At 37.9% G+C, this 72,089-nt stretch overlaps 1 pseudogene; it reads left to right on the top strand.

The window, feature by feature from the left end:
* The first annotated feature begins 25,644 nt into the window (after window positions 1-25,644).
* On the top strand, window positions 25,645-38,383 carry LOC118847393 (annotated as a pseudogene).
* Window positions 38,384-72,089: the final 33,706 nt, after the last annotated feature.

The raw sequence follows: 72,089 nt of genomic DNA on the forward strand, positions 1-72,089 counted from the left end.
ATCCAGGAGCCAAGATGTGCTCTTGACCTAAAAAGACAGGATCAAATCTTCACTGTACAGTAAGTAGTTCTTCATTTGGCAGAAAGGGGAATTTATTTTGGGATGTATTCTCTTTGCTGGAATACTTCTGTTACCCAAATCAAACTACCATATGAATTGTTGGTCTGTACTAGCTCAGATATGCTGATTAAACCTTAACTCTGCAGGCACATTTTCAACTGGCATCAGCATTTTCAGAATATTGAACAGAGGCTATGTCTCCACCCTGAAACTGAACCACTGGTTGAATGTTGGAATTGCATGACCTACAGTGTACTCTAATTTTTCCCAAAAAAACCCTTTTAAGCATAAGGATTTTGACAAAGTCGGGGTGAAGTTGAGTGTCCCTTTGTGACCATCCTAAAAAATTAATGAACAACCACATGCCATAAAGCATATGAGCCTGTGGAATGAGTGTTAATCCCACCTTCCAATGGATACATCCCACTATCAGTATTTTATTTAAAATTTTTTCATTGATATTCAATGAGGAAAATTGGCCTATAATTTTATTTCTCTGGTTTTGCTCTTTCCAGCTTAGATATAAAAACAATATTTGTGTGATAAAAGGAATTTGGTAGGACTCCTTTACTGATTACTTTCAAACAGTTTATATAGCATTGGAATTGTTTCTTAAATGCTTCATAGAATTCACTTGTGAATCCATTTAGTTCTGGGCATTTTTTGCCCTACAGTTTCTAAATGTTAGATTCTCTAGATAGAACTTTTATAAGAAGACAGATAACAAATAGCTGTTTATTAAAATCTGGGAAAATAGAGTATCAAAATTTCTTTCAGGAGAAATATTCTTCCATAAACATTATCATATCATATCTGCTGTTGTTTGGTATTTTTTTCAGTTGTATCCAGTTCTTTATGACTTCATTTGGAGTTTTTTTGGCAATGATATTTTAATGGTTTGCCATTTCTTTCTCCAATTCATTTTGTGGATGAGGAAACTGAGGCAAACAAGGTTAAGCCCATGGTCACACAGGTAGTCGGTGTCTGAAGCCAGATTTGGACTCAGGAAGATGAGTCTTTCTGACTCCAAGTTATCTACAACGCCACCTAGCTGCCTTATCATATCATGTTGCTTTACAGAAAAATGTTACTTTCATAAATATACATGCTTAGTTAGGATGCAATGGAAAAGCAAATGATAATACATTTTGTTTAATGTCATTTACCGTGTTTAAAATATCTTTTTCTAACATTGAACTATTAGAAAGTGTCAAGGGCTTCAGTTGTGAAAACTCTTTTTTCTGGGTCTTTCATAGCTAGTCCTCCTGAGAAGGCAGAGCTGTGGCATCCAAATAGAAAAGCAAAATCATTCCTAGCACATAGGTGTACTCAATAAATGTTTACTTCATTGAAAAGGTTGAAGTTGAAAAGTTGCTTAAGTACTAATTCAACAGAACTGTCCAGAAGCAGGCTGCCATAGGTTATGGTAGACTCCTCTTTACTGATGGTCTTCAAGAAGAGTCAGTCAGTTAATAAATAACCAATAAATATTTAATAAGTCCCTACTACGTGCAAAATGCTGAGTTAATCACTAATGATTCAAAGAAAGGCAAGACAATTCCTGCTCCTAAGGAACTTATAGAGAGGGGTTAGGCATGAGACATGAATTCTTGTTTGAGTATGGTTGGAGTAGACTGTCTCTATTGCCACTTTCAACTCTGAAATTCAGCCCTGAATAATTTACTTCCTAACAAAGAAGCCAGCATGAACAATTATAGGTATGTTCAAAATATTCATATAGGTATATATAAAATACTAGCAAGGAGATTACAGCAATATATCACAAAGATCATATACACTATGATCAGGTGGCATTTATATCTGAAATGTTGGTTCGATATTAGCAAAACTATGATCACATTTGATTATGTCAATAACAAAAACATAAAATCATATGATTATATCATTAGATGCAGAAAAAGCCTTTGACCAAATATAATACCTATTCCAATCTAAAACACTAGAAAGCAAAAGAATCATTGGAACCTTTCTTAAAATAATAAGTAGTATCTTTCTCAAACCAAAAGCAAGCATTATCTGTAATAAGGATAAATTTGAAGCTTCCCAATAAATCAGGAGTGAAATAAGGATGTCCATTATCACCACTATTATTCAATATTATACTAGAAATTCTAGCTATAGCAACAAGAAAAGGGGAAAAAGAAAATGAAAGAATAAAAATAGTCAAGAAGGAAAAAAATCACTCTTGCAGATGGTATGATGTTGTAATTTTATAACCCTAGAGAATCAACTAAAATAATTAGTTGAACCAATTAACAACTTCAACATAGTTGCAGGAAATAAAATAAAGCACTAAATCATCAGCATTCCTACATACTACCAACAAAACTCATAAGCAAGAGATACAAAGAGAAATTCCATTTCAAATTGTTGCAGAAAGTATCAAATATGTGGGAGTATATTTGGCAAGACAAACCCAGCAACTATATGAACACAGTTACAAAATCCTTTTCACATAAAGACAGACTTAAGCAATTAGAGAAATATTGATTGTTCATGGGTACGCCAAGCCAATATAAGAAAAATGATAATTCTGCCTAAGTTAATTTAGTTATTCGATGACATAGCAGTCAAACTACCAAAGAATTATTTTCTGGAGCTAGAAAATATAGTAACAAAATTCATCTGGAAGAACAAAGGATTAAGAATCTCAAGGGAATAAAAGAAAATGTTAAGGAAGGTGGCCTAGCAGTACCAGATTTCAAACTATATTGCAAAGTGGTAATCATGAAAACAATCTGGTGCTGGACAAAAAATAGAGTGATGGATCAGTGGAATAGTTTAGGGATATAATACACAGTAGTAAATGACCATAGTAATCTAGTGTTTGGAACAGCAAGGTGGTGCAGTAGAGTATCAGACCTGGAATCAGGAAGTCCCCTTTCTGAGTTCAAATCCAGCTTTACATATTTACTAATTGTGTGACCTCGGGAAAGTCACTTAACCACATTTGCCTCAGTTCCCTCATCTGTGAAATAAGCTAGAGAAAGAAATGACAAACCACTCCAGAATCTTTGTCAAGAAAACTCAAAACGGAGTCACAAAGAACCAGAAACAACAGAACTGACTAAACAACAACAAAAATCTAGCATTTAATAAACCCAAAGATAGAAGCCTTTGGGGTAAGAAATCAACATTCAACAAAAATTTCTGGGTATACTGGAAAGGAGCTGGGCAGAAATGATGCATGGACCAACATCTCACATCATATACCAAGATGAGGTCAAAATGGGTAAATAATTTAGACATAATTGGTGATATCATAAATAAATTAGGACATCATTGAAACATGTACTGTCAGATCTGAGAATAATGGAAGGGTTTATGACCAAACAAAAGATATAGATTATAGGAAGCAAGACTGATAATTTTGATTTCATGAAGTCAAAAGGCTTTTGCATAATAAACCTAATACAGCTAAAATTAGAAGGAAAAAAGTAAACTGGGGAAAAATGGCAACAAGTTTCTCTGATAAAGGCCTCATATCTCAAATATATATAGAACTGAACCTAATTTATAAAAGGAAAACTCATTCACCAGTTGACAAATGGTCAAATGATATGAAGAGGTCATTTTCAGAAGAAGAAATCAAAGCTATTAATAGTCACAGAGGGAAAAAAGCTCTAAATCACTAGTGTTTAGACAAATGCAAATTAAACAATGCTGAGATTGGATAATATGACAGAATAGGAAAATGACAAATGTTGGAAGGGATGTGGAAAAATTGGAGCATTGATGTACTGCTGGTAGAGTTGTAAACTAGTCCAGACTTTCTGGAAAACAATTTGTAACTATGCCCAAAAGGCAATACAATTGTGCATACCCTTGGACTCAACAATACCACTACTAAGTCAAAGAAAAGGAAAAAGGAACTATTTGTAGAAAAAAGAAGTTTATACCAGCTCTTTTTGTGTTGGCAAAGAATTGGATATTAAGGGTATACCCAACAATGGGGGGGATTGGTGAACAAATTGTGATATATGATTGTGATGGAATACTATCGTGCTATAAGAAATGATAAGAAGGATGGTTTTAGAAAAAACCTCAGAAGACGTCTATGAATGTTTTCAAAGTGAAGTGAGCAGAACCAGGAGATCATTGTACATAGTAACAGTGATATTTTAAGGTTGATCAACTGTGAAAGACTTAGCTACTTTGATCATATAATGATCCAGGACAATTCCAAACAACTCAGGATGAAAAAAAAAAAACACTGTCCACCTGCAGAGAGAGAATTTGGATGCAGATTGAAGTATGTTTTAAAAAATATTTTTATTGCTTTATTTTTTTTCTTTTATTTTTCAATGTGGCTAATATATAGAAGTATGTTTGGCAGGATCACACATGTATAACTGCTAAAAAAAATTTCTTGCCTTCTCAGAGAAGGAGGAAAGAAGGATGAAAACGTGCAACTCAATTTTTAATGTCAAAAATTTTAATTGGGAAATATTTAGTGAAATAAAATTAATTTATTAAAATATTTTGATAACTATTTAAAAAATACAACAGGGCATTTCACTGCAAAAAAGTACTTATTTACCTTGAAAATAATATGACCTAATATTTATGATAGCAATTCTCGAATAAATTTTGCTAATTTATTGTCACAGATCCTAATAAGCAGTTACTGATTAACTAGTATCTTATAAATTGCTCGATCTAGAGTATCTAAGGTATTCTCTCAGTTACTGCAAAAACTTGCAATATTATTCCATTACGTTCACACAGCACAACTTGTTCAGCCAATTCCCAATTAATGGGCATCCTCTCAATTTCCAATTCTTTGTCTCCATAAAAAGAGGTACTATAAATCTGGGGTTTATTCTTGAAACCCTTCCAGAATGGTAGGATTTTCTAGGGACTCGAAACTATTGGTTTAGTCTTTGGGAATCCAAGGTGAGAATAGTGATATCAGATGATAATTTGAGTAGAGGAACATAAATAGGGTCATCAGTCAACCGAGGCATGATCCCTAAAGGCACTTGGCAAACATAGTAAACATTATTTCTAAAATGCTGAATAAGGATAAGGAGATCAGGGCTGTTCTCCAGAGCACCAGATACAAAGACTGCTAACAGCACTGAAGTTCATCAGCAACTATAAAAATAAGCAACAGAACTTGGAATCTAAAAGTGAAGAATGACACCTTAAACGTGAAAGCTAGTGGGTGTTAGGCTGGGAGGAGATTTTCTCTGACCTCCTTTTTTAATTTACTACCTGAATCACTCAACATACATCATGATCCCCAACACTGGTTCCACTGTAGTCTTTGGGGACCAGACAGTAATCAAGAGGAGAGGCTACTGTTCAGTCTTTATCCTTCTTGACCTCTGCAGCACTCGATACCATTGACCACACTCTTCTCTTGGATTTTCTCCCTTCTAGGTTTTTTTGGTTTTCCTCCTGTCTCTCTGACTGCTCTTCACTTGCTGTTGCTAGCTCATCATCCATATGATGCCACCCACCATCTATGCGCGTATCAGGAATCTCTGCCATGGGGCCTTCTCTCTCCTCTTATACTCTTACTTGGTGATGTCCACAGCTCCTGTGGGTTCAGTTACTATCTCCACCAACATTATAGTGAGATCTACATGTCCAGCCTTAGTTTTGCTCCTGAGCTTTAGTCCCACACCACCAACTGACTGCTGGACGTTCTGAACTAGATATTGGGTAAGAATCTCAAACTCAATATCTCCAAAACAGAACTAATCTTTTCCCCAAAACCCACCTTCCCCTGAACTTCACTGTTTCTGTGAAGGACACCACCATCCTTCCAATCACCCATGTTCACAACCTCAGTCACCACTTGCTGTCCCTCACTCTCTATATCCAGGTGCTAAAATGACTTCTTACCTCTCCAATATCTCTCCATCAGGCCCTTGTCCTCCATTTACAAAGCCACCATTCTATTCCAGCCCAGTACTTCTAAGCTAGGCTATTCCAACAGGCTCCTAATTTGTCTTCCTGCACCCAATACATCCTCTATGTAATTGCCAAAGTACTTTTCCTTGAGGGCAGGTCTGACCGTCTCACTTTGCTCTTCAGAAATGCTCAGTAGCTCCTTATTGCTCCTAGGATCAAAGACAAGCTCTTCTGTTTAGATTTTGAAGCCATTCACAAATTTTCCCAAAACTTCCCTTTCAACGTTATAATTCAATTCTTCTTATTTACTCTGTGATCCAAACTGTCGTCGTGGTTTCTTACACATCTCTCTTAATCTCTCATCTCTGCAGCTTTGAATTGGTTTATCCTCATGTCAAGAATGTCCTTCTACTTCACTTCTGCCTTTTAAGATGCCTTGCTTCTTCCAAAATTCTGTTCAGAAAATAAATTTTGTGATCCATACAGCTGATAGTACACTCTACAACAAAAATTATTCCCCCAAAACAAACCAAACAAAAAAAGTTCCCTTGTTATCACTCTCTATATTTTTGTCATATATAATAATTTATCACACACATACACACACAAATGTAGTTTTGAGATCAGAGATTGTTTGTCTTTTATTTTTGAAAGCCCAATATATGACTAAGTTTTTGTCACACACAGTGATTAATAATTTCACATTGCTATAAAATTCAGAGTTCCACTAACAGTATGTGTATCTCTGACTCTGACCTTTAAAAGCCAATTCAAAACTAATACTTCCCATCTATTAATATTGACAAAATTCAAGTTTCTAGATAGAAAGTGACATCATTTTTTCTAATATTTTTTTTCTTCTTACTCATGGTTGGCTGAATTGTTTATAGTATCATTAAGTTTGGAATGCTTAAGAACTGTTTGTTCATATCCAATAGGGAATAGCTTTTGGTTTTGTGCATGTTTTATTTCTCTATATATTTTGGTTATCATATTCTTATAAAATACATTTGATACTTTTTTCTCATTGACTGCTTTTTTATCCTAGTTTTAGACATTGTGTTTCTACAACATTTAAAATCCATATAATCAAAATTACATATTTGATCTTTTGTGATGGCCCCTTTCCCTTAGTTCATTAAAAGTCTGTCCTTTGCTTTAGGCATGAAAGGATTCAGATCAGGTTTTCTTTTCATATAGGCATTTTTAATATTCAGGTAATATTCATTTTGAACTTTTTATAGTATGTGATATTTGGTGTTGAACACAATTTCTGCCAAAGTACTTTCCAGTTTTCCCAGTTCTTGTCAAATAAGAAATCTTTTCCCAATAGGACATGACCTCAAATTTGCTGAGACCTGAAATATTGAAATCAATTTTCTAGTTCATCTTTTTGCTATTGTTCCACTATTTTTTTCTAACAAGTATCATACAGTTTCAGTGATTACCGCTTTGTAATATAAGGGGAGGTCTGACAATGCTACACCCCCATTCATTCTTTCCTTTTAATTTTTTTTCTTTCAGATTATAGATCTTTTTTGCTACTAAATTATGTCTATTTAACTCTATATACTATCCCATTGTTATTTTGATTGATAAAACTCTAGCTTGGCAAATTAATTAAGGTAATAACATCCTTTGTTACTATTTGGTGTGGCTCAGCCATAAAAACAGACTATCTCACCAGTTACATCGGTCTTTTATTATTGTAAATCCTGGCCTGAAAGACTCATCTTCTCTATTTCAAATCTGGCCTCAGACACTTACTAGCTGTGTTACCCTGGGCAAGTCACTTAACCCTATTTGCTTCAGTTCTCTCATCTGTAAAACAATCTGGAGAAGGAAATGGCAACCTACTCTATTAGTTTGCCAACAAAGCCCCAAATAGGCTCACAAAGAGTCAGACATGACTGAAAAAAAATGTAACTGAACAACAACAATAAACAGATTTCTAAACTGATTCCCAGGTATTTTAGAAGTATTTTAGGTTTTGTGTAGTTTTATTGAATGAGATTTCCCATGATATTATTTTGTTCTGGGATTTTTATTACTAAATAGAAATGTTGCTGATTTTTGGAGGTTTATTTTGCATGTCAAATTACCTAAAGAAATTAACTGAATCACTTAGTTTGCTGATTCTTAGGATTTTCTACATAAACCATGAAGATGAAAACAAGGGTAGTTTTATTTTTGTATATGTGTGTGTACATGTATACATGTGTGTATACATGTACAAAGGAAGTTGTGTACTGTTTATGTGTACATGTATACATATGTGTGCATATGTGTGTATATATATGTACACATCCACACACAAAGGAAGTTTTGTCTACTCTGTGTGTGTACCTGCAAGCTTTGGGTTTTAGATGTATGTTTTTAGCATATGTTGAAAGTGAAAGATGATATTCTACATCTGTATTTGCATAATTGTTGGCATAAATGATTGGTATTTTTGTATCAAACACTTTTTTCTGCATCTATTTCCGTAATCATGTGATTCAGGATGGTTCTTCATGAATATGTTAATTGTGACCTTTGTGCTGAACAGTCATTACATCCAAACTCTTGGATATTCGGTCAGCAGTGCATCTTTAAATTGTCCACAGTCCTATTCTGATCATCTTGTCTATTAGCCCGTTGTTTGACATTAAGGCAAGGCATCGTATGGAACCCTGAATAGATCCTGTGTCTGGATGTGCTGGCCATGATGATCTCGGGTGGGAAAGCCCACTCCCCTGAGCGCTGCGCTCCTGGCTTGGCCCGCGCTTATGGCGGGCTGTGGGCGCCACCTGCTGGCCCCTCTCCTCACCTGCCTCGGGGCCCCGGCCCGCCGATGGCGGAGCTGCTGGGATGCAGCGCCGCTCCAAGGCAGGCCCGGCCTCAGTGAGGAGGGGGCCGCCTGGGGCTCCGCCAGAGTCCTTCCCCAAGGGCGCTGGGCCGTGTCCTTTCAGGGAAGTTCGGTTCTTGATTGCTCCCATTTGGGAGACACGCCCGACCCACCTGCGGCGTCAGGGGCGGCGGCGGCAGCGGCCTACCGGGCCTTCCGGACCTTCCCAGCCCTCCTGCCTGGCTGTGGCGGGGAGGCGGCTCCCCGGGCACGGCGGTGTGAGGGGCCACCTGCCTCCCCGGAACAGCCCGGCCTTACTCCCGTCCGCAACCCTTCGCGTCTCTCCACCGTCGGGCCCCAGAGCCTGGAACCATCGTCCTTCAACTTCGCCGAGCCAACTTTTGAACCCGGCGCTCCCTTGACATCCTCGCCAGTGCTGTCTGCTGGCGCATGCTGATGTCATCATAGGCCGGACTGGGCTGGCGCAGAGACTGACGTCATCAGGAGCGCAGTCAGCTGTGCTGGTGACGTCATCACGCCCAAGCACGTTCGCTGACTGGACCATCCCGGATCCAACTGGAGTGGCGGAATGGCCCAACGCAGTCCGGTGTTGTCCAGAATGGGCCAGCTTCACCCAGAGTGGCCCGGCTTCGCCCAGAATGGGCCAGCTTCGCCCGGAATGAACTGGCTTCGCCCAGAATGGGCCAGCTTCAGCCAGAGTGGCCCAGCTTCGCCCAGAATGGGCCAGCTTCGCCCGGAATGAACCGGCTTCACCCAGAATGGGCTGGTTTCTATAGGCTGAAAAAGACAACTCCGTTAGCCATTCCCATAAGCAGCAAACCCGGGTCCGCAAACCTGGCGTCCGCAAACCGCACTGCCAGCCAACCCCGCCTCCTACTCTCCTAATCCCTGTGATACTGAATCCTGCATTGAGCTGCCTCCCGGCGAACCCTGGGCCCGATCCCACTAAGGTCACTAAGCCTGAGGAGCGTGCATCCTAAAGCTTCCCAACCCACCCCTCTGCTTTCCCCATCCCGATCCTCACCACCCTGGACACCAGGGTATCCCTAGATCCGCTCTCCCTGCCCCCACCCCCCAGGATGCCTAGATCGATCATCTCCAGCCCATTCTCAGTGCCTTGGTGTCAGTTCTCCCAGCCCAGCTCTGTGGTGCCCCCATCCTAATCTTCCCTGATCCTCGTCCCAAACTGCCTTTATATAGAGTCTCCTTACCCTAATCTCCATGATAAGTCAACCTGAACCTCCCCACCCTCATCCCTAGAGTGTCCACATTGCAATTCGGCCTGACACTGGGTAGCCCGCAGGGGACTCAAAACCAGGTCTTCCTACTCTAGCTCTTCTGCTGAAGCTGTTAGTTCCTTTTCAGCCCTGGCTGCCCAGGGCCTATTCTTGGCCCTCAGCCCAACATTGATCAACAAACTCTCCTTTGATATGCATGAGATCCAAATACCCTACCCTAGGGGTCCTTAACTACCAGTCTCCTGGGCATTTTTCCTCCTCTCTTAATGAGTTCAGAGCCTGGCTCAGGATTTTCCCCTTTCTTCTATCTCTGCCTTTATACTCCAGGACTTCGATGTTCATATTGTTCCTTCTAACACTCTGGCCTCCTACTTCCCCAGACTCAGCTCCCATGACTTTTACTATTCCAAAGTCAAACAGAGCCCTAAACTACCACTAACAAGAATTCCAAAATTCCCGTGTTCTTTTTTTTTTCTTTTTTTTGTTCTTAAGTTTTTTTTATTTTACCAAAACACAAATACAGAATAGAGAAAAGAAACAAAAACATATTGTAAACTTAAATTTTGAAACGGATACAAAGAAAGAAAAAAAGGCATGTCATTTGCATAGCAGAACATAAGAGAGGATTCAAAATATGTAACAATAAATTTTCATTTCAAGAAAGCCTGTATGATAAATAATACGTCTTGTGTTGAGAATTGTCCATCTTTTCTTTGCTTCCTTGTGTTTTCTTTTGTTTTCTGCTGTGCACTTTTTAACTTTGTTCATTTTTTCCCTCCCCTCACCCCCCCCCCGGAAGGTTACAATATATTTTAGATAGGTTTCTTGATATATACATACACATACAGATATATAAATACACTTATACATATATGCATGCATATACACACGTATACTTTCCCAAACATACTCTACTCCTGATCTTTGTTTTTATGTTTGTACATGTCTCTCGTTTTCTATCCTTCCTGCGTCCTCTACTTCTATCCACTTTCACCTTCCTATCGCTTGCCTACCCCCCCTCCTCCACCAACCACCCTGCCCTCCTATTACTTGCCTTCCCCTCTCCAAGGATCCCTCCCCTATCCTCCCTTTCCCATTGATCTAAACACCCTTTACCTATTCCCTCATTCTTGGCTCTAAAATTCCCTCACTTTTCCTAATCCCTCCCTCCTCCTTTCCCCCCTCACTATACCCCTACCATTTTATCTCTTCTAAATTTAGAAGACTTTTATACTCTTCTAAATATATATGTATTGTTCCCTCTTAAACCCATTCCTGATGAAAGTAGTTTACCAGAACTACCAGCCCTCCTCCCCATCTAAATCCTCTGTATCCTTTCTTTTTCTTGCCCCTTTTTTGTATAAAATACTCTTTTTAATTGCTTCTAAATGGTTTTACCTCTTAAATTCATACCATAGGTTTATCCCCCTCTTTCTTATGACCTCGGCAATTATTAATAAGAATGTTAGACATACATTTTACATTTTATTTTATGTAAAAGGTAAACAATCTGTCCTTATGAATCCCTTATAATCAGTCTTTGGTATGTGCCTTATGTTTCTCTTGGTTCTTGTATGTCTAATCTTCTATTAAGTTGAACATATTTTTAACAAAGTCTTGAAAGTCTGAGTGTTTGTCAAATGTCCATTTTTTTTCATTCAAGATAATACTGAAATTGGAAGAGTATGATATTTTCAGCCAGAGCCCCAGGTCTTTTGCTCTTCAATATATTGTGTTCCAAGACCTGCAGTCCTTTGATGTCTCTGGGGCTAGGTTTTGTGTAACTCTAATTGTGACGCCATCATATTTAAATAGTTTTATTTAATATTTTATCCTTGAGCTGTGGGTTTCAGAATTTGACTACGCTATTCCCATGAGTTTTCCTCACAGGATCTCTTGTAAGCGATGTGCAATTGATTTTTTCTATTTCTACTTCCCTGCCTTGTTCTGATGCTTCCGGACAATTTTCTTGAATCATTTCTCATATTATTGCATCAAGATTCTTTTGTTGATCCTGACTTTCAGTTACTCTGATTATTTTTATATTGTCTCCTTTTGATCTGTTCTTCAAATCTGTTGTTTTTCTTAGAAGATGTTTCACTTTCTCTTCTAGTTTTTCATTATTGTTGTCTTGTTTAATTATTTCTGGATCTCTTATAATTTCGCTGGCGTCACTTTGCCCAATTCTAATTTTCAAGGTGTCATTTTTTCGCGTTAAGATTCTGGATCTCCTTATCTAGTTGGTTAACTTTCCTTTCATAACCTTCTTGTTTTTCTTGGATTATTTTTATATTTTTTTTAGTTTTTCCTCCATCTCTGTCATTTGATTTTTAAAGTCTTTTTTAAGATCGTCTACAAATTCTTTTTGGGCAAGTGACTATTTGACGTTGCTCTTTGGGGGTTTCTTTACTTCAATATCCTCCTCTGAAGATGAACCCCAGTCATCTCTATTCCTGTAATAGGTTTCTATGGTTGGATTCTTTCTCCTTTGCCTGTGCTTTTTTTTGTGGTAATAACTTGATTTTTGTAATCACCTCTAGCCCTGGGGTATGGGAAATGGTGCCTCTTGCCCCCGATCTTCAGTTCCCTCTAGCCTGGAACCAAAGCCAAACCTCCAAACTCCTGTAAGTGCCCCCAGCCAGGGTCTTTCTCCCCCACTGCTTCTGCACTCACTGGGCATGAGCTGGTTCCTTCTTGCCCCCGCTGCTCTTCGCACCGCAGATGAGTCTGGCATTCCTCATCAATAGAGGTCCCCTCAATATTCCTGGGTTCAAATGCATGACTCCCCTCACTATCCCGGGGTGCAAAGTTGCAGTGACTGGGGTTGAGGCAGCTTCTCAAACCAACTAACCCCGGGGCTTGCCGCTAGTTAAGAGCCTTCCCCAGCTTGTTGTAAGGAACCTAGCCTGGAGGTGTTTACTCCTTGCAGGAACCAAACCTGGTCCTCGGGTTTTTCTTTAGATCTTCTCAAACTGTCCCAGGAAGATCCTCATTACGCCCCTATTCTTTGTCTCCACCCACACTTTGTTCACCCTAATGTGCTATTTTAACTTTTTTGTGGGGGGGGAATCTTGAGAGCTTGGAATTTTCTGACTTACTGTGCCATCTTCCCAGAATCCTCTCCCATATCCTCTTTATAGCCTTTTCCATGCCTTCTCTCCCTGTACCTCATTTGAAAATAAGGAAGACTCTTTGGGCCTTTCTTGGTATCCCCAGTGCTCATTACAACGCCTCATATAGCAAGTGCTCAATAAGTGTTAGTTGGCTGATTTCTCTCAAACAATAATTTGGTCTTCACCATAACCTCCTGTATCTCCAGCCTTTTGTACTTTCCCAAGCTGTCATCTCTTTCTGGCTGCTCATACCTTACTATGTGTGTAACACGGTAAATAGAGCACTTGACTTGGAGTCAGATAGACCTAAAATCAAATCTCACTGACCAGGGAAACTCAACCTCTGTTTACCTTAGTTTCCTCAACTGTCAAAGGAAAACAGGAACAACTGAGTCATAAGAATCAAATGATATAATTGTGAAGCACTTAGCACAGTACCTGCCACATAATAGCATATATATATATATATATAAAATTTTATTATTATCATTATTAATATTCACATGCTTTTCCTTTTCCCCTTCCCCTCCTAATCTTTACCCTCTAGTTAATCAGTTCTATGTTACATTTTCCTTCTCTATAAAATTGCATGCCTCATTGTCCTAATACCATTGAGGTCAAGCCTCATCAAATCCAGCCAAACTCAGCCCTAGATTATTCCTACCATCTCTCTCCTCCACATCCTTACTCTGCTGGAGGAAAGTATAAAAAGGTACTTCCTCTTAGATGCCTCAATTGTGCCAAGGCAACCCTTTTATTCCTCTAATTGATTGTTAAGCAGCCTGGTGGAATACAGAGTTATCAAATGTGCATTGGTCTCTGAGTGCAGTCCCAACCAGATTAAAATAGGAATGAGAGACATTTAACAAAATAAATAAAATACAAACATAGATAATATTAATGTGTGGTTTTCTAAGTCAACATGCAGCTTAGTAGCTTCTGTTTTTGCTTGAATTTGACACCAGTGGTGTAGTAGATAGAATGTAGGACTTAAAGTGAGGAAGCTCTGTGATCAAATTCCAATTCAGACACTAGCTATGTGACCCTGCACAAGTAACTCAGTCTCTTCTGAGTTTCACTTCTGTCATCTGAAAATAAGCTTGAACTCAATTGTCTTGAATTATAAACATTTGTTTTATATCTTTTAAGCGATTCCTTAACCTGTTAAATTTGCAAAATTCTCAGTTTCCACACTGTTATGGGGAAGCCAAGGGAGGAACAATTGCTATCATTGGTAATATGTCCTTAGGAACAAACAATAGGAAGGGTAATTCGAAGCACCATTAAGAAATGTGTAGTGTGTGGCAGAGGACATCAGAATAAAAATAATATCATTTAGAAATCATCACCTTTCTCTGAATAGATGTTAGGCAATTAAACCCCCCAAAAGAAGCCATTTGAGCCAAGACTTCATTTGAAACCACATCCATTTCAGGGATACTATAATATTCTGAGTGGTTTAGAAATTTCAAAAAAAAATTTATAAATCACAATCTGCTTCATGGGGAGAAACTGGTCCAAGAACTCAGATTTAACCAACATATTATGGAGTTAAACATCAAGTCATGTGACAAGGTAGAGGCACATTAGCCTAACTTCCATACAGTGAGATCATTATTAATTCCTACTTCTAGGGATTATCTTGGCTTACATGGCATATCTATATCTATAACTATTACTATATCTATATGTATATCCATATCCATATCTATACCTTTAGATAGATAGATCCATGCATACACATACACATATATGTCTGTCATTTATGTGTTTGTATTCACACATCGATACACATATGTATATATATATATATATATGTGTGTGTGTATGATATGGCATATGTACATGTATGGTATGTGTATATGTATGTGCATACATACATATATGTGTGTGCATGTATATTTATATAGTGTCATATATAATGTTTTGTGTATAATAGTTTGCAGATATGTATAGTATGTGTATAGATATATATGTGTATATGGACATATGGATAGGACACATACATTATGTATTTGTGTGTGTATGTGTATGTGTAGTGTATATATTCTTGTTAACCAATGTCCTTCCTGCAATTAGGATGCCTATTTTAAAATAATACTCCAGATATGGCCCACCTAGAACAGCTGACATCAAGACTATGTATCACCCACTTTGTGTTCTATACTGCACATTTTTAATGCAGCCTAAGACTGAATTTTGATTCTTTCTTGCTGTATCATATAAGGAAGCTATTTTCACTCATGCTAAGTGTCCAACCTTTTAAAAACTCCAGATCTTTTCCCCCAAATGAGCTGCTATCTAGTCATACCTTCTTCTGATTTATGTTATGCTGATTTTTAATGAATTATAAACCCTATTGTGGACCATAATCTTCCCAGTTTTATGGACTCCTGTAGATAACCCAGGGAAATTTCATTACATTCATTAACCTGAGAACTAACAGGTAGAGTTTAAAGCTGAGTCTCAAAGCTGAGCATCTGCTTAAAACAGAATGTATCCTCCTCCCCCTGCCCCTGCACAACTGACATCATTTTTTTCAGTCTTCTTATTCCTTACAATGTTTCCCTCTCCGCCACAACCTCTGTGATTCAATGACACTGGCCTCCTTTCTTTTCTCAAACGAGACACTCCTTGTCCCAAATCTCAAGATTTTTCCTGGCTGTTTCCGCAGGGCCTGGAAGGCTCACCCTCCTTGTCTTTTCTACCTGGCTTCTATGGCTTCCTTCAAGTCACAGCTAAAACCTGACCTTTTATAGGAAGCCTTTCCTGATTCTCTGTCATTCTAGGGCCTTCTGTCTATTGAGTACCTCCAATTTATCCCTTTCTATAATTTGTTTGTACAGAGTTGTTGGTATGATATTCCCCCATTAGATTGTGAGTCCCTTAAGAGCAAGAACTTTCTTTTGCCTTTTTTTGTATTGATGATCATTAATATCATTTGATATCATTTTTGTAACTTCAATAAGGGCCAGAGCCTGAATTGATTCACCAGAGGAAGAGATTGAACCGATTAAGCAGCTTAAACAAACTTTTTGTTCTCTGAGTTACTCAGAGAATACCTCTTCCTACATCAACAAGGCCTGATCAGGCTGACTTAAGAGCATTCTTTCCTCCTCTGTCTAAGGCCATTAAGGATGAGACCCTTAACCCGAGAAAAATATTTTGAATAATGTGACTTTTTCGTATCTTAATATTTTATGGGCATATGGAATGTTAATGGCAAATTAAACACAGAGATCCTGGGTTGTAATTCCAATTGATACTTTGTCAACTATCTTGACTTACTGTATTTGCAACTTATTCCATTAAGGAAAATCCTTTTTTTGTGTCATGGTTAAATGTACATGGGGATCATAAAAGAGAAGTAATGCAGGCATGCTGAGTTGGGACTAAAAATGTATTTAAGCCTCCTCATTTCTTTGTTCCAGCAGTCAGACTTTGTCTGGCCCCATTCATTTATGTATCTGCTAACTTTAAGGGAATAAATGAATTAGTAATATAAAATTTCTATCACCTAGCTTGTTTGCCTTCTTTAACCAAATTTTCAGGTCAACAGTATCCATAGTTCACTAGCATGCCTGCTTAATAATGTTTATTGACTGATACCTTTTCTCCTTCAAGTTTATATTTTGTCATTTTATTCAAGTTTTTGGAAAATTTCAAGAAACTGCCTGTATCAGGAGGGCAGAGTTTATAATCTCAAAGAGGATCATAAACATGTCTGAAAGGTTCGGAACCGCCGGATATAAGAAACTCTCAAAGTAGAAGGCAGAAGAATCAAAACATTTATTTAGGCTCCACAGTAACCAACCCATGAACCAGAAGCCCCATTTTGATATGTTGATCAAAATCTTCCAGGCCCAATAAGTACGCCTTGCAAGAGTAACCAGGAGGCTACAGAGAAGCATGATTGCGTAAAGCAAAATCATGCTTCCCCCTCGATGGTAATAAGATTACCCACTGGCCTGAAGTCTTTGTTCAGCTTCCTCCCGTAGATCAGCTCTGCTACTGGCAGCTCCTGCCTCAGCTGTGTCTGTGTCTGTAACTGAAGCTGCAACTGTAACTGACGATGTAACGGTCGCTGTAACTGACGATGTAACTGTCGCTGGCTCCAACCGGAAAAGGAAAAGAGAGGATCTTCAAGCTGTCCTCTCCCCTCTTATAGAGTTTTTGACATCATCAAGCTCCGCCTGAATGACCAGGGCTGATTGGTTCTTGAGTTGGCCCCTCCCCCTAGCATAGACATTAACACCTCCCCTCAGCCAGCCCCATGACTCATCACACAGGAAGTTCTGGTCCTGCCCCAGAAGAGCAAGCCCCAGCGTCCAGGGAAGCTCAATGAGGTAAGCTGAGTCATTCAAAGAAAACAAAGGCCATTCTGGTTACACTGCCTAGTTCTGCATCCAATAAATTAATGACCCAATCAACAATTCTGGATTAAGTGCCTACTATTTGCCAGGGCCTTTGCTTGACATTGGGGACACAAGTACAAGGAATGAAGTAATTCCTACTTGAAATGAGGTTAGTCTATAATGGGAGAATGATGGATAGATAGATAAATAGACAGGTAGATAGATGGATAGAGAGATAGATGGATAGAGAGATAGATAGAGAGATAGAGAGATAGGTAGAGAGATAGAGAGATAGATAGAGAGATAGATGGATGGAGAGAGAGATAGAGAGAGTGAGTAAGATGGATGGGGGGGGAGGGAGAGAGAGAGAGAGAGAGAGAGAGAGAGAAGATAGATAGAGATGTAGATAGACATAAAAATATAAAATGATACAGATAAGTACAAAGTAGTTATGGACAAATGTATTTTTTAGGGTAGGAGGCAGGCAGGGTTAAGGGACTTGCTCAGGGCCACACAGCTAATAAGTGTCTAAGGTCAGATTTGAATTCAAGTCCTTTCTGACTCTGGGGACAGTACTCTCTCTACTATACCATCTAGTTTTCCTGGAATAAGGTAATTTGAGAAGGAGCCCTAACAGAGTCAGGGTAGATCAGAAGAGGCTTCATACAGAAAACTGTGTTTGAGCTGTGTCTTACTGGAGTAAGAAAATTCTGTAAGGTAGAGAAAAGGAGACAGCTCATTCCAGGCATATACAATGGCTAGAGGAGTCACACAGAGTCAAGATGTGGAGCGTTATGCGTGAGGAATTAAGAGAAGGTCATTTTGACTAGATCGTACAGTGGGGGAGGATGAGTAATGTCCAGTGAGGCTGGAAAGATGATTAGTTACCAGGTTTTGAAGGACATTAAAAGCTAAGAAGAGAAATGTATATTCTGTGCTAGAGAGTTTAGGAAGCTATTTGGTAGGAGAATCATATCATCAAATCCATGGTTGAGGAAAATTACTTTGGCATCAGTTTGGAGGATGGCCTGGAGTAGTATGAGACTAGAGGTAGACAAACCAGTTTGAAGAAATCATTACCAGTAAAAATCTTAGGCAAGGTAATGAGGTTCTGAACTAAGGTGCTGACTGTGTGCAAGAAGAGATGTGATCAGATGTTAGATATAGGAGTGATTGAAATGGCCCTGCTTGGAAGATAGTTGGATACAGGCAATGAGAGAGTGAAGACCTGGGCAGAACACCAAAGTGATGGACCTGGGATGATGGTGAATTCTACAGAAATAGGGAAGGCTACAAGATCAAAGACTTTATGGGGAGAGTTTGGGGCATGTTGAGTTAGAGAGGCCTATTGAATTATCCAATAGGTAATCATTCTTTTAGGATGGAAGACTGAAGGAGAAAGATGGGTTGAATGTAGAGAGCTCTTACCCATCTACCTAGAGAGGATAATGCCATGGGAACCATTAAGGATACTGAGAGAGCCTATAGAGAAAGGGAAGCAAAAGGGAGCTCAGGTTAGACCCTTGTGGCCACATCCAAATTTAGGGTGTGATATGGAAGAAAATTCAATATAAGATACTAAGAAGAAGACATACAGGAAGAGAACCAAGAGAGAGAGAAAGGTCATGAAAATGCAGAGGGTATAGAATAGACAGGAGACAGTAGTCAACAGTGTCAAATTTAGCATCTAAGTCAAGAAGAATGAGGACCAAAAAAAACACCATCAGATTGGCAATTAAAAAGTTATTCATAACTTTAGAGAAAGTATTTTCATTTGAGTTATGAGGTCAGAAGGTATAATGTAGAGGGTTTGAAGTGGGAGCAGACAAGTGGGCACAGGAAGCATTGACAGTTTTTTTAAGCAATTGACATTTGACTGGTGGCAAAGGCCTCAGTGGAGTTGTCTGTGACTGGATGCGATGGTGTTTAACAGCCTTGTTCTGGCAGTTAGCATTCTGGCCCTGGGCAGGATGTCCAAATATCTCCCCCAAGACTGATCTATATTCTCCGTGAGACTGTTCTCTTCCACTAATAACGGTGTGCTTCATTTGGGAGCTCTTCCTGATAATTGGGCTATGGCCACTTAGTAACTGGGTAAATTCTCATGGGTGCAGTATTACCACAAATAATTATGGGCCAAAATTCAGCCAACTCTTAAACTTTGCCAGAAAAACAAAACAAAACAACTTTTTTCTGGTCTCCGGAACCAGTCAGCCTAAGGCAGAGAAGTATGTCCCAATATCTACCTCAGCCAGTCTCATTCTTCCTGGGATGCATCCAGCAGAGACAGGAGGCTGGCAACTGATAAGACCAAACTTCTGGATTTCAGTGTCTCAGGGAGCGAACTATTGTCATCCATGTAGACCTGTCCCTCACTAGAGATTGTTGTCAAGGGGAGGCACGTGGCACAATGGTTGGATGAGGGGTAGAACTGTAGCCTTGCTACTATGGGAAAAGTCAGAGCAAATCAAGATTTTCAAAGTGGTGGCAGACTGGAGTCTCTGTGTAGAAAGGAAGGCAAGAGGAGAGAGCTACCAGGACAGGGCACAACAAAGGAAAAGGCAAGAAGGTATGACTCAGGATGTAGTGCTAAGGAGTTTGAAGTATAACTAGAGCAATGGAGTAGGCAGTCCCATTGGGATGCAGACATCATGCCTAGGGAGGACGATTAATGGATATTTGAAAAGCAGGATGCCAGGAATTACACTGAAATGTCAACCATGGAGTAATAAGTCATCTGGATTCAGAAAAAAAAAAAGACATTTGATATTGTAGGTTCTGGCCAGTTTGTCTACACAATATTTGAATTGTTTTGTTTCATATTTACGTGTGTGTGTGCATACTTCTCTTCTCCATTAATACACTTGCGTGTGTATATGTTTATATATGTATATATATTAGAGATTGTTTAATTTTGTATATTTCTATCCTTAGCATCTAACTCAGTTTCTGGCACATAGTAAATACTTAATAATATGATTGTTGGATGTTCAGGTACTCAAACATGGCCCTAGTTTGCTTGTCCTTCTCCCACCTGCTCTACCTGGTAAGTCTGAGGCCTCTCTTGAATTTTTGACATATTCAATAATTACCCTATTTTAAATGCTGCCAGTCTGAGAAAATGTCAAGCATCTGGTATCAGTTTATTATTTCCCATTACAATGCTAAGTTGAGAGTAAAAGTTTAATTCAATAGCATTCATTAAAATGGATTAGTTTATTACACCAGGCTTTATAAAGCGGCCCAAAGGAGGCCCTGCTGCTTGCGTATCTCTCAGAATGGGAAGGAAGCTCAAAGCCTGTGACTGCATAGGACAAGCCTCTCCAACTTTCTGGACAAGTCATCAGTCAGTCCTCAGACTGAAGACATCCATCTTACTTTGAAATATAAAATATTAGAGGTTTTCTACGTATAAAATAATATACATTCTTCGGCAACTTCAAGTCAACAAATTTTAGTTAAGCATCTCTTATATGTGAGGACTGAAGCCTGATGCTAAGGACACTCCTTTATGCCAGTGGATCTGTGAAGCCATAAAATATTTCCTTTAGTGTGGTATGGCACAGCCCATCCCTGTTTCACTCTCTCTGTCTCTGTCTCTCTCTCTGTCTCTGTTTCTCTCTCTCTCTCTCTCTCTCTCTCTCTTTCTCTCTCTCTGTCTCTCTCTCTCTCTCTTTCTCCCTGTCTGTCTCTTTCTCTGTGTATGTGTGTTTGTATTAAACATATATATCACAACATACATACACACACATATATACATGTGTGTGTATCTTTTTTGATCCATTAATTTTCTAGAACTTCATTGTTAAGTATCATTTGGGTCTCTATCTTTTGTTTGTACTCCTTGTACTCATGGCTATTTGCATGATATTATCATTTAAAAAGGAGTATTTCTTCCCTTTTACATTAATTTGAATTATCTCTGTGACATAATACATCATCAAATTTTTAATAGTCACAGGTGGTGCTTAGAATTATAAATACACACACATGTGTGTATATATGTATATGCATACACATATATGTACATATATACATTCATGCATACATATATATTCTTTAGTCCAATCAAGAAGATTCCATACTTCTCTCAGATATAGTTTCTCCAGCAATTTGTACAATTTTATAACTCCTTTTTGTTTATTTTTCTGTTAGTTTTGTCTAGAACTGAGAGGTACATCAAAATCTCCTGCTTTTACTGTATTATATGTCTTCTTGCATTTTTTTCCTTTATGAATTTATATACTAAGCCATTTGGAGAATATCAGTCTAATATGGATATTGGTTTCTTATTTATGGTCTCTTTCAGCACAATGCAGTTTTCTTCTTTATCTCTGTGTAGCATTTCTTTTTCTCTTTGTTTTGTCTGACTTTTACTTTTTCAGCATCACCTGATACATAGTAAATTTTGTTTAAGTACATTCTTCTTCCGTATATGATTTTGTGTTACAGGTACTCTTAAGAAAAAAAACACATATTGTGGCATTTTAATTTTTGTAATGGGGCATTGTAAGCAAATCCCAGATCACCTGAGAGGAAGGAACAAATACGAGAGATTCTTCTGGGTCCTGTGGGACCTGCTTCTGGGACAAAATAGCGTGATAACATCTGGATGTGAGAAGCCTTTGTCTACATTGTCAATGCAGGAGAACTTCCTGTATCTTAAAAACAAAACAAAAACAAAAAAAATCAAACAAAACACACAAAGAAAACCACTAGCAGACTGGAATATTCTCACTCTTTCTGTTTCTACTGATATTCCACCTACCTGACCAAAAGTATAGGCACCATTCATTAAGTTAGATGGCGAGAGCCACCCTGCCCCTCTCCTAAGGCTTTGTCCCCTAAAAAACTGGGCTTGGGTTTTGGTGCATTCTGTTTGTCATTTTCAGATTTAGTTGCGGTGGGATAATTGGTAGATATAGGACCTGAAGTAGGATGTAAGTCATGGACACCTTGGAAACTGGATTATAGAATAAATGTTGCAACCAGTTCAAAAGGGAAGATCTAAGAAACCAGGGTGAAAAGCAGCAAGCCTGGTGGGGGCGGGGGTGGGGAGTGGGGGACTTTGGACCTAGCACTTGGTAGGATTTACGCTATTCAGAAAATGAATTAAACTGAATCAAATCTCCCTCCCTTCTTCAGAGATCGAGAGATTTTAGGGAGAAACATTTCCAAATGTTAGTGGGGAATACTTCTGTGTTTCTTCTTGTTACAACTTTGAAGTAAATATTTCTTTGAAAAGCTAATCTGGCAATTAAGTGGATAAGTGTAATTGGGCTGTTTGGAAGCCTCAAATTACCTAAAATAATCCTAAAATTAGGAGAACTCCATCTGTTGGGCCTTTATCCATGTTAGAGACTGAGCATCCCCCAAATCCCCTAAAGGTGCCAGAGAATCTGGTGGGAGGGGTGAAATGTGACAAAGTTGGCTTCAGGCTAAAGAAGCCCATTACATTCTGTTAGGACAATCTTTCCTCTCTTTTATTGGATGGTTTAATTCATTCGCATTTAAAGTTAGGAGAGGTAGGTTTATGTTTTCCTCCATTTTCTCTGTTATTACCTTGTTCTGAATTTGGATCTTTTGTTATTGTTCTCTTGCCTTTGTAAAGACTCTAATAATCTTTACCGCTTTATGTATTTTTGATTAATGTAAGGTAACTATTCCCAAAGTCTCTCTTCCCTTCCCTATCAATTTCTTCTCACATTTTCATGCCTTTCCCTAGTTTTTGACATTTAACTAACTTGTTAAATCATATTCTCTGCCTTCCTTTTATTTAGTTACCTAATTATTACCCTTTTCCCCTCTTAGTCAGATAAAATCCCACTTCTCTCATCCAACATAGCTTGTTTTTTTACAATTTTGTTCAGCACTTTTTTCTTAGAAGTATTTCTTTCTCTAATTATCACTTCTATCCCCTTCCTTTCTATTCAAGATGTTTATTCTTTGATTCCTGGAATATCTTTACCACTTTCAATTCTGCATTCCTTATGGAATGAAAGCTTCTAAGGTACTGATTTTCTTTTCCCTCTTCTCATTCTATGTTATTTCATTATAGATCTTGACTCCTCTTCTCTTTTTTCCCCATTGTATCTATTTCTGATAGAGATAAAGAAGATAAAAGTATTGCCCCATGGTAGAAATTTTCTTGTGCCCTCGATTGTACAATAGATTACAACTCTCTGCCTTCCTCATGATCAATTTCCTCACCGGCTGTTGGAGATATTTCCTCTCTCAAGTTATGCTCTGGATGGCACTCTTTATTCTTCTGAGTGTCAGTTGTTCTTAGAAGTTTTGATTTGCCTTGTTCTGAGGCAGAATGTGCCCTAGAGGCAAAACAATCCCCTATATTTCTTGTTCTCACTAAGTACCAAAGTTCCACAAGTCAGACCTAATAGAAGGTCTCCATCACTGATTGTAGAGTCTTTCTCTTCCCAGAGGAGTTTTGTTCAGTTAGACCTGCTCCCATCCCTGATTAGATGTCATTCTGTTTGAACACGTTTCCATGAAAAACTTAGTGTACACTTTCATCTTTTTGAGAAACCATAGAAGTTAATGTCCCATAGATTTTCACCATTGACATGATAAGAGTCTGCCCCACATCCCGGTCTATCTTCTTCCCATCTACTCCCAATCTGTAGACAGTCCCTCTCCCCCTTTTGGTAGGAAGGGGAGGGATGCATCATGCAATTAAGTCTGTGATATCACTTCTGTTGGTTTGGATTTCACTCTTGTCTCCACGTGTACTGTAAAAAAAAAACCTTTTAATGTTCCCTCTGTTGTTATTTTGTGGTTGTTAAACATTATGTTGCTTCTAACCCCAAAAGTGATTTGCTCTATCTAGTTTTTTTTCTCCTTTTTAGGAATAATTTATTTAGTTACTTGTGTCTTATTGGGTACTATATTTTTAATACATTGCTTTCTTTTATTTTGTCTAAAGTGATTATAAAATAAAAACCTACTTGTCTTTGCCTCGTCTTTGTCTGCTTGCTTTCTTCAAATGCCTGTCTTTTATTGAACATCCATCTTATTTCATTGATAATTAAGCTCAAATTTCAGGGTATGGCCCCTTAGATGGTATCTTGAGCTAATTTACTCTGAAGAACATATTATTCTATTTTCTTCTGTGATTCCTGTTGGATGCACCTCAGGCTTGTCTTTCAAATTTATTTTCTATGTTTGAAAGTTCTTCTCCTGGTCACTTGCAGAATTTGTTCTTTGTCATTGAAATTCTTAAATTTTAGGACTATTTATCTTGAATTTCCACCTTAGGATTTTCTTCCCCTGGAAGTGATCTGTGGATTCATTCATGTGGCACATTTTCTATTTTCAGAAGTTCTGGACAGTTATATTATTTCTTGAATTATATTGTTAAAAGTTTCTGACTTGACAGGTTCTTCTGGGAAACTTATAATCCTTAAGGTGTAGACTCCTGTCTTTGAGATCAATATGTTTTGTTTGTTAACATCATTGCTTTCCCCCCTTCTCTTCATCTATAGTGTCCTCTGTTTTTGTGTATTTTCAAGTTCAATCTGCTTCCTCTGTTTTTATTTCTTTAGTGATACTTGCCACTATGGATTCACGTTTTTCTATCCTGCCAATTATTTCTACTCTATAGGCCATAAATTCTGGTTTTATGACTCCTCTTTCTCTCTTTAACCATGTGGGAACATCCTGCTATGGTTTCATGTTCTCCTGGAAATCCATAGGGTCCTTTGCCATGCCAGATGTTGGGCTTGTTTAGATGTTCGGAAAGTCACATTCCTTCTGTTTTTAACATTTCTCTTCATTAATATGTTTGTGCTAAAAGTTTGTAATTGAGTTTGTTCCTCCTATGATCTTTAGTAATTTCAGTATTTTTTTCCTCATAATCTGTCTTACTCATGTTTGAACTCCTTCTCCTTTGACGCTAGATCCCCCAAGGGCTGGAACTCAATGTCATCTTAGCCTTCTCCCATTCCATCCCCCTCCACGCCCCCTCCCCTTATCTCATTCTCTGACTCTTCACCCTTCCCCTTTTCTTCTGTTCCTTCTCCCCTTCCCTCCCCTCTCCTCCCCTCTGTTCCTCTTCCCTCTCCCCTCTCTCCCCATCCCTATCCTTCTCTCTATCCTTTCTCCTTCCTCCCTTCCATGGCCTAGATAATGCCATGGTGGAGATGGCTGAGGAGGCCAAGGAGCCCGCTGAGGCAGAGATCACAGGGCTGTGCCGGGACATGTTCTCCAAAATAGCCACATACCTGACAGGCAAGCTGACAGCCGGGATTGAAGACTATAAACTTCTGGAAAATATGAATGAACTGACTAAATTTAATTATCTAGAAATGAAAGATATTGCAGTGAACATAAGTAGAAAGCTAAAGGACTTAAAAGAGAAATCTGCAGCACTTCAGCCTTATCTGGATCAGAGCACTTTAGCTGAGGAGCAAATAGCAGTTCTTAAGGAGGCAGCTTACAAGGTGGATGAATATTCAAAGAAACTAGAAGCAAAGTACCAGAAGACAGAGAGGTGACAAAAGAATTCTTCAGCAAAAAGATTTTATGGAATATTTCATAAGAACTGAAATAAATGAGATGGAACTTATCACTATGCTTCAATTCCATAAAGTGAAGCAGCGTTGCCAATTCAAGGAGAGTCACCACCTTTGCCCCCACCTTTGGTTGGATGTGTAACTTTAGACCACCCCTTGAAGTCTTCCTAAAAAATCCCTGGACCCTCATGTTCTTGTGCGCTTCATTGTGTGCCTTGGTCCGAGGCTCAGAAATCAGGAGCAGCCCTGCCTAGATTAGACAGAGATGAGAGGCTCTCATCTCCCTGTCCCCTTCCTTCTTCCCTTTCCCCTAGGGCTCCCCCCACTTCATAAACTGTTTTTGAACTTGAATGAGAGATTACGACTTATGAAGAAGAGGGGGCATTCACTTATCCCCAACACCACTCTTCCACAATTGATTCCTGAGGTCAAAAGAATTGTCCTCAACTGAATGTCTCTCTCCTTTCCTTCATTCCTGGTGGAACCACACACACGGGCATGCACACGGGCACGCACACACACACGCACACGGGCATGCGCACACACACACGCGCACACACACACACACGGGCATGCACACACACACGCACACACACACACACGCACACACACACACACACACACACACTCTTACCCTGCACCAATTTCCTCTTTTCCTTGTTTCTCCAACTGAGCACTAATTCAGGGCAGCGTGTTACCTCTTTAGGGAAAGCAAACTTCCATTTTCATGTACCTCCACTGCCTCCACATAGGGTAAGGTTAGACCAACAAATCATCTTGCTTGTTGCCATAGAATTGTTGGGTGAGGGCAGCAGAAGTAAGGTAATTAGTAAGTGGATCTGATAGCAAAAGCCTGTGATTCTCATTTTACCAACTTGCCAAAGAATGAGGCCTAGTTGGGGGAAGGAGGTTGAGTGAGATCCTTAGGAATAAGTATTAACCTTAGCTGCTTTCAATTCACCAAGTTTTTACCTCATTGAGGTTCTTGATGCCAGACTGTGGTGACAATTGCAATTAGTTTATATCTCTTTTGCATAATTATTATTTTAGAGAGGTCATGGGAGGTCATGAGAGTTGGACAAAACATCTAGTCTTCCATCTGGTCTATCACATGACCATGAAGTTTGGGCTTTTGATGAAGAGATGCCCATGTTGTTGATTAGATGTCCAAAAACTTTACTTAGATATTATTACAATGAGCCAAATGTAAGTAAAGTGAAAGCTTACCATTTATATTTTAGACTTAACAAAACACACATAAAGTAACTAAATGTGTTAATACACTTGGACGTTGATTGAACTCAGAGCATTCAAAAATACTTATGAGATCATACATTTTGAGTTTCAATGACATTTAGATATGATCTAGTATAAGCTCTCAATTCTTTTTTTTTTCAGATAAGCTGTAGAAGACTAAGAAGGCTAAATGACTTATCCAAGATAACACAGATGGTAAATCAAAGAACTAGACTTTAAACCCAAGGCCTTGTTGTGCTGCACCATGTGGGTTCTTGTATAATATCCAACAAAGAATGAATTAGCTAGACCCACCATTTTCCATTTTAAAAAAGTCATGTCTGTGTAGCTTCAGTACACATTGGTTCCCCTTTTTGTTCTCAGTCCCCAGAGTTTTTAAGCTTCCTGGACCTGCTCAATAACCACTAAAAAGAGTTTGAAGTAACCATTCACCAAGGAAAAACAGAGTGATTTGGCATGCTCATTGTCTTCCAGAAAAAATGAGAATTTAAAAGAAATAAAGAAATATCTGATCAGATTTGTGGAAAAGTAAAGAATTCATGACCCAACAAGAGATAGAGAGCATTACAAAATGCAAAGTGGATAATTTTGATTATGTCAAATTGAAATGTTTTTGTACAAAAAAAGCCAATGCAACAAGAATTAGGAGGGAAGCAGAAAATTGGGAGAAAATCTTTGCAACTAGTATCTCTGATAAAGGCCTCATTTCTAAAATATACAGGGAGCTAAGCCAAATATATAGGAATACAAGCCATTCCCCAATTGAGAAATGGTCAAAGGATATGAACAGGCAGTTTTCAGAGGAAGAAATTAAAGCTATCTACAGGCATATGGAAAAATGCTCTGGATCGCTGCTGATTAGAGAAATGCAAATCAAAACAACTCTTAGATACCACATCTCTCCTGTCAGATTGGCTAAAATAACAAATCAGGAGAATGATAAATGCTGGAAAGGATGTGGGGAAATTGGAACATTGTTGCATTGCTGGTGGAGGTGTGAGCTGATCCAGCCATTTTGGAGGGCGGTGTGGAACTATGCCCAAAGGGCTATAGAAATGTTCATACCCTTTGACCCAGTAATACCACTTCTAGGGTTGTATCCCAAAGAAATCACGCAAGCGGGAAAAGGACCCATATGTACAAGAATATTTATAGCAGCTCTCTTTGTGGTAGCCAAGAATTGGAAAGCAAAGGGATGCCCATCAATTGGGGAATGGCTGAACAAGCTGTGGTATATGAAGGTGATGGAATACTATTGTGCCATAAGAAATGGGGATGATGCAGACTTCATAACAACCTGGAAAAACCTACACGACATAATGCTGAGTGAGCGGAGCAGAGCCAGGAGAACGTTGTGCACAGCCACAGATATGTGGATTCCTTGAGGACCAACCCTGACATACTGCGCTTCTCTCAGCAACCTAAAGGGGCAAGGACAACTCCAGGGGACTCACGATGGAGAATGCTATCTTCATTCAGAGAAAGAACTGCGAAGTTTGAATACAGACTGAGGCACACTACTACATGCTCGCCCTTTCTGCTTCTCTTTTGTTTTTGGTTTTGGGGTTTTTTTTTTTTGTTTTTTTTTTTTTTGGTTCTGTTTCTTCTTTCTCATGATTCATTCCATTGGTCAAAATTCTTCTCCACGACTTGACTAGAGCATAAATTAATTCAATGCGAAGTTATACATGACAGTTATATGAGACTTCATGCCGTCTTGGGGAGGGAGGGGGGAGGGAGGGGAGAAAAACTGGAACTCAAAACCATGTAGAACCGTCTGTGGTAAACTAAAAATAAATAAAAAATAAATTAAAAAAAAAATATCTGCAATCATACAAAGTACAGAAATGAATAGAACTTGTCACAGAAATCTTAAATAGTATAGTTTCAGGAACTGAATACAAAGAAATTGTCTAGGAGGATGGGTGTAGGGATGAATAAATTGTAGAATGAAGCTGACAAAATCCAAAAGATAACCATATTTGTTTTAAGAAAGATAATGCCCATTGAACAGAATATGGCATGCAGTTATATGTCCTTTCTTGTAGAGTTCATTCTTCAGCACATGCTTTGGATAGACACTGAAAGTGGGAAACCAATTGGATCCAGAATTAAACTAAATTGCCTTGAGAGAGTTGTCAAGTTCTTTTCATGGCCCCATCCTTCTCTCTGAAACAAAGACAACTTCTTTAATTCCAAAATTTACTTGTGGCATTGAAAAAAATATGATTCCTGGAACACGTTGGTCTCTATATAAAAGCATTTGTGTATCACTCAAAGAACAATGAGGAGGTCTACCGTGGGTCCAAGAAGCCTAACATATATAAAAGAGTTGGATGAAGGCCCGGTGTAAAGGATATCAGTAGGAAAATGCATGGTTGAAATTGATGGGTTGATTATATGGTAAGAATGAGGTGCAGCAGGTAAACAACCTAAATTCTCATTGGAATCTCTGCAATGTCAGCATTAAGAAATTCCAGACTCTGGAATGTTAAGTGGGACCCTGGGTGAGAGCTTAAAAGAGGAGACCACTGAAAGTGATAGACTAGGAAAGAGCAGCACAGCCTAGGTCCCCCACTTAACTATACCACAAAGACTTAAATAATATACCTAACCAAGTCTTGATTAGAAAATCCAAGAAAAAAATGTTTTGTTTTGCTTGATTTTTTCCTGCCCAGGTTGGCATAGATAGAGGCATTCAGGTACTGCATGGAGCCTTGCATTGGGCTAGGACTGAACTATGACTGCGGGTTTTATACAAGGGAAAGAAGAGGACCCAGATTCAATATGGAAGGGCTTAGCACTATGTAGGGAGCAGGAATAGAAGGCAAAGGGCAGTCCTGTTGTTCATGTTGTAGATCTTGCTCTCAGATCCCTTGTGCTCTGGGGAGAAGACCTGGGTCTAGAGGTATGTCCTAAAGACCAAAGGGAAGCTCAGTCACTCATAGTCTAGGATTATTTCTCAGGTCCCATGTGGTTTCAGGAGAATATCTGTGCTGAGGATTCTGCCCCAAGGAAGAAAGCAGTCGGTGGACTGAGATTGTATACTGGGACAGAAGAAGGGAGCTGCTGTGTGTTTCTGGCATCTGGAGTGGAGAACGGTCTAATACGCAACCTGAAATCTATAATAGAATAAGCAGCAGAAAGAACTCAGATCAAAATGCAGAGTTTTGTTGCTATGAACCTACAGACCCCTCTAGCTAACTAATGTTGGCTAGGGTCAACAGCAATCTATTTTTGCTCTAATGAGGATCATACCCAATGTGGGATTTCCCAGACCCAAACTCTGGTCAAAGAAGTTTCAAAACTAAAACTATGAGGCTAGTCATTATTCTTCGTTCTCCTATTGGTAGATTTAGGAACACTGAAATTTTCCGGGTCCTCCGCATGAACTTCTTCAATCCAGACATTCCCTCCAGTAGTGTGTAGAATCCAAAACAGTCTAAATTTGGAAACTAAATCTGAAAGAATAATTAAAGAATAAAATGAGAAATACTGTCATAGTTATTAGGGTGACAATGATTTTCAACATACAAACCCAGAAAAAGAGAATGAAGCCAAATATTTTTTAAAGAAAATCTAATTAAAAAAAAAACAACTTGGGCATTAACCGAATTAGAATTCCTATGGGAAAAAATCAAGCAAGACTTTTTAAAAAGTTAAAGAAATTGTTTTTATTTATGTTATTCGTTTATTTTGTTACATTTTGAGTTCTAAGTTGTCACACTCTGAACTCTGCATTAGAGAAGGATATGTGTGTGTAGATATATGTGAATGTATGTGTGTGTGTGTGTGTGTGTGTGAAAAACCACAAAATACATACTTGCACATATCAGTTCTTTCTCTGGAGGTGGATAGCATTTTCCTTCCTAACTCCTTCATAGCTGATTTGAATGATCACTCAACACAGAATAGACATTCACAGTTATACTTCATGCAATAGTGTTCTTACTGTACACAATATTCTCTTGGTTGTGCTCATTGACTTTACTCTGCATTATTTCCTGAAAATTATTTTCATGTTCTTTTTTTGAAAAAACACCTTGCTTATCATTTCTGACAGCATAGGAGTATTCCATCAAAAGGCTGAATAAATTTAAATTATAAATGGTATAATAGCAATGCAGGAAAGGATTAAAAAATAGAATTGTAGAAAAGATAGTTGAAAAGATTAACAGATTAGGAGATTTGGTATAAGTTCTTATTCAGGCAAAAAGTTCAGTGAAAAGTAATATGGACCAAATAGAAGTTAATGACTCCATAACACAACCAGAAATACTAAAACAAAGGTTTGAAAAATAAAACAGGAGAAATGCAAAGTATTTCACAGAAAAACATATTGAAGAGAAATAATTTTAGAGTCATTGGACTGTCTAAAAGTCATGATTTTTTTCAAAAGGTCCTGGATATTATATTTCAAGGAATCATAAAAAGTAACTGCTTTAATGTCTTAAAATTAGTGGGAAAGTGAAAATAGAAAAATAAATAATCCATTGAAAGAAATATCAAAATGAAAACTAACAGGAATATTTTATTGTAAATCTAAAGTTTCTGAGTTAAAAAAATGTCAAACAGCAAAAAATAATTAAAGTACCAAAGACCCATAATCAGAATAACACAATATTTAGCAGCAAACACTCAAGTAATAGAGAACTTGCGATATCATATTACAAAAGGCAAAATATATAGGATTACAACAAAGAATAACTTGCCTAGCAAAATTGAATATAATCCTATGTGGAGGGTCTCTAAATAGAGGACTTTCAAGCATTCCTGATGATTAGATCAGAAGTTAGTAGAAACTTTGCAATGCAAAAAAAAAATAAAGAGAAACACCAAAAAGTGAATATAAACATGGAAATAGAAAGGGATAGGCAATAATGAATTTTTTACATTCTTATTCAAGTGTCCTCTCAGGAACCTAATATCATTTGAGGTCATAGTTGAGTCAAATCAGACTAGGAGATTAGGGATAATTTTGTTATATTTTGAAGATACTAAAATAAGAAATGAGAGGAATTGGAAAAGGAATATCCTGAGAAGGGAGGAAATGTGGGGAAAATTAGGGAGCATGCATAGAGATCTATCCAAATACTGAAGAGGTAGGAGTTGGGAGACACTTGAACCTCATTTCCATCAGAAGTGGTCAAAGGACAGAGCAATGTCCATCCATAAAGTTGGATGCAGAAATACATTTTACTCAAATGGAAGAGAATACAGAAAGAAGAGAAAATGGAGTAATAACGAAGGTAGATTAAGAGAAGTGTTAGAAACAAATGATGCAGACTCAAAACAGAGAAGATGAGTTATAAATTGTGGTCCTCCAATGTTCGAATTAGGGAATGGCTGAATATATTATGGAACATGAATATAATTCAGTTCCATTTCACTATAAATATGACTGGGACAGTTTCAGAGAAACTTGTAAAGTTTGTAAGAATTGATGAAAAGTGAAATAAGCAGAACCAAGAGAACAATTTATAAAATAACAAGGGAAAGGGACGGCAACAAGAATTTATTAACCTTCAACTATGTGCTAAAATAGGAAGGTAGGTGGTTCCATGGAGAAGACTCTGGAACTAGAGTCAAGAAAATCTAAGTTCAAATCCAGGCTCAGCCACTTACTAGCCATGTGACCTGGAGCAAATCGCTTTACCTCTGATTGCCTTAATCCACCGGAAAAGGAAATCACAAACCACACTATCTTTTCCAAAAAAAAAAAAAAAACCATGGATAGTATGGTCTATGGGGGCACAAAGTGTCAGACATGACTGAAATGACTGGACAACATGTTGGCAAACACTATGCTAAATGCTTTAAAAATATCTCATCTGATTCTCACAACAACCTTCTGATGTGATTGTTATTATTATCAGCCTTATACAACTGAGGATACTGAGGCAGGTCAAGCTTAAATGATTTGCCCAGCGTCACACATAGTAAGTGTTAGACTCTAGATTTTAATCCCGGTCTGACTCCAAAGTCTACAATGCCACCTGCCTTCCTTAACAACATTCTAAAAACAATTTTGAAAAAAAAATTAGAATGGTGGTCAATGTAATAACCAAGGATGATTCCAAAGGATCTATGATGAAACGTGCTGCCCAACTCTTGACTGAGGTGATGGGCAAAGGGCAAAGGCTCCTGGGTCCAAGAGAAAAATACTTACAGTAGCCAGAAAGAAACCTTTCAAATATTGTAGGACTACAATCTGAATAACACAAGATTTATCAGCTACCACATTAAAGGAGCAGAGGTCTTGGCATATGATATTGTGGAAGGAGCTGGGATTACAACTATGACTGATCCACCTAGCAAAACTCAGTATTATCTTTCAAGGGAAGATGGATATTTAGAGAAGGGAAAGATTTTGAAGAATTCCTGATGAAAAGACCAGACCCAAATAGAAAATTTGTTTCAAATACAAGACTCAAGAGAAACATGAAATGGGAAAACTGAAAGAGAAATCATAAAGTCCTCAATAGAGTAAAACTCCTTACATTCCTCATATGAGTAAATTTTAAAACTTCATGATTTTTAGAGCAGTTAAATGCTAAATAGGGTGCTAAATAGAAAGAGGTTATGGAAAGGAGTTGATTGTATTAGGATGATGTAAAAAAAAGGATTGGTGAGAAAGAGGGATGCCCTGGGAGAAAGGAGAATAGAGGGAAAGACTGGCAAAAATTATCTAACATAAAAGATGCATGCAAGGAAGTGCTGTTATGTTAGAGAGAAAACAGTGGAGGGGCAGGTAATACTTGAACCTTACTCACATCTAAACTGGTTTAAAGAGGTGATACACACACATAATTGGGTATAGAAACCTGTCTTACCCAATAGGGAAATAAAAGTGGAAGAGTATAACAGAAAGGGAGAAATGATAAAAGTAAGGTTGGATAAAAGAACAGTGGTCAGAAGCAAAATAGACTTTTGAAGAGGGACAGGATTAAAAAAAGAGATGGAAGAATAAGCAGAAGAAAATAGGTTGGAGGGAAATGCACAATTAGTGCTTGTAACTGTGAATGTGAATTTGATGAACTCACCCATAAAACAAAAATGGGTTGCAGAATGGATTAGAAACCAGAATTCAGTAATATATTGTTTATAAGAAACAGAGTTGTAATGGATAGTTGCACACAGAGTTAAAATAAGGGGTTAGAGCAGAATCTACTATTCTTTAGCTGATGTAAGGAAGGCAGAGGCAACAAACGTCATCTCAAATAAATCAAAAGCAAAAATAGACTTAATTAAAAGAGATAAGCAGAGAAACTGCAACTTTCTAAAAGACACCATAGACAATGAAGTAAGATCATTATTAACATATATGTACCAAATGGTATAACATCCAATTTTTTTCTTAATAGTATTTTTTCAAATTATATGGAAAGAAAGTTATCAATATTCATTTTTATAAAATTTGAGTTCCTATTTTTCTGCCTCCCCACTCCCCAAGAAGCAAGCAATCTGATATAGGTTACATGTGTAAAATTATGCTAAACATATTTCCACATTAGTCATGTTGTGAAAGAAGGATCATAACAAAAGGGAATTACCACAAAAAAGGAAAAAAAAAACAAAAATAAGTGAAAATAATCTCCTTCAACCTGTGTTCAGACTCCATAGTTCTTTCTCTGGATTTGGTTAACATTTTCCATCACGAGTCTTTTGGAATTGTCTGGATCATTGTATTGTTCAGAAAAGCTAAGTCTATCAAAGTTAAGCATTGCACAGTGTTGCTGTTACTATGTATGATATCCAAATTCTTAAAAGAAAATTTAATGAATTACAGGAGGAAATGAAAAGTGAAACTATGCAAGTGGGGCAACCTCATCTTTCCTCTCTCAGAGCAAGATAAAATTAACTATAAAATAAATTTAAAAAGAAGTTGAGGAGATTAATAGACTTTTAAGAAGTTTTATATAATGGGCCTTTGGGGAAAATTAAATAAGAATTCAAAGATATATACCTTTTTTCTAAGCTGTACATGAAACCTTCACAAAAATTGGCCATTATTTGACCAGGGCATGAAAACCTCACAAAGAAATGCAGAAACACAGAAATATTATGTATTCTTTTTATGACCATAATGCAATAAAAATTATGTTCAATAATGGGCCATAGAAGCAAGGATTAAAAATTAATGGGAAACTAAATTATCTAATCATAAAGAAGTAATGTGTCAAAGAATAAATCATACAAACAATAAGTGATTTCTTTAAAGAGGATGACAATAATGAAACAGCACACAGAGATTTTTGGGATGCAGCCAAATCAATACTTAGTTGAAAATTTATATCTTTAAATGTTTACATCAATAAAATAGAGAAAAACTGAACCAAAGAGTTGGACATGAAATTTTGGAAAAGAAGCTAGAAAAAATAACAAATTCAAACTCCCCAATTAAACACCAAAATGGAAATCTTGAAAAACAAAAGACAGATTAATAAAACTGAAAAAAAGCTATTGAACTAATAAATAAAACTAGAACTTGGTTTTATGAAAAAAATACAGTAAAATAGATAAACCAACTGTTTAATTTGATTAAAATAAAACCATCTTAACAATATAAAAAAATGAAAAATGTGAATATATCACCAAAGAAAATAAAATTAAGGCAATTATTAGAAGATATTTTGCCCAATTCTTTGCCAATAAATCTGACAACCTGAGTGAAATGGATGGATATTTATGAAAATAAAAATTCCATCGATTAACAAAAGCAAAAATAAGATACTTAAATAGGGGCAGCTAGGTGGTACAGTTAATAGAGCATGGGCCCTGGAGTCAGGAGGACCTGAGTTCAAATCCAGCCTCAGATACTTGACATTTACTAGCTGTGTGACCTTGGGTAAGTCACTTAACCTCAACCACCTTGCTTTCTTCCCTCAAAAAAACCCTTAAATATCCTTATCTTAGAAAAACAAATTTAACAATCCATAAATGAGTTGCCTAAGAAACAATTTCCAGAATCAAATAGATTTTCAATTAAATTCTACCAAACATTTAAAGAACAATTCATTTCAATATTATGTTATGTGGGAAAATAAGCAAGAAGAGAGTCCTACAAAATTCTTTTTATGTTACAAATATGTCTCTGATACTCAGATCAAGAAGAGTAAAAATGGAGAAAGAAAACTATAGACCAATTTCATTAAGGAATATTGATGCAAATATTTTAAATAAAATACTACCAAGAAGATTACAACAATATATCATAAAGATCATACACTGTGAACAGGTGAGATTTATATTAGGAATTCAGGGCTGGTTCAGTTTTAGAAAACTATCATAATAATTTACCATTTCAATAACAAATACAAGAAAAATCATATGATTGTCTCAATAGATGCAGAAAGAGCTTTTGACAAATTCCAGCACTTAATCGTATTAAAAAAAATACTAGAAAGCATAAGAACAAACGGAGCGTTCCTAAAAAGAAGTAGTATCTATCTAAAACCATCAGCAAGCATTATCTGTAATAGAGATAAACTAGGATGGTCTCCAATAAGATCCGGGGTGAAATAAGGATGCACATTACCACCACTATTATACAATATTGCACCAGAAATGCTAACTATAGCAATTAGAGAAGAAAAAAATATAGTAATTAGAATAGTTAATGAAGAAACAAAACTATCACTCTTTGCAGATGAGACGATGGCATAATCATAGAAATCTAGAGAATTATCTAAAAATAGTTGAGACAGTTAAGAACTTTAGGAAAGTTGCAGGATATTTTTAAAAATTACAAAAATCATTAGCATTTCTATATTTCACCAACATAATTCAGCAGGAAAAGATAGAAAGATAAATTTCATTTTAAAATAATGAAAGATAATATAAAATACTTGGGAATCTACCTGACAAAAAAACCCAGGAACTATATGAAAACAATTATACTTTCCACCCAAATAACATCCAATCTAAATAATTGGAGAAATATCGTGGTTAGGCTAAGAAGATATAATAAAAATGACAATTCGACATAAATCAATTTACTTATTCGGTGCCATACCCATCAAGCCACCAAAGAAAGCTAAAGTGAATAGTGACGAAATTCATCTGGAAAAGATCAAGAACCTCAAGGGAATCGACAAACATGTTTTTGAAAAGATTCCAAACTATTATTTCAAAGGGGATAATCAGCAAAACAATCCGGTTCTGGTTATAGCAGCGGATAACGAGAATCCACAGCAGCTAAGGACCATAGTGATCTGGTGTTTTTCATAAACCCAAAGATCCAAGCCTTTGGGGTAAGAATTCAGTATTTGACAAAATTGCTAGAAAAAGCGGAAAACAGTTTGGTGGAAACGACACATGGATCAGCATCTCATACTATACACTGAGAAAAGGTCAAATGGATAAATGATTTAGACAAAATTGGTGGTATCACAAATAAATCAGAGCATCATTGAAAAAATATACCTTTCAGATCTATGAGTAAGAGAAAAGTTTGTGATCAAACAAGATAGAAAGGATCACCGGACGTAAAATGGATAATTTTGATTACATAAAATTTAAAAGATTTTGCACAGACAAAACTATAGCAGCCAAAATTAGAGGGAAAACAGGAAACTGGGGGAAAATGTTATAGCGAGTTGCTTTGCTAAAGGTCTCACTTCTCAATTATGTGAAGAACTGAGGCTCTTCCGCAGCCAGATCGCGGCCGTCACAGGTTACGTGCACGCTCCCCGTCGGCTCCGCCGTACCGCCGCAGCATGCCCACATGGCTGAAGCTCACCTAGAACCACGTGCGGGAGCGGATGCACAAGCTGGCCAAGCAGGGCCTGACGCCCTCCCAGACCGGTACCATCCTGAGGAATTCTCACGGCGGGCACAAGTATGATCTGTAACTGGCGACAAAACTTTGAGGATTCTAAAGTCCGAGGGACTTGCCCCTGACCTTCCTGAAGGTCTTCATCGCTTGATCAAGAAAACTCTTGCTGCTCTAAAGCATCTTGAGAGGAACAGAAAGGATAAGGATCCTGAATTCCATCTGGTTTCGCAGGAGAGCCGAATTCATCGGTACTACAAGACCGAAAGAGCGCTCCCACCCAATTGGAAATATGAATCATCCACCGCCTCTGCTCCGGTTGCATGAATTTTGGTTTGTGTGCTTAAATAATAAAGTCACATCTACCTAAAAAAAAAAAAAAAAGAACTGAGCCAGTTAATAAAAACAAGAACCCTTGCCCAATTGATAAATGGTGAAAGGATATGAAGAGGCAGTTTTCTCAAGAAACACAGCTATTAATAGTTATAGGAAAACACTCTAAATGACTACTAATTAGAGAGTATAGATTAAAACAACTCTGGGATATCACCTCATACCTATCAGATTGGCTAACATGACAGAAAAAGGAAAATGACAAACGCTGAACGAAGTGTGGAAAAAATTGGTAAAGTTGTGAACTAGTCCAACAGTTCTGGAGAATACTATTCTCACAAGTCTGTGAAACTGTGCACACCCTTTGACCCGGCAATACTGTTACTAGGTTTGTATCTCAAAGAAAGTGAAGAAAAAAGAAAGGACCTATTTGTACAAAAAATATATATAGCATCTCTTTTTGTGGTGGCAAAGAATTGGAAATTGAGGGGTTGCCTATCAATTGGATAAGGGCTGAACACACTATGGTATATGACTGTATAGAATGTTATTGAATTTTTTCAGTTGTGTCTGACTCTTCATGACCACATCTGGGGTTGTCTTGGCAAAGATATGGGAGTGGTTTGCCATTTCCTTCTCTAACACATTTTATAGAAGAGAAAACTGAGGCAAACAGGGTTAAGTGACTCACCCACCATCATACAGTTAGTAAGTATGTGAGGCCAGATTTGAATTCAGGAAGGTGAGTCTTCCTGACTCTAGGTCCAGTACTCTATTTATACCACTTAGATGCTTTTAAAGCCAATCTGTAAATGAAAGATCTTTCAGGCCCATTGAATAGGCCTTAGGTGGGACCAGCAAAAGGAGGCCTGATTAGAGGCAGGCCCAAACACTTTCACTAACTAGGTGTGAGGCCCCAAGCTCCACATCTTTTTGTAAGTAGGCTCTGAGCCCTCAGGGCAATGAACAGGGATTAAGAGCTTTGAAGTTGGCCTTTTGCCTTTGGGGGCAAACTCATTGAAAGAGTGTTGGTGACAAGACTCTGAGTAGCCACTGAAGCAGCCTCACTGGCTTTGAAAATGCAGATCTTGGTGCTTCTCTCTGGTAACTATGTATTGCTATGGATATACTGATTTGTATTTATTTGCTCTGTTTATATAATGTATGCTTGTAATTTCTGTTTGTATTCTATCTGAAGTTCAGGACACTGGTTTTTTTCCCCTGAACTAAGTGAATGATGTATGTATGTTTAATTAAAGTGGGATTGTTAACACCATAAAGTTGCTTTCCTTAGAAAAGCAGATAAAGGACCTGTGCTAGCAGCCCTTCTGTGCGCTGGTCTTGCTGGTCCTACACAACCACAGTAGTGGCAGACACCCTTGTTGTTACAATGCCCTATGTGATAGAATACTATATTACTATAAGAAATGATGAGGGGTATGGTTTCAGAAAAATCTTTGAATATTTATATGAATGCATGCAAAGTGAAGTGAGTAGAACCAAGAGATCATTGTATGTACGTAGTAACATCAGTAATGTAAGGATGATTAACTGTGAAAGACTTAGCTACTCTGATTAAGAGACAATTATCCATGACAATTCTAAAGGGCCTATGATGAAAAAATGCTATCCACCTCCAGAGAGAGAACTGATGAACTCTGAATATAGATTAAAACATATTGTTTTTAAGTATGGAGAAGGGAAAGAGACAGGAGGGAGGGAGAGAATTCAAAAGAATTTTGAATGAATGTTAAAAAAAATTCCATGTAGATGAGAAATAAAGTAAACAAAAATACATTGGGGAAAAAAGATAAATAATGGAGGAATGTAAGACAGATAACACTAGCACATAGGAGGACTGATAGCACAGGTTCACCCTTGATCTGGTTAGATAAGAAAGACAGCTCCAAAGAGGTTAATAATCTTACTTTATTGTAGTCTTCTCACAAGGGTTGCTGATAATGGAAGTGCAACCCCTACAGCATTTCCTAATCACTCTTCTCTCAGGGGCCTGCGAGAAGCAGGGGGAAGGGAGCAGTAACTACCCCTATGTCTCAGTGTGGTCAATTGAGACAGGTACAGCTTGTGCATTCCCCCAAATCCCCTCAAGTTTCAATGGGGGTCAGTTGATGCAAACACAGATTCTCCCCAAGACTTGATGGGGGCCAATCAAGGCACACACAGCATCTCAGGTTATACATCCAACTCTAAGGGCGCCCCACTCCTTGACCAGTGCCTACCTACTTTAAAGAGCAACAAACAAAGATGGCCAATTGCCAGAAGTGCCTCACATGTGTCTATCACCTCACCTCTATATCTCACTGTGCAGTCGCAATGGATGTTTATATTTATCATTATATAATGCTGCACAAGCATGGTGGAGATGTTTTTGAACCATAATCATAAGAACTCATATCTAATACCTGGAAACAAGAGACTGTTATTGCTATGGATCCTGGGAAAGTGATCTCTAAGAAATAACAAAAATCCCCTTTACACACACTAAAATCCACCTTACTTACATTGAGTAAGAGCTACCTTACTTGCAAAGAATCAGAGAAAAATGACGTAGATGAGTAGATACAGATGTGCTGAAATCTTTGTTGTTAGAAGAAAAACCCATATTAGTGAAATGGTTGATCCATTAGAGACTGAATTTTGTATGGAACTGAACTTTGTATATTTCCTGGTAAATTCTCAGCTTCTTCCAAGTCGGATTTCTTTTTCCCATTGTCCCATTACTTCAACGCCTGGTACAGGGGCTGGAATTGTGATGTCGTCAATATAGGCAACTCCCCCAGTATGATCAGTCACTCATGCAATACATATTAGATGCTCATTATATGTCAAGTATTGTGCTAAGCAATTGAAATACAAAGGTCCTGCCTTCAAGAAATGTTAATGGTGGCCCTCGTGTGCGCATTGATTGGGTTGGAGAAGATATTTACAGAAAAAATGGAAAGCAGCTTTCAGGGGGAAATTTCTAGCAGCCAGGGGAGCACAGCAAAATCTTCTGACAGAAGATGTGGTTGAAGCTGAATCATAATGGAAACCAAACTAAGATGTGGATGAAAGGAGGAAGAGCCTTCCAGATATGAGGAAAAGCCAGTGAAAAGACCCAAAGGCAGGAGATGGAGTGCAGTGTGAGAGGAACAGCAGAAGACCAGAAAAGCGTGACCAGAGAGTGTGTCAAGGGGAGTGAAGTACAAGAAGACTAGAAAATTATGAAGGTGCCAGGTCATGAAGGACTTTATCTGGCAAACAAAAGACTCTCTAATCCTAGAGGTAACAGAACTTCCTGGCGCTCACTGAGCTGTGAGGTAACATAGGAAAAACTGTGCTTTAGGGAAATCGAGTTGACAGGTGTGTGGATGATGAACTGGAGTGAGAAGAGCCTGGAGGCAGCAAGGCCATCAAGAAGCCTTGTACAATTGTTCAAGTGAAAGTGATGAGAGTGAATTAGGGTGAGAGCTGTGTGAGTGGAGAGAAGGGGCCACATATAGAGACTTTGTGAAGGTAGAAGTGGGGTCAGACAATTGATTCCACATGTGGGGTAAATGAAATTGAGGAGTAGAGGGTCACACCTTCATCATGGGAGTTGATGAGACCACCGTATAAGATAGTACAGAGACAAAAGAGACAAGGGAAGACTGGCAATTCATCTGGACCTTAGTCTTAGAACTTTGCTTGGGACTCAGAGAGTTAAAGGATTTCCCCACTATTGTATAACTATTCTATGTCGAAAGGAGGCCTTGAATTCAGAACTTCCTGGCTCCATCACCCTATTCACTATAACATGATAACTTTCTTGGAGTATTCTGCTTCATGGAGTATGTAGTAAATAAATGTTTGTTGGATTGAAATAGCTTAGATTGGAGAGGATCCCTGGAACACAAGGCACTTTCCTGTTTCATTCTAAGTTTTCAGCCTCTAACTGGGCACAAAATGATTTGGTTTAAAGAAGGTGACAGTTTTCCAATGCTATTTGGATGGGTTTGGATGAAACAGTAAAATGTTGTAGGTCAGCATGGGAAGAGGATGGTTTTTCTGACCACACATCTCTCACTTCAACAACACTGGACTCCAAGGTTATATTCTAACTTTATATTCAAACTCATATTATTGTATCCCTATTTATCATTAGTTGTTAAGGCCAAAGCGTGTATATTAATGAAAGGCATAGAGATTGGCCCTACTTTGGCCGGTCTTCAAATGCCTAGTACCATTCTACAAGAGTTTGTTTCAGGTAATGAGCAAGATCCATCAAGATGTTAACATTAAAAAAAAATACTCAGTATGGAGAGTTGGGCGCAGGTCTTCCTCATGCCATCTCTCTTCCCCGGGCAATTCAGAGGCACCTAATTGTGGGCATTTGTATTAAATAGAGTAGTGCTTGGTGAGAATTTTAAGTTACTGTAATTCTAAGTTGTAAACAAGTATAAAATAGCCGTTGTTTTCAAATTCCTTGTAATTAATTCTGTCTGATTTGCAGGCTGATTTATGACTCTTTCAGCTTTAGAGTGGCAAAGGGAGGGTATGGATCTTGGAAGAAAAAAGGCAATTTCATTTTGACACTTGGGAATTTAATAGTGCAGACCTTAACAGTTGTTCCCAACCTTTTCCTGCGGATAAAACATATATCATTATCCCCAAACATTCCTGCATACACTTGATGCTGCTCTGGTGAGCACATGTCTGACAGCCACTAGTCTATGGCCTTGGCAGCTGGAGGAATATGGTCAAGGGCCATTCACTCCACCTCTGGCAATGACAGGGCAGAAAGCTGGCAGTGAATAGTTATAGCCATTCCAGGATAATTACGTGCCTGCCTTGAGGTCCTAGAGCCTTGAAACCCTTCAGGTGCTGAATTCCAAGACCTGTAGCAGGAAGAGCTTTGAGGAGGATCCTGCCTAAAGTCATGGCTGGGATTTCAGAGGCCTGTCCAGGACTTTCTGCTCAATGAACAAGAATTTATAAAATACCAATTAGGCACTGAGTATAAAAATACATAATGAATACTTTATTTCCTCAAAAAGTTTACGTTCCACTTAGGGAGAAAAGATGGATGGAAGAGAAGACTGTTCATGGGGACAAGTCAGCTTGTCTCTGCACTTCAAAGTCAGGTTAGGGCTAAAGCTTACGCAGGAGACCTATAAGTCACAGGCATATGGTTTAAGGTGAGGGATTGGTTTGCAACTCTGCCCTTGTCCTCTTCTGAAACAATCTGACTATTTTAATGTCAGTTTGGTTTATTTTGATGCATCATATGCAGTCAGAGTCTATTATCACATGACCAGCTAATAGTGTTTGCCAGCCAGAGCTAGAGAAAGGATGCAGCCTATTGGATTGACCTCTAGTGCCCAATTTACCAGAAGATACAAGCAAGGGTAATTTGTATGGAGAGGAATGGATAAGTTATCAGTAGTCAAGAAGACTATACATACCTTGGGCCACACAGAACCTACCCAGATTTGTGACTGCTTATGTGGTTGGATAATGTGGGAGTCAGCAACTTTCCTGAGAAGATAATAAAATACCAGACCTTACCATCTACCCTGCAGTATTGCCTACTAAGGTCCTCCAGAACTTACCATCTCTTCTACCTCTTTATCCTCTATACTGTTAGCACTATCATTTGAGCTATGGAATTATCTTCAGGACTTGCAAGTCTTACCATCTGCCCTGCCACTGAAAGTTTCAATTCATGGACATTTCCATCCACCTTACAATTGCATTTCCTTTATATATGTTGTTTCCCCCAGTTAGTGTGATCTCCTTGAGAGTAGAGATTATCCCACCCTTGATCCTGATCAAAATATCTATACCCTAGCTCTGTTACCCTAGCCCTCTATAGTCTGTCATCTCCATGTAGCCTTCAGCTATTTTCCACCCTGGAGTCTGACCTCACCCCAGTCACCGCAGTCAACCCTAAACCCCTCTTCCCATCACCCTAGACTCCAGTCTTTCTGTATGTAAGCTCCATCTTGCCTCCATGAAGGCACTCGGATTGCATCTAGCTCAACTCAGATTGATCTGACCCGCTGGCATAAGCGTCACAAATGCTCAGATTTTCTAAGAGTCCACCTAATATGGTAAATCTTTAATAAAATTTATTTTTCTTTGAAAAAAAAAGAGTAGAGATTTTCTGTCTTTGTTCCATGTGTAGCCTCGATGTCTAGCGTAATGCTTAGCATGGAGTCAATGTTTAGTAAATACCTTTTAATATTTATTTTTCCATCTTCATAGATGAGGTTTTCAGAGGGTAATCACAATATGGAGACACTCATGTTAAAAAATATATTCACATGTATATTTGGTGATTAAAACCAAAACAAACCTTAACCCTACAGAATTTTAATTTTATTTTTTCTACTTTGAAAGAATAATTACTACAGTCAGCAGAATCCATCCTTTCTGATTACCTTTCCTGCCTTTCCGCCCATTTACTTTCTTCTAACTCCTTCTAGGCAAAAGATTCTGGGTTGCCAACCCCCAATTCACTTCTGACTCTTAGATTTGAAAGCATAGGGTTCTTCAATGTAGATGCTACCTTTCCTTTAGCAGCAAATAATCTCTTTTGTGTGTTTTGTATTGTAGTTCTGCCAAACAGAGAACTGAAAATAAGTCAATTATTTACTCTAAACAGCAGAGAATTTAATTTATTTAAGACTGGGATTCCCTATACATGGGTACGGTGAATAGAGCACGGCTCTCGAGTCAGGAAAACCTAAGTTCAAATCTGGCCTTAGACACTTACTTATTAGCTGTGTGACCCTGGGCAAGTCACTTAACCCTGAATTACTATATATACCTTCACATGAAACTTATTTACACAGTAGTCAAGTTGCAAAGAAGAATTATGACCAATGGAATGAATCATTAGAGAGAATAAACACAACAAAAAAGAAGAGAAAAAAAGAGAGCAAATAGTTTCCCTCAATCTGCATGCAGACTCCACAGTTCTTTCTCTGGATATAGCTAGCTTTTTCCGTCATGAGTCCTTTGGAGCTGTCTTTGAGCCTTGTATTGCTGAAGACAGCAAAGTGTATCAAAGTTAGTTATCAGAGAATCAATATGTCTGTGGTTGTGTACAGTGTTCTCCTGTTTCTGCTCCTCTCACTCAGCAACATATCATGTTCTTCTTTCCAGGTTGTTATGAAGTCCATATCTTCCTCATTTCTTATAGCACAATCCTATTCCATTACATTCATATACACAACGTATTCAGCCATTTTCCAATTGATGGGCATCTCCTTGATTTCCAATTCTTTGCCACCACAAAAAGAGCAGCTATAATTATTTTTGTATATACATGTCCCTTTCCCACTTGGTTGATCTCTTTGGGATACAGCCCTAGGAGTGGTATTGCTGAGTCAAAGGGTATTCACATTTTTATAGCCCTTTGGACATAGTCCCAAATTGCTCTCCAAAATGGCTGGATCTTGTTCACAACGCCACCAACAATGTATTATTTTTCCAATTTTCCCACATCCTCTCCAGCATTTATCATTTTCCTGTTTTGTCATGTTAGCCAATCTTACAGGAGAGATGGGGTACCTAAGAGTTGTTTTGATTTGCATTTCTCTAATCAGTAGTGATTTAGAGCATTTTTTTTCATATGCCTATAGACACCTTTAATTTCTTCCTCTGAAAACTTCCTGTTCATATCCTTTGACCATTTCTCAACTGGAGAATGGTTTTTATTCCTATAAATTTGGCTCAGTTCCCTGTATATTTTAGAAATGAGACCTTTATCAGAGACACTGGTTGTAAAGATTTTCTACCAATTTTCTGCTTCCTTCCTAATCTTTGTTGCATTTACTTTGTTTATACAAAAACTTTGCAGTTTAACATAATCAGAATTATCCATTTTGCATTTTGTAATTCCCTCTATCTCTTGTTGGGTCATGAATTTTTCCCTTTCCCAATAGATCTGAGAGGTAAACTATTTTCTGCTCTCCCAAATTGCTAATAGTATCATCTTTTATTTCTAAATCATGAACCCATTTTGACTTTATTTTGGTATACAGTGTAAGATATTGGTCCAGTTTCTGTCCTACCATTTTCCAATTTTGCCAGCAGTTTTGTGGAATAGTGAATTCTTAGCCCAGAAGCTGGATTCTTTGGGTTTATCAAACAATAGACTGCTACACTCATTGACTTCTTCATCTTGTGTACCTAACCTATTCCACTGATCTACCATTCTGTTTCTTAGCCAGTACCAGGTAGTTTTGATGACTGCTGCTACATAGTAGTTTGCTATGTGGCATGGTTAGGCCACCTTCCCTACCAGTTCTTTTCATTAATTCCCTTGATATTCTGGACTTTTTGTTCTTCCAGATGAATTTTGTTATTATTTTATCTAGCTCTGAGCAATAATTTTTTGGTAGTTCAATTGGTATGACACAGAATAAGTAAATTAATTTAGGTAAATTTGTCATTTTTATTATATTACCTCGGCCTAACCATGAACAACTGGTGGAAATAAATTCCATTTATTTAGATCTGACTTTATTTGGGTGAGAAGTGTTTTGTAATTGTGTTTATATAGGACCTGGCTTTATCTAGGCAGGGAGACTCCCAGTGTCTATAGTAACTTTAAATGGAATTTCTCTTTCTATCACTTGCTATTCGGCTTTGTTAATAATGTATAGGAATGCTGAGGATTTATGTGGGTTGCCTATTCTAATTCCTTCAGTTTCTTTTTCTTCTCTTAATGTTAAAGCTAATATTTATACTACCAAATTGAATAAGGGATAATGCCAGACATCCTTGTTTCACCCCTGATTTTATTGGAAATGCATCTAGCTTATCCCCACTACATATAATGCTTGCTGATGGTTTTTGGTAGATGCTATTTATAATTTTAAGGAAGGTTCCATTTATTCTTATGCTTTCTAATGTTTTAATAGGAATGTGTTGTATTTTGTCAAAAGCTTTTTCTACATCTATTGAGATAATAATATGATTTCTGCTAGTTTTGTTATTGATATGATCAATTATGCTGATAGTTTTCCTTATATTGAACAAGCCTTGCATTCCTGGAATGAATCCTACCTGGTTGTAGTCTATTATTCTCCTGATAAGTTGCTGCAATTTTTTTGCTAATATTTTATTTAAAAAGTTTCCACCAATATTCATTAGGGAAATTGTTCTATAATTTGCATTCTCTGTTTGGATCTTCCTGGTTTAGGTATTAGCATCATATTTATGTCATAAAAAGAATTTGGTAGGACTCCTTCTTCACCTATTTTTCCCAAATAGTCTATAAAGTATGGGAATTAATCGTTCTTTAAATGTTTGATAGAATTCACATGTAAAACCATCTGACCCTGGAGATTTTTTTTCCTAGGGAGTTCATTGATGGCTTCCTCAATTTCTTTTTCTGAGATGGGGTTATTTAGGAAATTTAATTCCTTTTCTTTTAACCCGGGGAATTTTTATTTGTTTAAATACTCATCCATTTCCCTAAGGTTATCAAATTTATGGCCATATAATTGGCCAAAACAACTCCTAATTATTGTTTTAATTTCCTCTTCATTGGAGGTGAATTCACCCTTTTCATTTTTGATACTGGTAATTTGGTTTTCTTCCTCTTTTAATCAAATTGACCAAAGGTTTATCAATTTTATTGTTTTTTTTTTCATAAAATCAGCTCTTAGTTTTATTTATTAGTTCAATAGTTTTCTTGATTTCAATTTTATTAATCTCCCCTCTGATTTTTCAGTATTTCTAATGTGGCATCTAATTGGGGATTTTCAATTTGTTATTTTTTCTAGATTTTTAAGTTGCATGCCCATTTCATTGATCTCCTTTTCCCCTATTTTATTCATGTAAGCATTTAGAGATATAAAACTTGTCCTAAGAACTGCTTTTGCTGCATCCCGTAAGTTTTGGTATGTTGTCTCATTATTGGCATTCTCTTGAATGAAATTATTTATTGTTTCTATGATTTGTTCTTTGGCCCACTCATTTTTTAGAATTAGATTATTTAGTTTCCAATTAATTTTTAGCTTATTTTTCCATGGTTCTTAATTGCAAATAATTTTTATTTTGTCATTATCTGAAAAGGATGCTTTGACAACTTCTGCCTTTCTGCACTGGATTGGGAGGTTTTTATGCCTTAGTACATGGTCAATTTTTGAGTATGTACCATGTACTGCTGAGAAAAAAGTGTATTCCTTTTTATCCCCATTCAGTTTTCTCCAGAGGTCTATCATATATGCCTTTTCTAAAATTCTGTTCACCTCCTTAACTTCTTTCTTGTTTATTTTGAGGTTAGCTTTATCAAGTTCAGAGAGAGGGAGGCAGAGGTCCCCCATTATTATAGTTTTACTGTCTATTTCTCCATGTAACTCCCTTAAGCTCTCTTCTAAGAATTTGTATGCTATACCGCTTGGTGCATATATATTAAATAATGACATTGATTCATTGTTTATGGTGCCCTTTAGCAGGATATAGTGTCCTTCCTTATCTCTTTTAATTAGATGTATCTTTGCTTTTGCTTTGTCTGAGATTAGGATTGCTATTCCTGCTATTTTTTTACTTTAGCTGAAGCATAATATATTCTACTCCAGCCTTTTACTTTTACCCTGTGTGTATCCCCCTGTTTCAAATGTGTTTCTTGTAAACAACATATTGTAGTATTATGGTTTTTAACCCATTCTGCTATGCAGCTCTGTTTTATGGGAGAGTTCATCCCATTCACATTCACAGTTATGATTACAAACTGTATCTTTTTCTCCATCCTATTCCCCCCCGCCTTGTTTATTCTTTTATTTCTCCCTTCCCCCTCCCACTCCTCAAAAGAGTTTTGCTTTTGACCACCACCTCCCTCAATTTACCCACCCTCGTGATTAACCTCCCTTATCTTACCCTTTTCCCCTTGCTACTTCTTCCCTCCCTTCTGAACACCCCCCCTTTTCTTTCCCCTTTCCCCTCCTACTGGCTGTAGGACAAGTTTGATTTCTATACTTATCAGAATATGTTATTCTCTTCTTGAACCAAATCCAAAGAGAGTAAATCTCATAAAGTACTCTTCTCCCTCCCTTCTTTCCCTCTACTATAATATGTTTTTGTGCTTCTTTACGTGATGCAATTTACCCTTTTCTACTACCTCCTACCTTTTCTCCCAGAAAACTCCCTTTACATCCCATAATTATGTTTTTTATCATTATATCAGTTATTTTATACTGACACACACAGTCTATGTGTATCCCTTTCAATTGTCACAATAACCATACTATTCTCAAGACTGACATAAATATACATATGTACATATATATAATGTACTTATATATATACATATATATACATGTACATCTATATACATATATATGTGTGTGTGTATATATATATATATATATATATATATATATATAAACATAAATAAAACAATGTAATCCTATATAAGGATGTAAACCATTTGCACTTATTGATTAACAAGGATTGTGGGTTTTTTCCCTCTGTTTACCTTTTTATATTTCTTTTGCGTTTTGTATTTGAAGATCAAATTTTCCATTGAGCGCTATCCTTTTGCATCAGGAAGGTCTGGAATTCCCTCATTTCATTAAATGTCTGTCTCCTTGCCTGAAAAAATTATGTTCAATTTTGCTGGGTAGTTAATCCTCGATTGTAGTCCTAGTTCCTTTGCCTTTCAGAATACCATATTCCAATTTCTCTTCTCATTTAAGGTAGAAGCTGAAACATCCTGTGTGATCCTGACTGGAGTTTCATGATTCTTTTTGACTGCTTGAAGTATTTTCTCCTTGACATGGCAATTCTGAAATTTGGCTATGATATTTCTTAGAGTTTTAAATTTGGTATCTCTTTCAGGGGGTGATCGATGGATTCTTTCAATGAATATTTTCCTCTCTAGTTCTAGGACCTCAGCAAAGTTTCCCTTGAGAATTTCTTGGAAGATACTGTCCAGGTTCTTTTTTATTATGGTTTTCTGGTAGACCAATAATTCTTAAATTTTGTCTCCTGGATCTATTTTCCAGGTCAGTTGTTTTTCCAATCAGATACTTAATGTTTTCTTCTATTTTTTCATTCTTTAAATTTTATTTGATTACTTCTTGATACCTCATAGAGTTATTAGTTTCCATTTCTCAATTTTAATGTTTAATGAATTGCTGTCTTCATTTTGCTTTTTAGTCTCCTTTTCCAATTGGTAGATTTTACCTTTCAGGGTGTCATGTTCTCTAATTAGATTCTGAATCTACTTAGCCATTTTGCCAATTTTACTTTTTAAAAATTTGTTCTCATAAGTGATTTATTTTCCATTTTTCTTTTACCTCTCTAATTTAGTTTTAAAATCTACCTTTAGCTCTTCCAGGAACACTTTTTGGGCTTCAGAGCAGTTCACATTCCCTTTTGAGGTATCAGATGTGGGTATACTGTCAATGGTGTCCTCTTCTGAATTAGTATTTTGATCTTCCCTGTCTCCATAAAAAGAATCAATGGCCGAGTACCAACTACGGCCGCGATCGAGCCCCATGTCTCTCAGCCCAGGACAGGAGTCTGTTGGAGAGCAGAGTCTGTGGCTGCAGGAGCAGCTAGCCTGGAGACCTCCAACCCACAGTCTAAAGGTTTGAAACTCACCTTCTTGAACTTCTGGCAGCCATGATGTCCAGGTAAAATGGCTCTCATCCCTCCCTTGAATAAGCCCAGAGAACACTACCTCAGGAAAAACAGAAGAGCCAGAAGGGAGGCTCAGTAGTGAGAGAAATTTGGGACAGGGCCCTTCCTGTGGTGGTGGAAGAAGGAGACTAGTGCAGGAAGAGAGGTGTCCCAGCAGCCCTCACATCAGCAGAACAACGAGAGTAACTGAGCTCCAGGGGGTGGGCATAACTAATGTCAACCCCACAACCCCGGACTTGGCTTTGCACAGCCAGGCGAAGTGGCAGACACCAACATAGACAACAGCTAAGACCACCCCTCCTCTAGAACAGTCGTGGGGCAGAGGAGACTTCCAGCAGCCAGACCACCCCTGCCCCATACCTCACAAAACCAGAGGCCATAGAACACAACACCAATGATCAGGCCCACAGATAACAACACAAGAAACTTGGGGCAGAGGCCCCTGAGCCTCAGAAACAGAGATACACTTTAGAAGCCAGGAGGAAAAAAAACAACATGAAAAAAACATACTAAAAAGCCAAAGACAATTGATTCGTATTATGGAGACAGAGATCAAAATACCAATTCAGAAGAGGACAACATGGACATTATACCCACATCTGAAACCTCAAAAGGGAAAGTGAACTGGTCTCCAGAACAAAAAGCATTCCTGGAAGAACTCAAGGAGGACATTAAAACCAAATTAGGGAGGTAAAAGAAAAAATGGAAAAAAAATTCACTGTGGAAAACAAATCTTTAAAAATTAAAATCAGTGAACTGGTTAAGGAGAATCAGAATACAAATGGAGAAAATTTCTCATTGAAAAGTAAAATCAACCAAATGGTAATGGAGATAGAGAAGATAATGGAAGAATACAATACATTAAAAATTAGAATTGGGCACGTAGAATCTAATGATTCTATGAGACATCAAGAATCAGTCAAACAAAATTGAAAGAAAGAAAAAATAGAAGAAAACATGAAATATCTGATTGGAAAAACAACTGACCTGGAAAATAGATCTGGAAGAGACAATCTAAGTATTATTGGTCTACCTGAAAGCTATGATGAAAAAAAGAGCTTGGACAGCATCTTCCATGAAATCCTTAAGGAAAATTTCCCAGAGGTCCTAGAACAAGAGGGTAAAATTGTCATCAAAAGGATCCACCAATCACCCCCTGAAAGAGATCCCAAACTGAAAACTCCAAGAAATATTATAGCCAAATTCCAGAACTACCAGATCAAGGAGAAAATACTGCAAGCACCTAGAAAGAAGCAATTCAAATATCACAGAACTACAGTCAGGACCACTCAGGATCTTTCAGCTTCTACATTAAATGACGGGAGAAATTGGAATATGATATCCCAAAAGGCAAAGGAACTTGGTCTACAACCAAGGATCAACTTTCCAGCAAAACTGAGCATAATTTTCCAAGCAAAGAGATGGACATTCAATGAAATAAGGGAATTCCAGAACTTTCTGATGAAAAGGCCAGAGCTCAATGGAAAATTTGATCTGCAAAGACAAACCTCAAGAGAGACATGAAAAGGTATATGAGGGGAAAACTCCAGTTAAGCAATAAGGCTAATAGGTTACATCCTTATATAGGATTATTTTGTTTTATATATGTTACTACATATGTATATATATGTATATATATATATATATATGTCAGTCTTAAGAATAGTATAGTTATTATGACAAATGAAAGGAACATTCATAGACTATGGGTGTTGGTATAAAACAACTGATATAATGATAAAAATATAACTAAGAGATATAAAGGGATGGTTCGGAAACAAGAGGTAAGGAGGTGGTAGAAAAGAGTAAATTACATCACATGAAGAGGCACAAAACATATTGTAGTAGAGGGAAAGAAGGGAGGGAGAAGAATAGTATTTGAGCTTTACTCTCATTGGATTTGGTTCAAGACGAGAATAACATATTCTTATAAGTATACAAATCAAACTTGTCCTACAGACAGCAGGAGGGAAAAAGGTAAGATAAGGGAGGGGAATCAAGAGGGAGGGTAAACTGAGGAAGGCAGCAGTCAAAAGCAAAACTGTTGATGAGTGGTAGGGAAAATGGAGAAATAAAAATATAAATGGTAAAATAGGAAAAAGAAAAGGACACAGTCTGCAATCATAACTGAATATGAACGGGATGAACTCTACCATAAAACGGAAGCAGATAGCAAAATGGATTAAAAACCATAATACCACAATATGTTGATTACAAGAAACACATTTGAAAAAAGGGGACAAACACAGGGTAAAGGTAAAAGGCTGGAGTAGAATATATTGTGCTTCATTTAAAGTAAAAAAAAAAAAAAAAGTAGGGGTAGCAATCCTAATCTCAGACAAAGCAAAAGCAAAGATACATCTAATTAAAAGAGATAAGGAAGGACACTATATCCTGCTAAAGGGCACCATAAACAATGAATCAATGTCATTATTTAATATATATGCACCAAGGGGTACAGCATACAAATTTTTAGAGGAGAGGTTAAGGGAGTTACAGGGAGAAATAGACAGTAAAACTATAATAATGGGGGACCTCAACCTCCCCCTCTCTGAACTTGATAAAGCTAACTTCAAAATAAACAAGAAAGAAGTTAAGGAGGTGAACAGAATTTTAGAAAAGGCATATATGATGGACCTCTGGAGAAAACTGAATGGGGATAAAAAGGAATACACTTTTTTCTCAGCAGTACATGGTACAAACTCAAAAATCGACCATGTACTAAGGCATAAAGGCAGAAGTCGTCAAAGCATTTTTTTCAGGTCATGACAAAATAAAAATTATTTGTAATAAAGAACCATGGAAAAATAAGCTAAAAATTAATTGGAAACTAAATAATTTAATTCTAAAGAATGAGTGAGCCAAAGAACAAATCATAGAAACAATTAATAACTTCATTCAAAAGAATGCTAATAATGAGACAATATACCAGAACTTATGGGATGCAGCAAAAGCAGTTCTTAGGGGAAGTTTTATATCTCTAAATGTTTACATGAATAAAATAGAGAAAAAGGAGATCAGTGAAATGGGCATGCAACTGAAAGAGCTAGAAAAAGAACAAATTGAAAATCCCCAATTAAATACCAAATTAGAAATACTGAAAGTCAAAGGAGAGATTAATAAAATTGAAATCAAGAAAACTTTTAAATTAATAAATAAAACCAAGAGATGGTTTTATGAAAAAAAACAATAAAATTGATAAACCTGTGGTCAATTTGATTTAAAAAATGAAAGAAGAAAATCAAATTACCAGTATCAAAAATGAAAAGGGTCAATTCACCTCCAATGAAGAGTAAATTAAAAAAATAATTAGGAATTATTCTGCCCAATTATATACCCATAAATTTGACAACATTAGGGATATGGATGGATATTTACAAAAATATAAATTGCCCAGGTCAAAGAAGAAGAAAAAGTAAAATACCTTAACAATCCCATCTCAGAAAAAGAAATTGAGTAAGCCATCAATGAACTCCCCAGGAAACAATCTCTAGGGCCACATGGTTTTACATTTGAATTCTATCAAATATTTAAAGAACAATCAGTTCCTATACTTTATAGACTATTTGGGAAAATAGGTGAAGAAACAGTCCTACCAAATTGTTTTTATGACACAAATATGGTACTAATACCCAAAGCAAGAAGAGTCAAAACAGATAAAGAAAATTATAGAGCAATTTCCCTAATGAATATTGATGCAAAATTTTTAAATAAAATATTCGCAAAAATATTTCAGCAACTTAACACAAGAATGATGCAGAAAAGCCTTCGACAAAATACAACACCATTCCTATTAAAAACACTAGAAAGCATGGGAATAAACAGAGCCTTCCTTAAAATTATAAATAGCATCTACCTAAAACCATCAACAAGCATTATTTGTAATGGGGATAAACTAGATGGATTCCCAATAAGATCAGGGGTGAAACAAGGATGCCCATTATCACTCCTGTTATTCAATTTGGTACTAGAAATGTTAGCTTTAATACTAAGAGAAAAAAAGAGGGGGGGGGCGGAGCCAAGATGGCAGCTGGAAAGCAGGGACTTGATTGAGCTCCCTGCCAGGTCCTTCCAAAAACCTATAAAAAATGGCTCTGAACAAATTCTAGAACTGCAGAACTCACAAAACAGCAGAGGGAAGCAGGGATCCAGCCCAGGACAGCCTGCATGGTCACTGGGTGAGGTCTATCGTGCATGGAGCAGGGGAGCTGAGAGGAGCGGAGCACAGTGTGGGCAGCAGCAGGACCAACCAGACCAGGAGCCAGGCAGAACAGGCCCTAGCACCCTGAATCAGTGAGCTGTGGCAGTTACCAGACTTCTCAACCCACAAACAGCAAAGACAACAGAGATGGTTAGTGGGAAAAGCTGCAGGGGACAGAGTGTAAAGAGTTTACAGTTCTGCCACAGCCCAGGGGGTAGCCGGGGTGGTGCAGCTACAGAGCTAGAGCTGCAGTTGCTTCTGGCCCCAGGCCCACCTGGTGGGAGGAATTAAGTGGCAGATCAGAGCAGGAGGGCAGAGCCTGCTTAAGATCTGACTCAGGTCTGGGTGGGCGGTTCTTGGGGAAGGAGGAGTGCTGGTGTGGCAGAGCTGGCTGTAGAGAAATAACTCTGAAAACAACGGCGCATCCCCTCCAGCTTGGAACGAAGTACTCTTTACAAGCAGTTATACCCCAACGAAAAACTCAATGGTCAAGTACGTTGGCTGGGAACATGGCCAGGCAGCGAAAACACACACAGATTCAGTCTCAGACTTTGGAATCTTTCTTTGGTGACAAAGAAGACAAAAACATATAGCCAGAAGAAGTCAACAAAGTCAAAGAGCCTACAACAAAAGCCTCCAAAAAAAACATGAACTGGTCTCAGGCCATGGAAGAGCTCAAAAGGAATTTGGAAAAGCAAGTTAGAGAAGTAGAGAAAAAATTGGGAAGAGAAAGGAGAGTGATGCGAGAAAACCATGATTAACAAGTCAATGACTTGCTAAAGGAGACCCAAAAAAATACTGAAAAAAATACTGAAGAAAACATGGAAGAAAACAACACCTTAAAAAATAGACTAACTCAAATGGCAAAAGAGCTCCAAAAATCCAATGAGGAGAAGAATGCCTTGAAAGGCAGAATTAGCCAAATGGAAAAGGAGGTCCAAAAGACCACTGAAGAAAATACAACCTTAAAAATTAGATTGGAGCAAGTGGAAGCTAGTGACTTTATGAGAAAACAAGATATAATAAAACAGAACCAAAGGAATGAAAATGTAGAAGACAATGTGAAATATCTCATTGGAGAAACCACTGTCCTGGAAAATAGATCCAGGAGAGATAATTTAAAAATTATTGGACTACCTGAAAGTCATGATCAAAAAAAGAGCCTAGATATCATCTTTCAAGAAATTATCGAGGAGAACTGCCCTGATATTCTAGAGCCAGAGAGTAAAATAAAAATTGAAAGAATCCACCTCTCGCCTGCTGAAAAAGATCCCAAAAAGAAAACTCCTAGGAATATTGTTGCCAAATTCCAGAGCTCCCAGATCAAAGAGAAAATACTGCGAGCATCCAGAAAGAAACAATTTGAGTATTATGGAGAAATAATCAGGATAATACAAGATCTAGCAGCTTCTACATTAAGAGATCGAAGGGCTTGGAATGCGATATTCCAGAGGTCAATGGAGCTAGGATTAAAACCTAGAATCACCTACCCAGCAAAACTGTGTATCATGTTCCAAGGCAAAATATGGATTTTCAATAAAATAGAGGACTTTCAAGCTTTCTCAGTGAAAAGACCAGAGCTGAATAGAAAATTTGACTTTCAAACACAAGAATCAAGAGAAGCATGAAAAGGTAAACAAGAAAGAGAAATCACAAGGGACTTACTAAGGTTGAACTGTTTCGTTTACATTACTACATGGCAAGATGGTGTGTTAGATTCATGAGACCTCAGTATTAGAGTAGCTGAAAGGAATATGCATATGTGTGTGTGTGTGTTTGTATGTGTTTGTGTATGTATGTATATATGTAGGTGTGGATAGATAGATAAATAGATAGATAGATAGATAGATAGATAGATAGATAGATAGATAGACATAGACAGAGGGCACAGGGTGAGTTGAATATGAAGGGATGATATCTAAAAAAATAAAATCAAATTAAGGGATGAGAGAGGAATATATTGAGAGAGGGAGAAAGGGAGAAATATCATGGGGTAAATTATCTCACATAAAAGTGGCAAGAAAAAAGCAGTTCTGTTGGAAGGTAAGGGGGGGCAGGTGAAGGGGAAGGAGTAAATCTTGCTCTCATCAGATTTGACCTGAGGAGGGAATACCATACACACTCAATTGGGTATCTTACCCCACAGGAAAGAAGGAGGAAGAAGATTAAAAAAGGGGGGACGATAGAAGGGAGGGCAGATAGGGGGAGGAGGTAATCCAAAACAAACACTTGCAAAAAGGGACAGGGTCAAGGGAGAAAATTCAATAAAGGGGGATAGGTTAGGCAGGAGCAAAACACAGTTAGTCTTTCACAACATGAGTATTGTGGAAGGGTTTTACATAATGATACACATGTGGCATTGAATTGCTTGCCTTCTTAGGTAGGGTGGGGGGGGGAGGGAAGAGGGGAGAGAATTTGGAACTCAAAGTTTTAAAAACAGATGTTCAAAAGCAAAAAAAAAAAGTTTTTGCATGCACCTAGGAAATGAGGTACACAGGCAATGGGGCTTAGAAATTTATCTTGCCCTACAAGAGAAGGGTAAAGGGGATGGGAGAGGAGTGGGGTGACAGAAGGTAGGGCTGACTGGGGAACGGGCAACCAGAATATATGCCATCTTGGAGTGGGTGGGAGGGTAGAAATGGGGAGAAAATTCATTATTCAAACTCTTGTGAAAATCAATCCTGAAAAGTAATTATGTTAAATAAATTAAATTTTAAAAAAGCAATGTTAGAACATGACAGGAACCCAGGTTCTCCTACTCTAAATCTAGCTCTTTTCCAACTGTACTGTTTTTATTTTAGCATTTGCCCATCACAGTGTTATTTCTCATGTCTAATTCAAATCCCTGCTGCTTTAAATTGCTCCATGAGGATCAATATGAAAGAGTTTTGTAAACTTCTCAGGGATATGCCTACCTATTAAAAACCTGTTTCTATAAATGCAAAAAAAAGAGAAGAAAAAGAAATCAAAGGAATTAGAATAGGCAAAGAAGAAACTAAATTATCACTTTTTGCAGATGATGTGATGATTTACTTAAAGAATCCTAGAGAATCAAGTAAAAAACTACTCGAAATAATAAACAACTTTAGCAATGTTGCAGGATATAAAATAAACCCACATAAATCCTCAGCATTCCTATACATTACTAACAAAGCCCAACAGCAAGAGATAGAAAGAGAAATTCCATTCATAGTTACTGCAGACACTATAAACTATTTGGGAGTCTATCTGCCAAGACAAACCCAGGGCTTATATGAACATAATTATGAAACACTTCTCACACAAATAAAGTCAGATCTAAATAAATGGAAAAATATCAGTTGCTCATGGTTAGGCTGAGCTAATATAATAAAAATGACAATTTTACCTAAATCAATTTACTTATTCAGTGCCATACCAATCGAACTATCAAAAATTATTTTACCAAGCTGGACAAAATAATAACAAAATTCATCTGGAAGAACAAGAGGTCTAGAATATCTAGGGTATTAATGAAAAGAAATGCTAGGGAAGGTGGCCTAGCCATACCAGATATTCAACTGTACTATAAAGCAGCAGTCATCAAAACTACCTGGTACTGGCTAAGAAACAGAGTGGTGGTACACAAGGTACAAATGTAGACAGGACACAATATTCAATGACTATAGCAATCTACTCTTTGATAAACCCAAAGAATCCAGCTTCTGGGCTAAGAATTCACTATTTCACAAAAGCTGCTGGGAAAATTGGAAAATGGTAGGGCAGAAACTGGGCATAGACCAGTATCTTACACCATATACCAGAATAAAGTCAAATGGGTTCATGATTTAACTGATACTATAAGCAGTTTGGGAGAGCAAGGAATAGTTTACCCATCAGATTCATGGGAAAGCAAAGAATTCATGACACAATAAGAGATAGAGAGCATTACAAAATGCAAAATGGATAATTTTTATTATGATAAATTGAAAAGATTTTGTATAAAAAAGCCAATGCAACAAACATTAGGAAGGATGCAGAAAATTGGGAGAAAATCTTTATGACTAGTGTCTCTGATAAAATCCTCATTTCTAAAATATACAGGGAACTGAGGAAAATTTTTGTGAATACAAGTCATTCCCAATTGAGAAATGGTTAAAGGATATGAACAGGTAGTTTTCAGAGGAAGAAATTAAAGATATCTGTAGGCATATGAAAAAATGCTCTAAATCATTACTGATTAGAAAAATGCAAATCAAAGCAACTCTTAGGTACCGCATCTCTCCTGTCAGATTGGCTAAAATGACAAAACAAGAAAATCAGAAATGCTAGAGAGAATGTGGAAAAATTAGAACACTGTTACATTGCTGGTGGAGTTGTGAACTGATTTAGCCATTCTGGAGAGCAATTTGGAACTATACGCAAAGGGCTATAAAAATATTCATACCCTTTCACCCAGCAATACCACTTCTAGGGCTGTATCCCAAAGAGATTACACAAATGGGAAAAGGACCCTTATGTACAAAAATATTTATAGCAGTTCTTTTTGTAGTAGCAAAGAATTGGGAATCAAGGGGATGCCCATCAATTGGGGAATGGCTGAACAAGTTGTAGTATATGAATGCAATGGAATACTATTGTGCTATAAGAAATGCGGAAGATACGGACTTCAAAATAACCTGGAAAAACCTACATGATATAATGCTGAGTGAGAGGAGCAGAACCAGGAGAACATTGTACACAACCACAGATATATTGATTCTGTGATGACTAACCTTGATAGACTTGGCTCTTCTCAGCAATGCCAGGTTGAAAGATAACTCCAAAGGACTCATGATGGAAAGAGCTATCTACATTCAGAGAAAGAACTATGGAATCTGAATGCAGATTGAGGGAAATTGTTTGCTCTCCTTTTTTTTCTCTTTTTTTTTGTTTGGTTTCTTCTTTCTCATGATTCATTCCATTGGACATAATTCTTCTTTACAACTTGACTGCTGTGTAAATAAGTTCAAGGAAAAGTTATATGTAGAAGATATATTGGGTTCCATGCCATCTTGGGGAGGGAGGGGGTGATGGGGGGGGAAGAAAATCTGGAACTCAAAATCATGTGGAACTGAGTGTTGTAAACTAAAAATAAAAAATCTTAATTTAAAAAACAAGAATCAATGGTCCTCCATTTTTTCATGTTCTTCTTCATGTTGGTTAGCTTTTTCCTGGCTTTAAAGTGGATTTCTGCTTTTGAGGCTCAGGGAGCTCTGTTCTTGGAATTGTGAGCCTAATTACTGGCTTTGTGTGTTATGGCCTCTGGTTTCCTGAGGTGTGGGGCAGGGGTGGTCTGGCTGCCAGAAGTTTCCTCTTCCCCTGGGGCTGCTCGCCAGCACCCGTGTTCTCACCCATTGTCTGTTCTGGTGTCTGCCACTTCCCCTTGCTGTGCAAAGGCATCTGTGTTCCTGGTGTTGACCCTTGCTGGCTCTACCATTCTGGGACTCAGGAATTTCCTCTGTTTAACTACTGAAGCCCCACTTCCGTCTAGTCTGTTCCAGGGTTTTTCCTGAGGTATTCTCTGGGTCAGGGAGGGAGGGATGAGAGCCATTTACCTGGCAATTATGATTCCTGGAAGTTCAAGAAGACAAGTTTCAAACTTTTGGGCTGCAAGCCTCAGGAGTAGATGTCTCACAGCCTCAGGCACTGCGCCGTTGCGTCCCATTGCTTCAACAGACTCCCGTCCTGTGCTAGGAGGCCTGGGGGTCTCCCCTGTTTAGGGCACCCAGCTCTCTCCCAGCCTGGATTACTGGCTGGTTTCCACAGCTGCTTCTGCTTTGGTGTGGTATGGTGCAGCTCTGCGGGCGGGTGCTCACACAGCCTACAGATCCATTCTGCTAACCCTGTGGACTCTACTGGCTTGGAAATTTGCCCCACTCAGTCTACTAGTGGCTTCTAACTCTCTCAAATCTGCTCAGAATCACTTTTTTAGAGGTATCTGACAGAACTTATGAGAGAGCTCTGGTAAGACGCTGTTTTCACGCAGTCATCTTGGCTTCGTCCCCACCACATTTTCTGTGAAATCTTAGGTAAGACACTTAACTCCTAAGTGCTCTAAGCAGCTCACTAAAAGTTACACAAAAAATGCTACCTTTCATTGACACAACTTGTGTTTTCACTATGGTGTTCCCTGTGCCAAAGAAGTAATAGGACCAGTACCAATTTCTACCATTTCATTAGCTATATTTTGCATAGGCCGTACAATCAGAAAGATAAGCAGATGGAAAGTCATATTTTTAATACCTAGTCTAGCTAATGTTCCAGATAGGTCACAGGAATTCAGGAAAATGAGAAGAGTTTTTTAACAGGATGAAAATCATAGAAAGTAGAACTAGAATTGCAATTATAAAAGTCCCTGATGTTGGGAAAGATTGAAAGGAAAAGAAAAAGGTGACAACAGAGGATGAGATGGATACATAGTGTCATGGAAACAATGAACATGAACTTTTACAGACTCTGAGAGATAGTGGAGGAGAGAAGGGCCTGGAATCCTATAGCCCACGGGGCCATGAAGAGTCAGACACAATTGAATGACTGAACAACACCAAAAAGAGCTAGCAAAACACTATAAACAATCACTCAAATAATGCCATTAAAACCAATATTTAAAGGGAACCACATCTCTCTCAACACCTTGTAATTAAACTCTGGATTTTCTCTGATTGTGTTTATTGGCATGTAATATTTATTACAATAAAGGGCTGATGGGAGAAGAAGAAGCATTGAGAATTCTGACTGTGGTGTAACAAACAAAATGCATCAACAAATCTAAAACCAAAAAAAAAACCACTTTTGCTTACAAAACTTCAAAGCAAAGAGTGCAGTATCCATCACATTCTACAGTCAAATGACATTATAATCATGTAGATGACACAGAGAACATATTTAGTCATCAATTCTCAATCAAAAAGCATATAGACAGGATCTGCTATGTATCAAGTACTGTGCTAGGCACTAATGATACATGAAAAAGTACTTTAATGGAGATAATGTAAGTATGCACAAAACATGCAAAATAAATATGAGGTAGGTTAGGGAGGAGTCCATTAGCAGCTGCGGAGAGCAGGAGAAGTTTTAAGTAGAATACAGCAATTGAGCTGAGCTTTAAAAGAAATAAGGGATTAAAAGAGGCAGAGCTGAAAATGGAATGCAATCTAGGCATGGTGAAGAGATTATACAAAGGCCCAGAGAACAGAGACTGAGTGTTATGTATAAGGAACAACAAGTAAATTCAGTTGGCCAGACCACAGAAAGGAAGAGCAATGTGTGTGATGTACAACACAATTGGTGAAGGGCCTCAAAAGCCAAACGCAGAAGGCCTCTCTTCCTGAGATATAAAGGCAACTCTCTGAATTGGGAGATGGAGCAGTAAAGGAAGTGCCTTTTCTCCAGCAGGCTGGCTGTGAACACATGGACTTCTAAGAAAGCCTGAATCTGGGAGGAGGCATCTTCCTGTTTTAGCATTCTTTCCTTTGGTGAAGAGCCCTGTGTAATCTCAGTAGGCAATTCCCATCTACCCGCTTCCTAGGCACAGAAAAGCATGATACTGGCTACTAGAACGAGTAATTTGGTAACAGCAACTGCAGCGGTGTCTGATTGACCAAAAGGGACAGCGTAGCCCACAGAGAGTAAAACCACAGAAAAACCAATAGTCCACTTAGGATGGATTCCAATGTACTCAGAAAAGGGAAACATATAATAGACGAGCACTCATGTCTACTGAAAAGGTCCCCAAAGGGTTTTAATATGAACTTTTTAACTGATTGTACTCGTTCTAATACTTCATTCCTTATCTTTCTCTTTATGTGTGGGAATAAAACTGCCTATTTCATATCTGATTTGTTTTTTACTCTGGGTACCTTTTTTAAAAAAAAAAATTCCCTGCTCCTTGTTTTGAAGGGTATTTTAGACTAGAAACAAAAATAGAATTATTTCTCCTACGTCTAATGTGGAGTTAAATTGAAATACCAGGAGCGATGTTTCCTTTCTGAGGAAATAGGCAAAGCCAAAATAATGGACCCGGGGTGAGGAGAGCAAGAGCAGGTAAAGCACAAGGATCTCTGATTGTCACCAGACCTTGTGGCCTAATCTTAGTGGTTCTTAATTAGCTGTTGTTCTGGAAGTTCATTAAAGTAGTCTCAGTGAAAAGTGATAGGATCTGAACTATGATGGTGTATATGTGAGGAGTAAAAAGGTAAAGATGTGAAAGATATTTTGAAAATGTAACTATAAATATCAAAACACATTGAGACAAAGCCATACAGAAACACCAGAAAAATATTGGATAAAATGAGGATATGTGCCAGATCCGGACTGAGAAATAATCACCATGATCCTTTTGTCACTCACTCAATTGACAGACATTTATTAAGTTTCTACCATGTCACAGACACTGAACTAAAACCTGGAGATACAAGGAAACACACAGAAAACCCAGCTTCTTCTTCAAGGAACTTCCATTCTATCAGAAAAGAAAACATGTGCTTATACACAAAGTAAACCCTAACCCTAAAAGCAACTGGGGATGAGACTCAGAATTGGGGAGATTAGGAATGACTTCTTGTAAAGAAGATACTTGAGCTACATGTTGAAGGAAGAGGAAGTTTCTATAAGGCAGAGGTGAGGCCATAGTGTATTCCAGGCATGCAGATGATGGGTGCAAAGGTGTGCATGTGGGAGATATTCTGTTGTTTGTGAGGAATAAAGAGAAAACCAGTTTGACTGTACTGCAGAATGTGTGAAGAAGAGTAATGTATGAAGAGGATGGAAAGATAAGCTGAAAGTATGGTTGTGGAGGTCTTTAAAAGCTAGATACAGGAATCTTACATTTGATCATGAGACAAAGGGTGCCATTTGGATTTGAGTTAGGGAATAACATGGTCAAGTTTGGTGCAAGACAAATCACTTTGGTAGTTACATGAAGAATTGGAATGTAGAGCAGAGAGATATGAGGCAGGGAGACCAATTAGTAGGACACTGAAAGAGTTGAAATCTGAGGATAAGACACGAGGTAAAGGGGTATTCCATTAATCACAACACTATGGGTCTTGTCATTCAATATGTTTGTCCTCACATCTCTCCATCTTATACTCAAGGTGTCATATAATGATAGGCTTTGTCAAATACCTTATAGTATGCTATTCCTAAGGTATTTCCCTCATCTTGTTATTCTATTTAAGAGAAAATGAGGTAGAGAGGCATAAAATAATGATGAAACCAAGCTCTCTCTTAGCGATAACCATTTCCCTTTCAGAACACTCAAAAACCATGCTTTAAAGGGTAAAAAAAAATTTCAGGAAGCAAGTTACAACTAACCAGCCTAGAGTTTGCAAGCCCCACCCCCATCACTTCGAGACAAAACAAAACAGAGCATGCCTATTCCTGCAACATCACTCCCCATCCATTGACATGAGCTCAACAAGAAGTTCTGCCGGTCCTTCGATTATTGTGTATTATAGCTCAGCTAAACGTCATGACTTGGACTCACTGAACAGAGCTGGGTGGTTTTTCATTATCTTCTCCATTAGCTTTTTTTCTTAATTCCTCATTATGCTTTTTGTTCTCTTTCAAATATCTTGTCATTTTCCTGGGCAGAAAAGACAGAAACAAAATGAGTTGAATAGTTCTGCCTTCTCTCCGGCATCTGCTATCAAGAAACATAATGAAAGCAGAAAATATGTCCCTAATTTAATCTTTTTCTTGTTTCTAATATAGTTTAAGACGTCCTTTTGATTATTCTTGGCTATTATTCCTATTGCTATTATTTAACTCTATACTTTAGGGTTCTTGATCCCATCTTGTGTGATAATGTGACTCATGCATTAACCTTGAATTACCGCATCTTGTGTCCATTTTCTATGATTATCTAAAAAGAAAAAATGAACAGGAGAGGACTTGTAGATTAGTTCCTTTTTACATTGATGGAAGGTTCTTTGGCTCTTTGTTTAGCTGCTACTTTTCTTCATTTGAATAACTTGAATTTGCATCTTAGAATTCTTCCTTTAAAAAGTTTCATGGACAGCTTCCTCTGGAAAATTTTGTACCCTGTTGCTGTTGTTCAGTCCTTTAGTTATATATGACTCTGTGAATCTGTGGACCATATCACACCAATACTGTCCATGGGGTTTTCTTGGCAAAGACATTGGGGTGGTTTGCCATTTCCTTCTCCAGTGGATTAAGGCAAACAGAAGTTATGTTACTTGCCCAGGGTCACACAGTTAGTAAGTATCTGAGGCCTCATTCGAACTCAGGACTTCCAGACTCCAGGCCCAGTGCTTTATCCACTGAACCATCTAGATGCCTTCTGAGAGGCCTCACCTATACTTTTTCTCCCTAAACTCCAACAAATAAACTTTTAAAAGCTATGATGAATCTCAGACAACTGTTGATTTACACCAAGAGCTTAATACAGTGTCAGGCACATAGTAAGTGTTTAATAAATGTTTAATAATTCATTATCAAAATCTAAGGTGGAGTATTCACTTTCTCTTAACGTTCATATTACTTCTACTTCAAACATCGGTTTATCATTTCTCCTCTGAATCAGTGTTAAAATAATAGTCATATCCTTTATCACTTGACAAATGAAATTATCATTAAAGTAAATTGAGAATTTGTTAGATGTTCTGGTTTCAGATGAGAGAGGCAACTCCCACAGCATCGTTCATAGTGAAAGTCTCCCATGACCACTCCATCATGGCAAGGGTCAGGCTCTGATACCTGAACATAGTTAGCCATCTTTTCCTTGTAGCTGAATGGTCTATAACCTGCTCCTGTAATATCAGTTCCATTTCTTCCTCTGCCGATTTTTTCACAAAGCTTTTTTCATCGTTGCCCCCTCCAGTTCATGTATTTCTTCATGTGAGCATATCCTTTTAATATGCAAGCTTAATTCATCACTCCTTGCAAGTCCCAGTGATTACATATGACATCAAATTTACCTCCTTACATTGCTCTCTCTTGGTCATCATGTTTCTTACCCATAATTTGGGTTCATTGTTAAGTCATTTGAAAACATGAGTCTTGGTGCTTGTTCACTTAATTACATGTTCTATCTTGTAAATTACCAAACAGAATCAGAATAACAAAATCACAGCATTTCAAAATTGGAAGCTAACTTAATGGATGTGTATTCCAACTCATAGCCTTAAAAGAATCCCTACTGCAACATAACCAAGTCGTCTTCCATTATTTATTCAAAGATCTTCAAGGAGGGGGGACTTCCTATTTCACTAGGCCATTCTTTCCATTTTGGTATCATCTGAATTGTTAAGAACTTATTTTCTTCCCATCAAGTCTAAATATGTCTCTTTACACCATTTACTGATTACTCTGAGTTCTGCCCTTTGGCATTAAGGAGAAGGTGTCCTATCTGTCTCAGATAATTCAGCCTTTTGAGTTCTTGACATCGGCTGTTTTCAGCTCTGTGAGTTTTTTTTTTTTTTCTTTTCTGTTTTATACCCCAGTCACTTCACTAAATGCTCACCTGGCTTGGATTCTAGGCTCTCCCTCATTCCAATTGTTCTCTTGATTTTACCCAGTTTACTAATGTGCTTCATAAAATGGACTACCCAGAACTACACACGTACTCCAAATATGGTCTGACCCAGAGCAGAAGATCTTTCTCCCCGGAAGCTTGGCTTTTCCGAATCAAGACTAAATTTGCATCCATTTTTGGCACCTGTATCCCACAATTGACCCCACTTGAACTTACACTTCATGAAACCCCAAGATGTTTTTCTGGATATACAAACATCCTTACCTTTCCTCCTTCATCTTCTATATTCAATTTCATTAAAGAACACATGAGATATTGAATAAATCCCTATCAAATATTACTCCATTGAAGTACACCCAATTCTCTAGTCAATATCTTTTTAGATCCAGTTGTCATCCAGTATATAAACTATCAGTAGAAGGTTTGCTTCCTCTTCAAATTCAACAAAAATAACATATATGACTTAATCCTAGTCATTGAAAGCAATCATCCCAGAGCTAAGCACAAATCCTTAAGGCATTCCACTGGAGAGTCACTCCAACTGGAACAGAGAGAAGAATGACTACTCTTTCTTTGAGTGTGGTCATTAAACTATCTAAATCTGTCTGACTGTACTTTTGTCTATCCCACATCTTCCATAAGAATAGCACAAAATTCTTTAAAAAATACATTGCTAAAATTTAGATTCAATGTGACTACAATATTCTTTTCTTCCATCAGGTTAGAAGCCCTGACCCAAAATGAGAGGAATAAGGTTTCCTGGAATGACCTGTTTGTTTTATTTTATTTTATGTACTTTTTTATATTTTGATTTGAAAATTATCTTCCACTCTCCATCCCCTGACCCATCCACTGAGAAGGCAAGCAATATGATATCCATTACAAAGTGCAAGTGTGCAAAACATATTTCTTCATTAGCCATGTTGGAAAAATAAAAAGCAAGAAAAATAAAGTGAAAAAAGTGATTCACAATACATCATTCCTCTCTCTGGAGGTAGATTGAATTTATTATCATGAGTCCTTTGTAATTATCATGATCACTATAGCTAGGTCTTTCACAGTTCATCATCTTTACTATATTGCTGTTACTATGGACAATGTCCTCCTGGATCTGCTCACTTCACTTTGCATCAGTTCATATGTCTTCTGAGGATTTTTTTTGAAACCCCCCTGCCCCGACCATTTCTTATTATACCATCACAATCATATGCCACACTTTGTTCAGTCATTGCCCGATTGATGGGCATTCTCTCAATTTGTAATTCTTTGCAACAATGAAAAGAGTTGCCACAATTACTTTTGTAAATGTAGATCTTTCCCCTTTTTATTTGATCTCTTTGGCATGGCAACCTAATAGTGTTCTTCCTGGATCAAAGTATAGTTCCAAATTGACCACATTCCAACACTCCAAACTAGAATGTTTGGAATAGTTTACAACTCTACCTAGTGAGCATGAATATACTTTTTTTCTGTATGCCCCTCAGGATTTGTCATTTTCCTTTTCTTTCATGCTAGCCAATCAGATAGATAGATAGACGGATAGACAGACAGATAGATGTGAGGTCAGATCTTAGAGCTCAGAGTTGTTTTAATTTGAATAAGTCAAGTTATTAGAGATTTAGAACATTTTTTTGTGATTCTTTCATTCTTGTATTTCTTCTTCTTCTGAAAACTGCCTGTTCATACACTATGTTGTTGTTATTCAGTCATGTCTGATTCTTTGGGACCCCGTAGACAGTACTTTCCCTGGGATTTTCTTGGAAAAGATACTGGAGTTGCTGGCCATTTCCTTCTCCAGTGGATTAAAGCAAACAGAGATTAAGTGATTTGCCCAGAGTCACAGAGCTAGTCAGTATCTGGGGCCGGGTTTGAATTCAGGTCTTCCTGACTCCAGGCCTAGAGCTGTATCCCCTGAGCCATCTAGCAAACCCCCTTATCCTTTGATCTTTTATCAATTGGCTAATAGTTCTTTTTTTTTATAAATTTAGCACAGTATCTTATATATTTGAGAAATGAGGCCATTATCATAGAAACTTGCTGTAAATTTTGTCTCCCAGTTTATTGCTTTCCTTCTAATTTTGGCTATATTAATTTTGTTAGTGGAAAGTCTTTTTTCCTCTTTTTTTCAATTTTATGTAAAAAAGAATTATACATTTTACCACTTGTGATCCTCTATATCTCTTCTTTGGTCATAACTCTTCCCTCATCCATAGAACTTATAGGTATTTTTTCCATGTCACCCTAATTTGCCTATTATATTATGCTTTATGTCTGAGTCATGTACCCATTTTGACTTTTTCTTGGTTTATGGTGAAAGAACTGACCTTAACAAAGATGTGTTTTGCCTTTCTGACTGATAGTTGCTTCTTTTCTTAGATAGTTGCTACCCATCTCTTTCATACTGTATTCTGTAATTTCCTCAGGAATTCAAACCAACCCCACTGACCTATGCTTTGCAATTTCCTTGTCTTCCCTTTTCAGAAAATCTGAACACGTCCTTCTCCAGTCTTATAATATCTCTCTTTTTCTTTAGTCTTTCAGATATCAACAGTAGTACCTCAGGAACCACAGTGTATACCTTTGATACACATTGACACTTTTATCTGGTCCGAGTGCTTTGAATTCATTAAGACCACAGAAATGCTTTTTCATCATCTCCTTGCATATATTTCATATCAGTTCCCTATCATACACTTTTTTTTCTGCCTTAGGCTCTTCTTTTTTTAAATTTGTTTAATATATTTAGTTTTCAGCATTGATTTTCACAAGAGTTTGAATTACAAATTTTCTCCTGATTTCCACCCTCCCGCCCACTCCAAGACGGCATATATTCTGGTTGCCCCATTCGCCAGTCAGCCCTCCAATCTGTCACCCCACTCCCCTCCCATCCCCCTTTCCCTTCTTCTCTTGTAGGGCAAGATAAATTTCTATGCCCTATTGCCTGTGTATCTTATTTTCTAGTTGCATGCAAAAACTTTTTTGTTGTTGTTTTTGAACATCTGCTTTTAAAACTTTGAGTTCCAAATTCTCTCCCCTCTTCCCTCCGCCCCCCACCCTCCCTAAGAAGGCAAGCAATTCAACATAGGCCACATGCGTATCATTATGTAAAACCCTTCCACAATACTCATGTTGTGAAAGATTAACTATGTTTTGCTCCTTCCTAACCTATCCCCCTTTATTGAATTTTCTCCCTTGACCCTGTCCCTTTATGAAAGTGTTTGTTTTTGATTACTCCCTGTCTGCCCTCCCTTCTATCATCTCCCCTTTTTTATCTTCTTCCTCCTTCTTTCCTGTGGGGTAAGATACCCAATTGAGTATGTATGTTATTCCCTCCTCAGGTCAAATCTGATGAGAGCAAGATTTACTCATTCCTCCTCACCTGCCCCCTCTTCCCTTCCTAGAGAACCGCTTTTTCTTGCCACTTTTATGTGAGATAGTTTACCCCATTCTATCTCTCCCTTTCTCCCTCTCTCAATATATTCCTCTCTCATCCCTTAATTTGATTTTATTTTTTAGATATCATCCCTTCATATTCAACTCACCCTGTGCCCTCTGTCTATATATGATATATACAATATATATATATATATAATACACACACCTACATATATAAATACATAGACACACACATATGTATATACATGTATACACATATATGTATATGCATATTCCTTTCAGCTACTATGATGCTGAGGTCTCATGAATCATGCACATCATCTTTCTATGTAGGAATGTAAACAAAACAGTTCAACTTTAGTAAGTCCGTTGCGATTTCTTTCTTGATTACCTTTTCATGCTTCTCTTGCTTCTTGTGTTTGAAAGTCAAATTTTTCCCTATCATATGCTTGCTTTTGGTCCTTTCCCATAAAAAAATCACCTTCCTTTGAAGAGAAGCTGCAAAATAATGAACGACTTAGAATTCATTATCCTGTACCACTGGGGCAGCAAGTCAATTGCGCATTTTATTATCCTTTCTTTAGGCAATACAGAGAAACACAACCATATTATTTTCCTTGGCTTTCCTCACTAAGTCACTTTGTCTTTAGACAGCGGCTAGCTGGCAAAGTAGGGAGAATATTGCAATTGCAGTCGGTCAGGATGACCCGAGTTTGAATTCTGCCTCAGACACTTGCTGGCTGTGGGACTTAACCTTTGTCCACTTCAGTGAAGTCATCTGTAAAATAGGAATACAAACACTCTCTATTTCCCAGTGTTCTTGTTGGGATCAAACGCTATAATATTTGTAAAATGCTTTGCAGACTTTGAAACGCTGTGTAAATTCAATTTCTTGTAGGAGCATTAATGTGGGGAGCCCCACGTCATGCAGTCCCATGAATCCTCTGTTAGCTGCCCTTTCGTCTCCTGCATATCTGTACTTTTGCTCTCTCTGACATGTTTTACATCTCCGAGTTGGCTGTTCTGGCTCCTGGGCATCCACACTGATCCCTCCATAGGTTCCATTTGGCCTCCTTACCACAGCTGTTTCTCTTTGGGTCTTCAGAATTGCATTCCAGAAAGTCTCCCTGACCTTTCGAGACTCACTTCTGCTGAGGAGCGCTCATCCTTAGGATATTATTTCTCCTTCATCTGAACCCTCGGAAAGCTGCTCCAATGAAAGTATGGTCCGTGTTGCATCTGTCCGTGTTGCACCACCAAAATTAATAGTGAGGGACTGTCAGGCCAAAGCCAAAGATTCCCATCCCTGCCAATGGTTTCTTGTTGGTGAGACACACAGGATTGTGTCTTCGTTGGTTCTTCTGACAAGCATCGTAATCAGTCAAGAAGTTACTGGCTATTCTCCTATTGAAGGGGGAAAGAGATTCAACATTTATGTAGCACCTACTAGGTGCCAGATGGGCCAAGTGCTTTACAAATATTATCTTACTTGATTCTTGGAGCAATTTTGGAAAGTATTACAATTTCCTCCACTTTACAGTTGAAGAACTGAAACACAAAGGTTAAGTAGCCTGTCCAGGGTCATATAGCCAGCAAGTGTCCTGAGCCAGATGGGAACACAGGCTTACTGATTCCAGATTTGGCAATCTAGCCATTGTGCCACCAAGTGTTGAGAGAGAGAGGGACAGAGAGAGAGAGAGAGGCAGACAGAGAGAGAGAGAGAGGGAGAGAGAGGCAGACAGAGAGAGACAGAGACACAGAGACACAGAGCAAGAAACAGAGACACACAGAGAGAGACAGAGAGAGAGAGAGACAGAGAGACAGAGAGAGAAAGGAGAGAGAGAGGAAAAGAGAGAAAGAGAAGGGGGAGGGAAGGAGAGAGAGGGGAAGAGAGGGAGGGAAAGAGGGAAGGAGGGAAGAAGGGAGGGAGACAGAGAAGAAGGGAGTGGAGGGGGTGAGAGAGA

Source organism: Trichosurus vulpecula, chromosome 4, assembly GCF_011100635.1.
Source record: "Trichosurus vulpecula isolate mTriVul1 chromosome 4, mTriVul1.pri, whole genome shotgun sequence".
Taxonomy (NCBI): domain Eukaryota; kingdom Metazoa; phylum Chordata; class Mammalia; order Diprotodontia; family Phalangeridae; genus Trichosurus; species Trichosurus vulpecula.